Genomic DNA, 72089 nt, shown 5'->3' on the forward strand with positions numbered 1-72089 from the left:
GGTCCTTCAGTTACAGTAGTGCAAGCTTTCCACCGATCACCCATCGCTTGTATCACTGTTATAAGAGCGGGGGGTGATTGGAGGAAAGTTTGGTAAGTAAAACACTAAAGAGACATAGTGGGACATGCAGGGAGCTGCGCGGGGGCCACAAACTATTGTCCCAAGGGCCGCAGTTGGCCCGCAGGCCGCGAGTTTGAGACCCCTGACCTAAAGGGTTAATCAAGTTCTTATATACAATTTTGAATAGCTTGAAGACTACAGTTTCAAAAATGGTGTTGTTTATGGTGTTTCCTATTATATAGGCCCCTCAAAGTCACTCACAACTAAATAAGTCCCTAGAAAAAAAATCTTGAAATTTTCGTGAAAATCTGACAATTTGTTACTAAAGTTCTAAGCCTTCTAACTTCCTAGAAAAGTAAAAGGACATTGAAGAAACAATGCCAATATAAAGTAGACATATGGCAAATGTTAATTAGGAAGAATTTTGTGTGATATGACTGTCTGTGTTTTTACTAGAAACTTTCAAAATTGATAATTTTATGAAATTATCCTACGATCTCCCTCACATTAACCCCCTGTGTGCCTCACATAAGGTTACTGATATGTGAGAGACAAGGATGTAATAATTAAACATTATTAAGGCACTTTATTACCTCTATATGTCTCACATATTAGTAACCCTTATATAGGGCACACAGGGGTTAATGTGAGTGACATGATGGAGTTAACTGCTATTAACCTGAGGCACATGGAGTTACTAAAACTAAATTAATAACCCCAAATACCTGACATTACTAGGAATAGTAATCCAGCAGGTACCTGTGTGTTTTACTTTCACTATGTTACATGGAGCTTCCTCTCCTCTCCTCAATGCAGACACAGGAGCAAGGACCTGTGTCCTCCCGGGCTTTCTTTCTTGTTAGTGAAGGGGGAGTGTCCTATAACATTACTGTAGCAACCACTGAAGGACACTCTCCCTTCACTTAATTTATGCAGGTCCTTGCAGTCCTATGCTGCCTGATTTGAGTATAAGCCAAGGGGGGCTTTTTCAACATAAAAACTGTGCTGAAAAAGTCGGCTTATACTCGAGTATATACGGTAAATATATTTCTTCATTTGAGCATGAAAGAGTGGCTTACCCAGAGCTTCCTCCCATCGGGTCATGGAGCTATGAATGGGAGGTACCCAACCATCAGGAAAGGATAGATGGTGATAAATCGTAGTGATCAGGCCCTTGATAGAGGTACCTACTTGACATAGCTTCTCAAAGGCAGTAAGGGTAGTAACCCTCAAGGATCTAAATAAAGTAAATGTGAAGTGGGCAATTTGGCGGTAGTGGAATTACTCTGTTTGTTCAATGCCATGGAAAGGTGGTCAAAGGGCCTGAGCAACAGAGTTAAGGGGTAGACCATATCAGCCATTCTAAAGAAGCCAACCCTGGACCCAGTATGAACCATGGAAGACGACATACAGTCCTATGAAAAAGTTTGGGCACCCCTATTAATCTTAATCATTTTTAGTTCTAAATATTTTGGTGTTTGCAACAGCCATTTCAGTTTGATATATCTAATAACTGATGGACACAGTAATATTTCAGGATTGAAATGAGGTTTATTGTACTAACAGAAAATGCGCAATATGCATTAAACCAAAATTTGACCGGTGCAAAAATATGGGCACCTCAACAGAAAAGTGACATTAATATTTAGTACATCCTCCTTTTGCAAAGATAACAGCCTCTAGTCGCTTCCTGTAGCTTTTAATCAGTTCCTGGATCCTGGATGAAGGGATTTTGGACCATTTCTTTCTACAAAACAATTCAAGTTCAGTTAAGTTTGATGGTCGCCGAGCATGGACAGCCCGCTCTCAAATGATCTGAAAACAAAGATTGTTCAACATAGTTGTTCAGGAGAAGGATACAAAACGTTGTCTCAGAGATTTAACCTGTCAGTTTCCACTGTGAGGAACATAGTAAGGAAATGGAAGACCACAGGGACAGTTCTTGTTAAGCCCAGAAGTGGCAGGCCAAGAAAAATATCAGAAAGGCAGAGAAGAAGAATGGTGAGAACAGTCAAGGACAATCCACAGACCACCTCCAAAGAGCTGCAGCATAATCTTGCTGCAGATGGTGTCACTGTGCATCGGTCAACTATACAGCGCACTTTGCACAAATAGAAGCTGTATGGGAGAGTGATGAGAAAGAAGCCGTTTCTGCACGTACGCCACAAATAGAGTTGCCTGAGGTATGAAAAAGCACATTTGGACAAGGCAGCTTCATTTTGGAGACAAAAATTGAGTTGTTTGGTTATAAAAAAAAGGCGTTATGCATGGCGTCCAAAAAGAAACAGCATTCCAAGAAAAACACATGCTACCCACTGTAAAATTTGGTGGAGGTTCCATCATGCTTTGGGGCTGTGTGGCCAATGCCGGCATCGGGAATCTTGTTAAAGTTGAGAGTCGCATGGATTTCACTCAGTATCAGCAGATTCTTGAGAATAATGTTCAAGAATCAGTGACGAAGTTGAAGTTATGCCGGGGATGGATATTTCAGCAAGACAATGATCCAAAACACCGCTCCAAATCCTCAGGCATTCATGCAGAGGAACAATTACAATGTTCTGGAATGGCCATCCCAGTCCCCAGACCTGAATATCATTGAACATCTGTGGGATGATTTGAAGCGGGCTGTCCATGCTCGGCGACCATCTAACTTAACTGAACTTGAATTGTTTGTCCAAAATACCTTTATCCAGGATCCAGGAACTGATTAAAAGCTACAGGAAGCGACTAGAGGCTGTTATCTTTGCAAAAGGAGGATCTACTAAATATTAATGTCACTTTTCTGTTGAGGTGCCCATACTTTTGCACCGGTCAAATTTTGGTTTAATGCATATTGCACATTTTCTGTTAGTACAATAAACCTCATTTCAATCCTGAAATATTACTGTGTCCATCAGTTATTAGATATATCAAACTGAAATGGCTGTTGCAAATACCAAAATATTTAGAACTAAAAATGATTAAGATTAATAGGGGTGCCCAAACTTTTTCATAGGACTGTATCATCTGGGAGAAGCGGGTTATATAGGATGGACAAGTTCTGCAAAGCGAGGGGAAACACCCTCGGAGAACACCCTCGGAGAATAGAATCAGAAAGAGGGACTGCTACTGGAAGAGTCTCAAAGAAGTATAGTACTTCAGAAGGATCATTTTCACTGCAGAAATCCAGCCTAAGACAGAGATATACAGAAAAATCAGCCTAGGGTAGTTTATAGAGTAGAGCATAGTGTAAAAATGGGGATGAGGGACTGTTCACATCACTAGAAATCAGAATTACTGCAGAGTAGATACATGAATGCCTTTATTTTAGAGGGGTTAACCTTATAGCTGGATAGTTGACCATGGTCATGGAGGGTTCGCATGAGTTTTGGTATGGAGTATGAGGGTAAGAAAGACGATAAGAAGGATGTCATCAGCAAAGAGGTAAATTTTTTAAGTCCCTGCCTCGAACCTTAAAGGGGTTATCCCATCTCAAGGATCCTACCTATACTGGTAGCTTATGTAAATTGAAGACTTTTCTAAATTTATTGCTCTAGAAATTCTGCTTTTTTCTTCTGCTATGTGACCTTATTCCTCCCATTGTTTACACTGCGTTGCTATAACTACGGACCTGGGAGATAGGACAAGTGACGCCACTTACTCAGTATCTGATGCAGTAACTTTTGATGAAGACATTTGCCTTGGATTCCTCTTTATTTTCTTCCCCCTGGTTCACAGCACAGAATCAGCATTCAGATGCGGCTTCCACTGTTAACTAGGCCCAAATGAATTAATCTAACCAGTGGGCAGTCTCAAGTCGACCTTCAAATCAACACAGTACACAGTATAATGTCCCATAGTAGTCCACGCACATAGTATGATGTTACATAGTGGCCTCCCCACACAGTATGATGTACCATAGCGGCCCCTTCACCCCTGCTACCTCTTGTGTCACCTCCTCTACCTCATAGATTGTAAGCTCTTGTGATCAGGGCCCTCAGTCCCATTGTGTGAAATGACTTTCTCTGTAATGTATCTTTCTGTCTGTATTTGAACCCTACAAATTGTACAGCGCTGCGGAATATGTTGGCGCTATATAAATAAAATTTACTATTATTATTATTAAGGTATAATGTCCCATAGTGGCCCCTAAACACAGTATTATGTCCTATAACGGCCCATGCACAGAGTATATTGTCTCACAGTGTCCCCGGTGCACAGTATAATGTCCAAGTACAATGTCCTACAGTGGCTCCTTCACAAAGTATGTCCCATAGTGGCCCCTACGGAGTTCCTTGCAAATAATTGATAATTTTTGATAATAATTGAAAATTTTTGGGTTTCGCAGAACCCGAAATTTTGGAGGTTCATGACCCATAAACTATTACTATACTATAATGATCAAAGGCCCAGGGAAGGAGGCCCAGGGGAGGTGACAAACATAAAAAACGTTACTTACCTCTCCTGGGCTTGGATATGGTTTCCTGCTGTCTTTGGCCCATCAATAACAGCACAGGCATGGGTTACACTAGTCTTGTTATGTGTTGCAATGTCTACATGACCAATGTGACGTCTCTGACTTAACTGAAGAGAGCCGAAGACAGCAGGAAGTTGCAGTGGAGCCCTGAAGCGGTGAGTAACACTGGTTTTTATGTTTTTCACCTCCACTGGGCCTTCGATTATCATGCTCTGGGGTCTGAAGAGATCTCCGAGTATAATAATTGTAATATCAGTTCGGACCAGGGGCGTAACTACCGTAGAGGCAGCGGAGGCGGCTGCCACAGGGCCCAGGGCATTAGGGGGCCCGGTGACAGCCGCTACCGCTGTGTGCAGGGGCCAGAAAGGGACATAATACTGTATGCAGGGGCCACTATGGGGGATAATACTGTGTGCAGGGGCCACTAAGGGACATAATACTGTGTGCAGGGGCCACTAAGGGACATAATAGAGTGCGGAGGAGGGGGCCGGTCGAGGTCTTCGACGTCGGTGTTGGTTGGTGGGGGGCCCCATGTCAAAAGTTCGCCACGGGGCCCCGCCATTCCTAGTTATGCCACTGGTTTGGACATATTTTGTTCGAAACAAACAGCTATGCGTTTGTTGCCTTACTTAACGATTCCTGCTCCTGCCCTTAGCCGCCTTTGCTTCTCCTGCTCTATGCGATTAGTAAGTAAATAGGAAAAAGGTAAAGGCCTATTTAAAAGAAAACAAAACTGCAGCTAGCAACTGGCAGCCAAGTGGCTCCCTCGGAAGCTTATAGCTGGTACATGGCCCTATATACACAATGAGTCCCACTGATAAAAATGTCTCTCATGGAGTCTAATGTTGAGAAGCAGTGAAGATTGTCTCAAAATATAATGTACTAGCCTCTGCCCGCGACTTTGTCTGGGCGTTGTTGGCGTCGATGACCTGCCTATATTCATTAAATTGCTGCCATCAATGGTTTGCCTGCTCTGGAGTTTCGGCTTCTTAAGCTGTCCTGCTCCTGAACTTGTTCCCTACGCCAAGCCTGTGATTGTTCTCGCATCTCAGTAGCTCGCTGGGACGCCATATAATGAGTGTATTGTTGGCGTTGATGATCCCCTTCAGCTCTGCTTGAGGAGAACTCTGTAACTTCTGGCTCCCTTCATAGCTTACATTGTTTTAGAATTTTGTGACAAATTAGCATGTTTAAAATTGGCAAACTGCCAATTTGGATTAAAGGTGTTTTCCCATCCAGTGTGTCAGCACTGCCTGGAGCAGATCTGATAATATGCAAATGCATGTACACAGTGGACTGAGGGTTAGCTGTGTGTTTACATAAAGAGATAACAGACCTGACTTTATCAGAACCTGAGATAAGCTGTTGCAAGAGCCGTGTAATATAGTATGTGAACATAAATTCATAACAGTCGTGAAGCCATGTCATTTACCAGGATAAGTAGCCTATGTGTTAATCGAGGTTACAATCTATCTGCCAAATTTCATTCAAATCTGTTCAGCCAGATTGAATGAATGAATGAAACAACAGTTTAGGAGGCGCGTTCTAGAACACGTGGGGGATGTCGTAAGGGGCACTGACACACCTGTGGCTAACCACATTTGCGAACAACATAGTGGAGATGTATTCTCCCTTAAGTTTCAGGGTATCGAATGTGTGCAGAAGTGCATCAGAAGGGGGAACTGGGACAATGTGGTCCTACGTAGAGAGGCGCAATGGATATTCCGGTTTAACTGCGTTAAACCTAAAGGCCAGAATGACACTCTATCTTTCACCCGCTTCATTTGAAGCACATAGAGTAATCTCTACTATGGGTGGCATACTCCTATTGTCTCTGGGATCATATCTGAATAGAGGATATGTGATCGAACTAATTGTTCTATTGATTTGAATCGTTCCATAATGCTAGTTATAATTCAGTTAGTATTTATTTTATTTTAAATATGATTTTTATTGAAAAGAGAAAACAAAGAGAAATTTTACAATGTAAAAAGAAAAACAGTTACAAACATAAGAAAAACCAACAGAGGTCCAATCAGTAGAACGAAAATTACAAGGTTGGAACTTCGGATTGCAACCTAAGTGCAGGGGTGTCAAAAACATAACCAAATAAACAAAGACCAAAGGGCCAAATACACAAACGCTACTAAAACACCAATTCTACGAGAGGACAAAAAAAGAGGAAAAGAACCACAAAGCAAAACGAAGAGAGGCAGAAGCTTGGAAAGAGAGTTAAGAAGGGAACATAGCCAGAGAGGCACAGGAAAGGAATAGGGAAAAGAAAGAGTAAGAGAGACAAGATAGAAACAAAAGAGAACAAGAAAACCAAACAATATCAGAAGCATCATACCTGAGCACAATACAAAAGAAACACGGGATACAGCAAAAAAAAAAAGAAAAGAAAGAAAATGAAGCCACCTGGGATAACGGCACAGCAAATAGATAATGATCTAAGGGGTCCCCATGGGGTCAGCCTGAGGCCGAAGAGAAAGAGCTACCTTACTAGACTCCCTATACGAGATCCAAAGGGACCATTAGGCTCGAAATTTGGCGTAAGTATGGGTTTTATTGGCCAACATACGTTCCAAGGTGCATGCTAAATCAACATGGTGGAGTAATTCAGTTACGGTTAAGCAAAGAGCAGACTTCCACTAACGAGCGATCATGGTCCGAGCTGCTAGCACAATCTGCCCCAGAATGACCTGCATCTCCGAGGGAAAACTACCAGAATCTTAAAAGCATAGGGCAAGACTAGGAGAAGGACTAATATCAAAACCGGCTATGGTGGACATGAAGTGAAATACCACCGTCCAGAAGGCTCGAATCGGAGGGCAATCCCACCACAAATGCAAGAAGGAACCTACTTGGCCGCTAAGTGACCTGGCTGTGGGAACATGATTTATGAGCTAAACACATATACTGTGCAATTATATGGATAAGCCTAACAGGACCTAGCCCAAGACAGGGGCTATTTAAACCCAGAAAACTGAGCGCAATTGATATCATGCAGACTAGGTGAAGTGTGTCCCTTGCCCCACCCCCACCCCAATGGTTCGCCTCTGACATAGAGCTATTTCCACCCGGGGGTGCTCAGGCAGCGGAGACTGACTTATACACATCTCACTCCCTAGAGATCTTTAGTTGCGGTTCTGCCTTTTGTGTTTCCCCCTATTGAATTCATTCTATAAGCTTTAGCAGCTGATCGTGGGGGTAGGGAAGTATATGACACAGCTAATAGTCTGACCAGCTGCACTGCTGTAGCGAATGTCTCTCCTGCTACTTGCTCTATTTCTAGCATAAGAGGCACTTTTGGACAATACACAATTCTGGAGCTGGGGATTATATTGACTACTTTATCTGTCTGGTGGAGACATTGATTTATGTCCATGTGGAGGAAGGCTATTATACATGAAGTCTCACACACAGATGCACACAGCACTCAATGTGTTAATGAGTAAGTCTGAGTGACTGGACTCTATCCTGCCCTCTCTCCAGATAGGCGAATGTCACAATTAGGTCTCACACAATATAGGAGCCTTCCTACTTCATTTTAGAGGGATCTGGTTCTTTTATTGATACTAATAAAAGTTACGTTTCAGGTTTATTATTTTTTTGTCGGGGTTACCCTACTTTTTCAACTATTGATTCTGGTACTACCACACCCAGTGTACAATATTCACAGGATGATCACCCTGAATTTAACCTTACAAAGTACCAGTCCACATTTCCATAACGCCAATACTTTGCAGAGCACTATACTGATCTGTAGCCACAATATACACATTAGGCAGTGAGAAGGTTGTTGTGAGCTTAGTGCATATCCATATAGAGGTGAAGAAAGGAGGGCTGTATCCTCTCTGGAGCTGCCCAGTCAATGTTCCTTCATCCAGTGGCAGAGGTCGCTGTATAGCAGGCACATTCACCCTCACCAGAGTGGTAGGAGCAGCCAGCAGCACAGCGATGCCTCCTCCACTGTGTAGTGCTGCATCCCAGCCACGCAGTCTCCTCCTCCAGGATGATGATGGTGACTGGGGTGATGATGATGATGAGGGGGAGGAGGAGACATCTGATGGGGATGATGGTGCTGGAGGATGCAGCTTGGCTGCTCGGCTCCGTGCAGTGCACACACAGCAGTACAGGGTTTGTGGCAGCTCATTGCCCACAACGGTAGCACCTCACTGGCTGCCAAAAAGAGCTAGTCGAGCCAGGCTAGGGAGCGCCTGGCAGCAGCAGCCCTCTTCCTCAATGTCTCCCCTGCGAGGCTGCTTCTCCTCCTCGGTCCAGCTGTGCCCTCCGCTCATCCCCAGGCCATCGCTGCTTGGCCTCTTGCTGCTTGAGCTCCTTGTGCTGCTTCTGGAGGAGGAGGAGCAGCTGCCTGGGAGCCCCGGGACCCACACGTCTCCCTCTTCCCCCAGCACCTTGCCGGCTGAGGAGCACAATGAAGGCGGAGAAGGAGGACCTGTCAATGATCAACCTGTCGGTGCAGCAAGTGCTGAGCCTGTGGGCACACGGGACGGTGCTGAGGACCCTGACCGGTGAGTGGTCCATGTACCGGGCCTCGTCTGTGACAACTACTGTCACCCCATAAGCAGCCCACGTCATCCATTGTCACTTCACCCATACATTTACCCAGGCCTCTCCATTATACAAAGCAATGAGACTCCATAGCTCCAATTGTCCCATATGAATGATGTCCAAGTCACAGGCCAGGATAAGTGAAGACATGGCTTCTTGGACATATAAATGTAGACTTGAGGTAACTCCAGGAGCCTGTGGGATTCTTATGTGGATAGACATACAATACATTTAACAGGGCCCTCCCTGTCCGGGGACACTTGTAATACTGGTGTCTTATGATGACACTAAAGCTATCCCCTGGATAGTGGAGTCTCCATTTCACCAGCCAAAAAATAGACACCCCTTGGAATTTGGAATTGTCCGCAGCACTGGCATTGACTGTTGGTATTTAGGACCAACAAGGTCCCTTTATCTTTACTAACAGGCTCAGTGCATACAAAGTAGGCCTCTTATTAACTAACCTTACTAGATTGAGCAGCTTGAGCGGTCAGTATTCAGATATTGTAAGCAATAAAGGGGTTTCCAGGATTTGATACATTTTTCATATTGATGAGCCATCTTTAGGATAAGTCTTCAGATTGATGGATATCCAGCACGCAGCAGTCCCACCTTTGGTGGCAGAACTATATAATGTAGTGTTCTGCTAACAGCTCAGCCGCTCACTTTAGTTTTGTAATGCTGGAGAGTTCCAGGAACAGCTGATCGGCGGGGTGACAGGCGACCGACCCAACAATGATTTGATATTTAAGACCTAGCCTAAGGAAATCCCATAAAGCTGTGAAGAAGATTAATGTTAGATGAACCCACCAAATTTCCTTGAGATCAGCTAATGTGTTTGCGGGGAACCTGTCTCCAGAAGGCAGGCATTAGGGATACTAAGTATTGCACATCTTGGATTTCACTATTTGTTTGTCTTCAAAATAGGCAGCTGCTGGAGTATCTTCTTACTTATGTCCCGCTTCCTATTGAAATAAGCAAGAATGTTGGGTCTATGATCATGGGGAAGTCATAGTGATTGCAGACCTCAGCTTATAGTAAAGGTGATCATAGACCTCAGGCAAGCATGCAAATGAGAAGAAGAAAGGCCACTGCCAGAATCTCAGGTGATGGGTTATCTTCCCTAAGAACAAAGTATCAGACATGTTGAAATAAAGAAAGACACCCTCAGAGACATCAGCAAAGGGGAACATGACTTTGGGATGGGGGAACCAATAACTCCTGCAGTTTCTTCTTCGTGCAGTAGTTGTGTAGATTTATACAGACTGGTTCAGCTTTAAGAGTATATGTGAGTATACTCAGCTTTAGGAGTATATAGTGCTTAGTGCGTTACTGTAATGAGGGAAGAGTTTAGGAATAGATGTCACTTCGTGTCTCATCCATCTTCATCCTCTTTCTCTCATCACAAGACCTGGATGAAGCATGTCTGCTGTATCAGGGACTATAATACTAGGGTTTATCACCTCACACAACAATGGTGTGAGTTCCCTCATGTATTTACTACAGACATTAGCTCTGCCAATACTGATCATGCTGGGGATAAGTTAAAGTTAATAATTTCTATATAATTTCTCGGGGCTGTATACAGGTCATACTGTGTATACTGGCTATACCGTATGCAGGTTATTTTTCATTGGTGGGGGGTTCTTGGAGTTGGTTGAAATTGTAAGAGGTGGGAAAACATGGTGGTTAGTTTCCCCTAGGATTAATTTATCTTCGTCTGACTGGTCTCTGGGCTCCTGCTGGGTGGCGTTCCGGGGAGTGGGTTATTATATGTGGTAAAACTGCCATTCTTGGTGTTATGGTGCCCCTGAGCCAGTGCTTGCGGCTGGGGGTAATTTGGTGTGGTGGAACAGATTGGCGGCCAAATTTTTGTAGCTCCAAGGACCTCCACCTCAACAAGAAGGGATTTGTATTGGGAAAAGTTAAGTGCTTGTGTTATTATTTCCCCTTCCTTTATATGGCGTCTAATGATCTATTTATGACCTCTGTATTACTGTCCAACACATTTAGTCAATGGATATCAGACAAAAACTGCACAGGATTATTGTATTTCTTAGTCTTCATGTGTAGCCGGTGACTTACGCTAGGTTCACACTAGCGTTCGGCAGTCCGTTCTGTGGTTTCCGTCTTCTGCATGCAGAAGACGGAAACCTGTCAGACCGGGTCCGGCCGTGAGCGGCGCTGAACGTTTTATGCTCTCTGCCGCGAAACTGTTTTTTTTTTTTTAAATTGGACACAGAGTACTGTATGTCCGACTCTGTGTCCGATTTAAAAAAAACGGTTTTGCGGCGGAGAGCATAAAACGCTCACCGCCGCTCATGGCCGGACATCTTTCAAACACATTCAAATGAATGGGTATGAAAGAGTACTGCAGGTTTCCGTCTCCTGGCTCTGTTTTGTGCAGGAAACAGAAACCTGCAGAACGGAGACCGGGCGCAGATGTGAACGAGCCCTTAGGAGCATTTACAGTCTGTATCCAGATAAGTATATGGATTACCATTAGAGATTAGAGATGAGTGAACAGTAAAATATTCGATATTCGTTTCGAATATCCCTTCAATATTCGACTATTCAAACGAATATCGACCCCTATTATAGTCTATGGGGAAAAAATGTTTGTTTCAGGGGATCCCACTCTTCGACTCGTCTGGGGGCATCTAACATGCCCAAGTCACTGTATTACGTCGGGATCCCTGTCAGCTTGCGATATGCGCGAGCTGACTTTTTCCCATAGGAATGCATTGACCAGCGTTGATTGGCCGAATGCCATACAGAGTACAGCATTGGGCCAATCAACGCTGGTTCTGCCGGAGGCTCGTCTGTGAGGAGGCGAAGTCTAAGATCGGACCAGAATGGAGACTACTGTGGACCGACCTTAGACTCCGCCTCTTCCGGCAGAACCAGCGTTGATTGGCCCAATGCTGTACTCTGTATGGCATTCGGCCAATCAACGCTGGTCAATGCATTCCTATGCCGAGATGTAGCAGTGCTGGCCGTGCGCTCAGCTCGACTACTCCGGAGATGCAGCCGAGCTGAGCACACGGCCAGCACTGCTACACTGGAGATGAATCAGAGCTGGCTGTGTGCTCAGCTTGGCTACTCCGGAGATGCAGCCAAGCTGAGCGCATGGCCAGCACTGCTACACCGGAGATCCGCTGCTACACCGGAGAACCGCTGAACCCTGCTTCACACTCAGCTCTGCTACATCAGAGATGCAGAGTAGTCGAATATTGAGTAGTCGAATATTGAGGCTCTACTCGAAACGAATATCGAATCTCGAATATTTCACTACTCGCTCATCTCTAATGAGGACTTGTAGTATATAAGGTTTCTAAAGGCTAGTGCATTCCTAATCAGTTTGGTGGCGGTCAAATCCATTTAAGGTGTCAAATGGCCTCTTCTGTGGCGGTTGAGGAGTCAGGTGGAAGTTGCAGGCAAGTTATTGTGGACTTATAGAGGAGGTTAAACCTCATGGTGGTGAACAGGCTGAGCTTTGGAAATGGCCAGCCTGAAAGATGTCATAATAGTAACGTCATCCAGGGGCGGGCACAGTGGTTAAGGGTCGTTGGTGCCCTTAAAGTGTACTGGCTCTGCTAGAATTGCCGCCCCCTTTATTTATTTCTTGCTGTCTGGCCGGGTGCTGTATGTCAGACAGCTGGAGATCACACAGTATTTGTGAATCCCAATGGTCTAGCACGTCACCTGACTCCTTCTGTGATTATTTTACTTTTGTGAGTTTAATAAAGCTGTGGCCATTTTGACACCCAAAATAAAGTGTTTTGTGCATTTATTCCAAAGTCAAAATTTACTGTAGTTTGGGTGGTTTTAGGAAGGAGTGAGGGACATCCCATATCCAAAAGTCATGCCAGATCTGTCTTACTCCTGCAGAAGGAAGAATGGAAACACCCCCATACAGATCCCAATGCCTGTCCCAATGGTTTGGTAGACATTCATCTGATAGGTACAGCCACTTTGTGGCCAGAATTAGGCTGAAAGCCCTTTAGTGACATAGGATGAATATAGGGCAATAAGCAAGGAGGTTGCTGTTTATATGTTAGGGACGTATAGTTCTTTTTCCACAGCAAGACTCGACTTGAATTCCTATGGAAGTAAATATGCAACAAATTATGCATCTAATTATACATTATTTATTTATTATTTATAATGCTTATTTTTATAACACCATCATATTCCACAGCGCTTTACAGACATTGACAGTTACTGTCCCATACAGGGCTCACAATCTATATTCCCTTTTAGTATGTCTTTGAAGTGTGGGAGGAAACCAGAGTACTCGGAGGAAACCCACGCAAACACGGGGAGAACATACAAACTCCTTGCAGATGTTGTCCTTGGCAGGATTTGAACCCAGGACTCCAGCACTGCAAGGCTGCAGTGCTAACCACAATTAGAGTTTTTACAACTCTGACTCCTACTCCACAGCCCTGGTTCCCTGGTTATCCTGTATGTGTAGGTATACAAACTCATGGGATTATGGGACATAGCGAGAGGTTGCAATAACGGTTGTAAAAGTATTTTTATGCAATTAAAAAGGTCTCATACATATTAATATACAGGAGACTTTTCCCTTATTTCAGTGCCTAAGCTGCGCCCCCTCCCCTTTTAGCAGGCCTTAATAATTATACAATGATTCTCCCATAGACTGTAATACAGTTGTATTGCAGTCTATGTGAAAAGGAATCTATTGATCACAGGTTCATGCTTATGTTCAGGATCAATAGTATTGGCCCGTACAAGCCATATTCAAGTGAATGGAATGCAGCTGCAGTTCAGTTGCCACCTCTACATTGAATCTGTATAGTGTACACTGTAATGGTGGCGACTGGAACTGCAATTCTGCTCCCATTCATTCGAATAGGAGCAGGGCTTCTTCTGGCCGTATGAGAAGTATATGACTTCCGGCACCAGAATCAGCTGATTGGAAGGGGGTCTAGGTGTTGGACCCCCACCGATCTGATACTGATGATCTATCCTGTAGATAGGTCATCAGTATCTATTATTTTCTGGTCCTGACCACCTCTATAACAAATCATCACATTTAGCCAATGAGATTGATAGACAGAAAAACTTTGAAAAAAAGGGATGATTTGACAGATGTGAAAACAGATTGACAAGGGACATCACATCATCATCATTATCATGTCCTGTCTGTCATTAACACAAACATCAGATGTCCACTAAAAGTGTACATGTGAATAAGGCCTAACTGAAGAAAGATATCACCCTGAACACGTTACTTCAAGCTTTGCAGAATGACGTTCAATGTAAGGAGGAAGCACACTTCAAATTTAGTCATTGGTTTAGGGAACTTATCTGAGAAGAGGAAGAATATTTTTCTTCAGCATTTAGGCAGAAATAACAGGTGACTCATGCTGTATCATACATTTTTCAGCATATGTTTTAGTTTTATAATAGACTGGATGTCTAGACTCTTGTTATCAACCGAGACTAAAACTACTTATTCGGATACTTATCAAAATAAATCTCTATAAAGCAAGCTACTTACATTACAGTGAGCCCCCTCCAACCACAGCTATTTTGCATTTTTGTTTTTTATTCCCTGCTAAAATCTAGAACTTTTCCTTTTTTCCCTTTGCATAACTGTAGGAGGGTTTATTTTTGCAGGGCAAAATATACTTTGTAATGGCATCATTAATATTCCATAGAATATGATGGTAGAAAAATTCTGAATGGGGTGGAGCTGAATAAAACCACAATTGCATCATTTTTAAGGGCTTTGTTTTGATACTTTTCATTGTGCACTATGACATTTTGCCTTTATTCTGCACAATTACAGCTATAACAAATGTATACAGTTTTTTTATGTTTTAATATGGGAGGGTCACTTGAAACAGTAATATCTCAGACATTATAAAACATAGAATCTTCATTTTGGTGTCATATAAAAGAGGAGAAAAACACAGTTGGGATTTGGATATCTATATGCAGCTATACATATTCACATCCCACCTGTGTTTTCAACCAGTGATATATCTGGAAATGATACAGAACACACTATAGAGTTTTATTGTGTAGATATGATCAGTGACAGGAAGGCAAATAAGTGAAGAAACAGGCACTTATCTTATATAAAGTATATTACAAAGTTTGTTTGTAATAAACCCTGGATTTATGGCAAAAAAAGGAAATGTTTAGTTCCACTTTAATTCGTCTTTTGTTTTTTACATTTTTTAAAATCTTTTTAAAGAGGACCTTTCACTGATTTGGGCACAGGCAGTTCTATATACTGCTGGAAAGCCGGCAGTGCGCTGAATTCCTCCCCGCTCCCACCCACTGTACAGCGCGATAGGCGCTGCTGTGGAGAAGAACGTTCCTGACGGACATAAGACTGAAGGTACATGTGTATTAGACAAGCTATGACTAAGGGGTAGAACATCCTGAAACGCATAGGCCAGCAGGGTTTTTTCCTTTTTTAAACCACTTTTGTATGTTTTCTTACTGCCACTTCTTTGATTTTGTAACTTCATTTTAAGATGTTTAATTAAAAGTTAAATTTTACGGACATCGGATGCAGTGCGGACTTTTTCACCGTTTTTTCTAGAGGAGTAAATTAACCAATATACCAAGACATTCTTGATAAAAATCAAGTCAACTACCAGAATGATGAATATGAAAAAAGGGTGGACATTTCAGCAAGACAATGATCCCAAACACACAGTCAAGGAAACGCTCAATTGCTTTGGGGTCCATTCACATGGAGGAAAATGGTGCTTCTTTTGGCGCTGAATTTTCAGCGCTTAAAAAAAAGCCTCCCATTGATTTCAATGGGTTCTGCTACCTATTTTTTCCACTAGAGGAATTTTCCGCTAGACGAAATTCCGCTAGTGAAAAAAAAAGTTAAGGCACCCAATGAAGTCAATGTGAGGCTTTTTTTTCAGCGCTCAAAATTTAGCGCCAAATAAAGCGCCATTTTCCTCCTTGTGAATGAACCTCAAGAGATCATTCACACGGGGGGCGGTGGGGACGGTCAAAACCCGCCTGCCACGATCGTCGCAGTCGCGGCGTCACCCTCCTGAGTCGTCTCAAATGAATGGGCTGATTCCGGAGGTTGCTGCTGCCAGGCGGAAGCCGCGGCTCACTGAATCCACCTGAAGAAAGGGCAGCTCACTTCTTTTTTCAGCTAGCGGCAACATGACGCTAGCGGAAAAAAGAACGCTAGTGGTCTCCATAGACCACCATTGTATGGAGGCGGATTTTGAGGCGAAATCCACTGTCAAAATGCGCCTCCTTGCCCACGTGTGAACTAGCCCTTAGGAGAAAATAAAGCTGCTAGAATGGCCCAGCCAAACATCTGACCTGAATCTAATAGAAAATCCATGGAAGGAACTAAAGCTCAGAGTTCATAGAAGGAGCCCACTGAACCTTCAGGATTTCAAGGGTGTTTGTGTGGAAGAATGGGCCAAAATCCCACCTGAGCAATGTATGCCACTAAATTCTCCATACAGGAGGTGTCTGGAAACTAATCACCATCAAAGGCTTTTGTAGAAAGTATTAAATACATTTTATTAAGCATGTTCAATACTTTTCCTCCCATTATTACACATAACTTAATTTATGGACATCTATGGTGTGATTTCTTTGCCTGTTCAGATTGGATGGGCTGTTACCAACTTCAGGAGAGAATTTCATGTCAATACCCTCTTTACAAATATATTTACTTAGAACATTGGTGACGTGTTCAATACTTATTTTACTATCTGTCTATGGCCAAATTGTTAGAACCCTTCCATTAAAGAAAGAAAAACACACAATGGTCACTGAAATAATTGAAAACTAACAAAAGTATTAACGCATTTAAATTTACTGAAAATCAGAGATATAGTCACTGTGCTGTTTGGTATCATGGTATGTACCGCACTCAACATAGACCAAAGAGAGCTAAAGAGAGAATTGTCTCAGGACATTAGAGAGAAAAGTGTAGACAAACATGTTAAAGGCAAAGGCTATAAGATCTTCAAACATCTTGATGCTACGACGGTTACAAATAGTATTCAGAAATTTAACGTCTACAAGACTGTGGCCAACCTTTCTGGATGTGGATGCCTTAGGAAAATTTCTGAAGAATTGAAGAGACATATAAAACAGATGGTAACCAAAAAGTTCAGATCAACTTCCGAAGAGATCAGAGTTGATTAGTGCTGGATTGCACCATCCATCGCTGTTTCTGCATAAGTGGACTTACTGGAAGAAGACCGAGGAGGAAACCATATCATGTCATGTCAGCAAGTCACATCAGTTCTATGTTCACAGATGTAAACATGAAGCATACAAAGAAAATCATACCTATTGTGAGACATGGAGTAAGCTCAGTTATGTTTTGGAGCTGCTTTGCTGCATCTGGCATAGGGTTTCTTGAATCTGAAATGTATACTAAATTCTCAAAGAGTATCAAGGCATTCAGGAGCTAAATGTGCTAGCATTGTCTGAAAGCTTGGTCTCAGACGCAGGTCATGGGTCCTTCAACAGATAATGACATAAAACACACAGATAAAAACACCCAATAAGAGTGAAGCGTTGAACTATTGCGAAGTAGCCTTCTATGAGCCCTTATCCTAAATCCTATTAAACATCTGATAAATGAGCTGAAACATGCCATCTGGAAAAGGAACCCTTCAAACCCGAGACAACTGGAGCAGTTTGCTCACGAGTGGTTGCCGACAATACCCATGGACAGGGGCCGAAGTTTCACTGAAAGTTATAGAAATGACTTGACTGCAGTGACTTCCTCAAAAGGTTGTGCAACAAAATATTATGTTAAGGGAACCATCGTTTTTGTCATAAGCAATGTCTGATTTTCATTAGATGATTTTCAGTGAACTTAAATATATGAATATTTTTGTCAGTTTCAAGTTATTTTAATAGCCATTGTAGGTTTTTCTTTCCTTAGAGGAAGGGTACCAAAAATTTTGTCCATGTATGTGTATAACAGGTTACTTTTGTAAAGGAAGAATTCTACTTATTGAAAGCAATTTTAATAACTTTCAGTTTTACACTAGTTGACAGTACATTTCCTGTGCAAATCATGGGTATTGATCCTTCTGATGAGTACTGATGAGTATTGTATTTATCCTTTTTCATGTATGTGCAATAATCTTAGTGCTACATAAAGCCAGCCATAAAAGAGATGCTTATGTTTGACTGGTTCCATAGCTCCTAACAGAGAGAGTCACCCCATCTATCAGATATTTATGGCACCATGTGGATATGTCATAAATGTCTAAACGAGAAAACATTTTAGTACAGAATTCCAGGACTGGAACAAAAATAACATCAAGGGTATAACCAAAGGAACAAATTCACTCTATTTTCTTTTGTCTTTAAGTGTATGATCTGCATTTCTGTTTAAGGCAACATGTGCACAACCGGGCCATGATCAACCGGCATGGATGGTACACAGATTTCATCCACGTGCCACCAGTGAACCATACTTGCTTTCGTCGGCCAGTGAGCACAGTCCACGAAATGGACAGGAATAAGACCTGTCTTGAGTTTTGCTCACTGCTCCATACACCAGACTGTGAAAATACATGGTTGTGTGCAAGAACGCATAGAAATTAATGGGCTAGTGTGCTAGCCGTGAAAAACACAGTCGTATACATGAGGCCTAAAGTAGTGGGTAAAGCAAGAAGAGCATTCCATTGTGTGATATATTATATGCAGTAACTTCAATACTGGACAGAGGATATAGCATAGTTATCATTAAGTTTGGTTTTTGTTCCTCAAAAATTCAGACAAAGAAGTATATTCGTTCTTATTTTTATCTCAACCATTTCATTTGTCCTTGAGGTGCTAAAGGTCTGAATTATACTCAGGTAGAAGATTTTTGGGCCTCTCCTGCAGATGTTGTACATGTTTTATATTCTTTCTTTTGGTTTTTTACTTTCTAGAATCAAGGAACAGCAAGTCTTTTTATCTCTTATCACTGGAAGTCAGTAGAAAATGACACTGATACAGAATTTCCATTAACCTGCTCGGGAAACGGAAAAAGGCTCATTGTTAACATTTGCAAAGTTTCTTCATGCACATCAGTTTGTTCTATGCAGTTTTATTTCACTGTACCATGTGATCTCTGTATTCTCACCTACATGCCATGACAAATAGGCGTAGAGTAGGCAGAAGTTACTGACTCATGAAGATGAGTCGCTTGCATGAAATAATACTTCTCTCCTATTGTACCTTTTCCATGATATTGTGGCTACAGTATAGTTAATGATGGTAGATGATACTAATTCTGGCCCCAAATTCTTCCTCCCAGTTAAATTGGACATCTTTTAGAAAAAGACATCATGAAACTCTTGCTTATTTACTTCTTACTTTTCTTTCAGAGATGTGGTACTGGGTTTTCCTGTGGGCCCTCTTCTCTTCTCTCTTTGTCCATGGAGCAGCAGGAGTTCTGATGTTTGTCATGCTACAGAGGCACAAACAGGGGAGGCTGATATGTGTGGTCTTGGTCAGCATTGGCTTCCTGGTTTCTGTCACCGGAGCAATGATAACTAGTAAGTCTTATATTGTAGACATTGTACTATACAGATTACATATTAGAGATTGGTGAAGGAAGAAATACTAAACCATATTTTGTATCATAGTCTCTTACCAATGTGGTTCTTTGACCTAGGTATAAGCATAACAAATCTGTGTGTTCAGTTGTTCATTTGAAAAGTCCTTTATGCCCCATGGCCACACAACCAAGTGTGTTATCCTACATGGGACCAAGATTGCAGTGGAATGCACTCAGATGAAACTCGGATTGACATCCGACAGCTCATTCCATGGTGTATTTACCTCTATGGGGGCTTCTGGTGTGTTCTCTTGAGAAGACACCTGCTCAATGTTCATTGGAATGTGTGCATTAAACCTTACACTTAGGTCACCCTAACAGATCAAGCCAGTTATCAGGAACTAGAATTTATAGGATTGCTGATGCCCCATTTAAATGTCTTCTCCATTCAGTTGACAGTTGAGCAGATTCTCATTTTTCAGCTGATTCTATTTTACATGCTGCATAGAAGATGCAAAATTATCATCAGCACATTGCCCTATGTTAATAGGGATGCACTTTTCATCTATATGTAGAAAACACTGATGCACTTTATATACAATTGTTGACATCGACTGTGATCAGGTATAATCTAGGGGGGGGGGGGAAATCCTGCAAAAAGGTTTTAATAAAACTTCAGTTTAAATGAAAATGGATCTCCAAAGCTGAATAATAGAGGCATATATGGAAACTGTAGAATTACCTCTACAAGGTACTGTGATTAGGTTTATAACACATTTTTGCTGAAAGGCTCCCATTAATCTTCTGCTGGGCTGCTCCATCTTCGGCCATAGATAGGCAAAGGGATGAAGCTTTATGAGTCTTTTGTCCTACTACTCACAGGGAACCATAGGGAAGTTTCTGTATCAGCTGCTTGGATTGCAAAGAGTCACATGAGGCAGATTTCCTGGCACACACCAAGGAGATTTCTTAATATATATATTGCCTGTGTAATATATTTTGCCTGTGACATGAGGCAAAAAGGAACCGAGAAAGAAGGTTAACCCCTTCTCGACATCCACCATAGTAGAGACGTCGGGTCTTTAAATATGGCTGCCGTACAGGAGCTGAGTGGCCACTATAACCTCTGTTTCTCTCCTGTATCATACACATTGTGAGAATTAACTCCACAAAAATGAGATCCGTGGGGGTGGCAAAACATTATCATGACAGCTGGGAGCCTGTTGAGGAGAGCCTGCTAGGCAGTCAGTAATAGGACTACAGTGATTTTGCAACGCATTGCAATACATTAGCATTGCAGTGTATTGTATTTGTGATTAGACATCCTGGGGTCTTAGCCCTTGAGGGTTGAAAAATAAAAGTAGAAAATGTTTTAAAAAGTTAAAAAAATTAATTAAATAAAACTTAAAATTACCACCCTTTCACTAAAACACATATAAAAATAAATATACAAAGAAAAACAAACACACTAAGTATCCCCAAGTCTGAAAATGCCTGAATTACAAACATATAAAAATATTGCTCCGATATAGTGAACGCACACAAAAAAATTCAAAATAGCTGAACCATTTTTTCACCATTTTGCTTTTATTTGAAAAGCGATTAAAGCATCAAATAAAAATTACATCTGGCCCCACAAAAAAGACTCCTTATACATCCCCACAAAAAAGACTGTACATTTGGTATTGCCGTAATTCTGCTTACCTGCAGAATATAAGTAACGTGTCATTTAGGCTGCACAGTGAACTGCGAAAAAATAAAACCCATGAGAATGTGGCATAAATGCAGTTTTTCTCTAATTTCATCCCATTCAGTTTTTTTTGTGTTCCAATCTAATGGAATATTAAATGGTAGTTTGTCCCACAAAAATTAGCCATTATGCTGTTCATACTAGTGCTTTGAATTTCATTATGATGGATGACAGATCTCTTTGACTTATAATGGGTCTGTCAAGTTTCCATCAGCTTTCTATGTATTTTAAAAAATTTTTTACAGGAAAGAATAGCACAGCAGACCATGCTATTCTGTTTGTCAAAAAGCATTGGAAACCTGATGGATTGAACCCTAACGGCAACTGGATCATAACCTTTATAACACCCTTCATACAACCACACTAATTACTTCTAAAACAATAAAATGCTTTGAGTAATATAAAAATATATAGCTGTACATGTAAGTCTGTCAATAACATTACAAGGTCCTACAGGATTCTTAGATAGGTTAACATCTATTTGGAACCACATCTACTGAGGAAAATAGATGTCATTTTTATAGAGTAAGAAGAATAATGAGCCTCTGCTTTTAACATATATATATATATATATATATATATATATATATATATATATATATATATATAACCCTTTCCCAGTCATTGATGTACATGCACGTCAGGTCAGGTGCATGGACCAAAACAATGGATTGGTGTATCACTAAAACAGCGGTAACACACAGAGTCCGATGGACTCCATTGACTACAATGGGACCTATTAGGCATCCATCATTAAATGAAACTGGCGGCAATAGAAGTCCTCTGTGTAGGACTTTTTCCTCCACCGAATTTCAGAGGACACTGCAAAGGAATCTCCAATGGAGATGTGAAAGTTGCCTTAGCTAATAAGCTTCACAGGATAATTTATAAGTGTCTGATAACTAGAACAGGAGTCTCAGAATGCCCAGTGTGAATGAAGCAGAGTAGCAGTGTCCCAAACCCACAATATAATGCTCTTATCAGTGCCCCCCCCAGTATCTCCTCACATAATCTCTTCTCCCCATCACTCTTCCCATCTTCTCTTCTCCCCATTGCTCCCCAACAGTATATATATAGATATACTCCTTAGTGCACCCTCCATAATATATATAATGGTCACTCCATCAGCATAGTTGTAACATAAAAATAGATTTAAAAAAATAAAAAAAGATAGCAGCTGGCCTCCACAAACCAGCTGAGGAGCAACTCAAAATTTATGCTAGAATGTGCAGTAGGGAAAATGATAAAAATGTAAAAGGCATGCAAGGGACAGAAATAGTGTTGTTACTCCTATAATAAATATGACAGTTTATCCTGAAATATTAGGTACATTTTAATATGCAAAATTACATTATATCACTTTATGCTTTAAGAAAAAGCTTACTGTGTTTCTGTAAAATTGTTCTTGAAATTGTGTAATGAAATTGTAAACATCACTGACAATAGTTAAGTTATTACAATTTGTGTACTGTACCATTGAATATGTTGACATTAAAGTTTTGTCTTAGGGGGCGTTCATACTACCGTCATTCTCCGACAGGTAGTGTCCGCTCCTAGTGTCCGTTCAAAATCTCGCACGAACATTAGGAGCGGACACTAGCTGTGTCCGTGACACTTTTCATTCATTTAAATGGCGATCGGGTGCGTTCTTTTGCACTCCGTGCCTTCCTTAGCTGTCCGTTTGTAAAGATGTCCGACTTTTCAAATGGACAGCAAAACCCGACATGTAGGTTTTTGCTGTCCGCTTGAAAAGTCGGACATCTTTACAAACGGACAGCTAAGGACAGGCACGGAGTGCAAAAGAACACACCCGATCGCCATTTAAGTGAATGAAAAGTGTCACGGACACAGCTAGTGTCCGCTCCTAATGTTCGTGCGAGATTTTGAATGGACACTAGGAGCGGACACTACCTGTATGAACGCCCCCTTAGCATCCTTTCTTAGACCTTGCATTGCGCTGTTAGGCTACGTTCACATCTGCACCAGGGTGTGCGCTGCTGATGCACTAGGCATCGGACGTACAGCCCTCACAATGTAATACAGATCCGGCATCCACTGTAATAGAGAGGCAGATGCCAGGGAGTGTAGATGCCGGCACAGGTGAAGCCAGCAGCGGCAGGACCGATGCTGCTATTCCGCTCCTCCGCCCCCCCTCCCCTCCGGAATAGCAGCATCGCTCCTGCCGCTGCTGGCTGCACCTGTGCCGGCATCTACACTCCCCGGCATCCGCCTCTCTATTACAGCGGATGCTGGGTCTGTATTGGTGGCCCCTTTTCCCCCCCAAAGTGTAAACTACCCCGTCCAGGCTCGCTCCTGTGCACTTAGCCCCTCCTCCCTCCCCCCTCAGAGCAGCAGATACATCACTTGACTTATGACCAGATAAGTCAAGGGATGTGTCAACAGAGAAATGAATAAAGTAATATAGTGGACAAACAAAGCAGTTTTGCTGAAGCAATGTATTTAGGAAAAGTCTTACATTCACATTAACAAGCAGTATAGATAGGATCCTTGTGATGGGACAACCCCTTTAGAGTAAAAATGTTTTACATACATCCTTGGCAGTAAAAGGTTAATGGAAATGTATGCAATGTTGTCACTGACATCAGTCCACACCACATTTAATCAAAAGAAAATAAAACCCATTAAAGTAACATTAATAGTGTTCTTTTTCATCATGAGTTGAAAAGCTTTTCACGGGAGGAAAGTATACTAAATTATGTTTGGACATTTTCACACCAGTGATCGTAACACAATATATCATCTGGATAGCAGATTTCTATAGTAAACTCTCACCAGCCACGTTGATGTGTCACATGGCAGCTTTTCACATGCAAGTAAGTCATGTGTGAAAGAATGAAAGCGATTATTACCCACAATACATTATCTGCACTCTAGTCCCCTGCTGTATCCATTGACTAGGTCCCTGCTAGTCTCTACTTCTTAGTCCTGTCTAGACACACAGTAAATACCTTATTCAGTCAGTGTTTTAGTTAATGATTAGAGATGAGCGAGTACTGTTCGGATCAGCTGATCCGAACAGCACGCTCCATAGAAATGAATGGATGCACCTGGTACTTCCGCTTTGACGGCAGCCGGCCGCTTAACCCCCGCGTGCCGTCTACGTCCATTCATTTCTATGTGAGCGTGTTGTTCGGATCGGCTGACTCGCTCATCTCTATTAATGATACGTTATAATATGCGTATCAAAATAGGACCAGGAAGCTTTAAAATATCCAATACATTTTGTCCCACTTCACAATTGTGTCCCGCTTGTTGTTGATTCTTTGTCAAAAAATTTTTATTTTATATCTTTATGTTTGAAGCCTGAAATGTTGCAAAAGGTTAAAAAGTTCAAGGGGGGCGAATACTTTCACAAGGCACTGTGTATATATATTGCAAAAAATTAAAACAACATAAAGATAAAGCCTTACGTGTTACTGAACAAAGACGCAAAAAATTATTTGAACAACCTGAGCAAACCATACGCAAAATAATGGTGTATGCACCCTTATAGTGATTTAGCCACATGATTTGTATCTGAAAGAATTTAAAAAAATCTCGATTCTCACGTTTCAGCAGGATATAGAAAGTTGAAAATAATTACTAACCACTTAGTCATTGCCATTTTACTTGCGCAAAGCACGTGTATCAATTTTCAGGTCTTTTTACCTGCGCGATTTTGTGCAAAAAGAAAGAATCTATGGACACCAACAACCAACAACATCATATAATTTGTGAACAGATTACACGTACAAAAGTGGGTGTCATTTACGTCTCATACTAGGTTCAGGTTTCCATCCTTTGGGTCTGCTTGGGGACCCGAAAGACAGAAACCCTATCACAGACAGAAATGGGTTACACGCAGAAACCCGCGGACCCCATAGACTATAATAAAGTCTGCCCAGTTTTCCTTGCAGGACTTTTCCCAATTTTAAGTGGAATCTGGGACAAAGAGGCTCAATCAATAGTATAAACCTAGTTTTACATTGCACTTGAAATTTATATTACGTGGACAAAACATTAGAAGTTACAGTGAGGATCCATGAACATATCTCTATATAGAATAGAAATCATAGAAAATGATTTACAACTAGATGCTGAAGCTAAAAGGTAACTCAATAAATCAATACACAATATACACCAAGATATACCACCGCCCTTTTCCTTTTTTCCCCCTTTCTTTTGTTTTTCTGGTTACATAGGCAGTTATTACAATGGGATTGTACAGTATTTGTTAAAGAATACCATATTGGTGGTGGCATACCAAGCACGCTCCAGTTATTACCACTTTACACAGTGATCATGTATATTCAGTATACTGAAATACATGAAAAAGCTCAGTGAGGATATATACTTGTTTGATGCTCAGATGTATACTGCATATTTTCATAAGAAGCCAATTAAGATTTTGTTGGAACACAGGAGATCATAAAGGTAACTCGTGAACAAAGGCAGAACATGTAAACTTTCTACAGCTGTTGCCTTGTTCCCGTGTCCACAGTGCCAAGACAGAGCTTAGCATTCATTGAGCCAGTTATTTAAAAAAAATGTCCAACATGGCCAATCTCTTAAATATTGGATCTCACAGCAAGTAGCATGTCCTAATAGTTAACATGGTGAGGGGTTATACAGAACAAGTATCCTTTTTAATAACACAACTGTGTCTTATTTTTAACACCTTAATTTTATGGGCAAAATCTACAACGCATTGCCAGAAGGAGTCTGCCAGTAATCGTAGCTAAGCCACAATGAGGGATTGGAAAGATTGGATAAATTGGTTGCAAGGTTCTGTACTTTATTCCTTTCTCAGGGGAAATGAATCATATTTCTATAATCCTCTGTTTTCATTTGAGCATTTAATATTACATTCGCAGTTGGTGGATTGTACTTATAAAGCTCTGGAAAGAAGTGTTTTTTTTAACTTCTGTACAGCTGAATTCTTAAACTTGGTGACTCACGCATTAACTAAAAAAAATCCCCTTTTCTAAAAATAAGCAGATTTCAGCAACACTGATTTTCTGAAATGTCTTCTGACCTTTAGGAAGAGTGAAATATCTCAATTCACACAAAAACTGTGAAGGATGAATGACTGCAGAATAGATTTACAGACAGGGCCTGTTTTAGGCAAAATGGAGCCCTGGGCAAGTTTTCGAGTGGGGCCCTAAATTCTAAGATACTGTACCAACGTCACAATTCGGTATCTGAATACACATATAATCACTTTAAACTATATTTTAATTATATCAAAGAAATTCACTGTAATATAAACCAAACATTATTTAATAGAACTTTAAATTCTGCATCCTAATGGCTGGATTCACATAGATGCATAAAAAAAAAAACACGGTGTCTATGCCACATGGGGCCCCAGCCGGTTGACATCTGCATTTGGGTTTCCATTCGGGAAGTCCGCTTGGGAACCCTATGAACAGAAACCTATATGCATTAAAAAGTAGTTACCGAAGGAAACCACATGAACCCTATGGCTATAATGGGGTCCGTGTGCTTTCCACTTGGTTTCCCTGGTAACTGCTTTTTAATCCGGATTAGGTTTCCGTTAGGGGTGTCCCCAAGCGGACTTCCCGAACGGAAATCCGAACGCAGATGTTAATTGGGTCTTAAATGGGTTTTTGTTACATCAAGAGTAGGCAACCTAATTATAATAGTGATGACACCTACACTAAAGCCATACCACATACTGTAACATAGGCGTGCTGTCATAATGTGCTCCCGGAGACATACGTTTACCGCTATTTGCCTGGATACATGCGTTTTCCATTAGAAGCAATGTAGTACATGTGTAACCTACAATTAGAGATAAATGTATGTGACTGAGGGCAGAGTCAGTAGGATAGTGACACATGATGTACCTGGATGCTGCATCCAGTCCCTGGTCACTGGTACTTTCACTTTTTTGCAAGTGAAAAGCGGTTTAATTTTAGCCACTTTTAATTCCTGACTGTGCGACAATAGTAAAACCACAGCTAGGAATTAATGAGTGTCACACTTACCCCAAACTGACAGCACTGGTGAAAGGGGACTGGATTTAGCTGTAGCCGCATCTGGGCACACAGTGTCACCACCTGAAAAGAAACATCCTCAGGGTAAGTTCACTTTTTGGACTGGAATCTGAGGCAGAAGCTGTGGATGGCTAGGTATGAGTGAAGTGAATGGGGGAAGTAATAGTGACAATCCGTTTCCGGAAATGGGGAATTTAATTGTCACCGCATTATCAGTAAATGTCCCTGGAGGGTCACATGACCGTCCCAGGGATATGGGTAAATATACATTATTTATTATTATTTAGAAAGTAAGAGGGGGAGGGTATTTAGATTAGTGTAAGGATTTCAAAATATCCTGGACAACCCCTTTAAGTAAGTGAAAAACAAGCATTTTCATTAATATTACCCTTATATAGAGATGATGTATCTAACTGGGCCATACAAAGATTATCACTATTGCCCCACCATTGAGGCTTACAGTCTAAAAGTCAAGAATTAATTTATGTCTTTGGAGTGCATTTAAAAAAAAACATGGAAACACTAGGAGAAGATGCAAAGTTCATGAAGACATTCCCTTCGCCAAGTTTGAACCCAGAACCCCATTATGATGTAAAAAGGCCATGTAAAAAAGAAAAAAAAAAAAAAACTTTGAAGGAATTAGACAGGCTCCTTTAATAATGCTGCGGTATTAATGATAGGAAATAGAGACCTGATATTTGACATGTAGTGGTGTCTCTTCTTTCATTGGTTCCTCCAGGTGGGTGAGTATAGATAGAGTTTTCTAGAACCATCTGCCCTCATATTGATTGATAATATGTATTCCTTCCTTTGTTACAGGTGCAGCAGTCGCAGGCATTTATCAAGTTGCAGGAAAGAACATGGCACCCCTACAAGCTTTGGTATTTGGAGTCGGGCAGACAGTGCTGACTGTAATCATTTCCTTCTCACGTGTTCTTGCCACACTATGAAACATTAACAGTGGAAGTATGTGGAGGAATGGTTCAAGGAAAGTAAATGCACATGTTTTATTATGTACATAATGTTGTAGTGGAGACCACTACCCATTGTGTAATAATGAATTTCGATATTTTGAAGAGTGACTCTCAGCAGAACTTCACATTGAAAGGGAAGATCATCTCTTCAGAACAAGTGGCTTCCGATTGCTAAGCTGTTGCACTAATAAATTGTCTAGCACCTCATGTGCCTCAGTCACAGGCAAGGAGCAGTACATTTTCTACACCTTGCAGAACTGATCTGGTCATCTAGTCCTCTAGTGATGTGAGCATGGCAGTGGTGTACAGTGTTGTTCTCCTGAAGATTTCACGATATCATGAGAGAGGAAATTTTTGATTAGGATACCAAATATTTACAGAATCTTTTTGGGGGGTAATCTGATCATCAGATGCACGCTAAAGGAGGGTCTTCTGAGATCTGGACACTAACATTGGAGGCTCCAGATTACTGTACCACTGCTGTGGTTAAAAGGCAATGAATGGTGAAAGGCTTATATGTGCCAAATTGTTTTTCTATGTCTTTTTTTATGATTTTAGTCTTAGATGGTGACATGCTGATTATTGATGACATGATCATTTTGACAGTGATAAATATTTAGCAGTGTTTCACATCTTCTTATGAACCTTGAAACTTGTCTACTGACCAATAAGTAAAAACATGCCATGACTTCATTTATAATGAATGATATAATGATATCAGTTGTTTTTATTTCTTTATATATTACATCTTGGTGACTAGAACTGCTGCTACTACCAGTTTAGCCGCTGTTCACCATCTGTAAAAGGTATATATCAGAAGGACTTATATCTCTACAGAAGGCTGCGACTAACGCACTACATGGCAGATAGTGATATGCATCAGCAATAGGCTGCCATTGTAAAAAAAATGTATACAGTGCCGTATACACTTTATTACTGTATTCCTTTGTATAGACTACTATGCCATTCTATTCATCAGAAAAAAGGTTTTTGAGTCACTGTGACTCATCCTATGCCAAAAGGACACCGTTATGGCGGATTTCAGTTTTTCCTAGTTCATTTAGCCAATTATATATGCTGTGATAAACATCTTCTAAGCTGAACAATCCAGATAGAAATCAGTTAACAGCTAGCCTCATGGGAGCAGTTAATAGAGGATTCTGGTTCTTTCATAGGCTTAATGCAAATGACCGGATATGCAATCCATGCATGTTCCAGTGTTCCATTCTTATATTTTTAGGGTATTAGAAGGTCGAGGTCTGCGCTCACTGGTAAATCTTGTGTGACAGTCAAGAGTCGACACAGTGGTGAAATAATAAATGGTAGATTTATTGAAAAAATAGCACGACACGTTTCGGACCACCACGGGTCCTTTCTCAAGTGCAGATTTTGCTAAAAGAAATATGTATATGCTAGGCCGTGACATGAAAGCCATCTGTGGCTAAAATCTCCATAAACCCCATAAACAGTGTCCATAGCAGTATAAATAAGTAACGTAGTGTCTTACCTGAGTCAGCCGGGCTGGATGCATGTTTGCCCGACTGATACTCAGCTCATTTAAGCTGTTCCCCGCACGTGTCATAGTGCGTGGGCGCTATACTATGTCGGCGCCGGTCTTAGCGTGCATACACGCAGGCACGTAGCATGAAAAAACATATATGTTTTTTCATGTCCATTAATTCACGATCCCCTCAGAAATTAGTCTATGGGATTATTCAGTTTAGCCATACCGATAGCGCTCAACTTGTTACATTCAAGTGATGAACTCAACGTATCAGCCAGCAGGCTGTCCATCATTTGACATATGCGCATATAGATCAATCCGGTTTGGTTTTTGCGCATGCGCGCCCCTTCCTGTGGCGACGCATGCGCGTATATATCTTTTCCCCTACGGGACCAGCACGCACACGACCATGTGATTGCTGTAAAATACATGCGCACATACAGCATTTTATTTGTTACTGAATTGCGCATGCGCACCCCTTCATTGGGTGACGCATGCGCATTTACTGTGCTTCCTTCAGGGATGCTACGTGCCTGCGTGTATGCACGCTAAGACCGGCGCCGACATAGTATAGCGCCCACGCACTATGACACGTGCGGGGAACAGCTAAAATGAGCTGAGTATCAGTCGGGCAAACATGCATCCAGCCCGGCTGACTCAGGTAACACACTACGTTTACTTATTTATACTGCTATGGACACTGTTTATGGGGTTTATGGAGATTTTAGCCACAGATGGCTTTCATGTCACGGCCTAGCATATACATTTGGCTCATAATGGCTTAGCACAATCTTCTCCGCCACTTTTATTTTTATTTTTATGCAATTGTTCAACACAAGTATCTGGCTTTTAATGGTTCAATATAGCCTTGACCTTTGTTTTTACTCATTGGCCTTTGAGTAATCCCTGAGAGAACAGGTGTTTAAGATGATAGATACTGATTGTAACCTGAAAAGAAAAAACACTACACAGGTATCTTTCAGTAGTGTCTGAATTTTTAATTAGTATTTTAACCAATATTCATTGCCTCGTTGCTTTATTTCCTGCTGAACCTGGTTTCTGTATTTATCCATTTGTGCACATACTCACCTTGCAAATAGACCTGCATTGTCACTTTTTGAGGTGTACATCACTCTTTTGTAAAGTATAATAACCTTGGAGACTTGTTTATTATTATTATTATATTTATTTATTGCTGCAATTGAAATCTGCAACATGTTCTTTGTGTATTCATGGGCTTGATGCTTCTTGTACTATTTGTATATTTCATTTTTTATTTTTCATTTTATTCTTTTTATATTTCTTTTAGCAAAATCTGCACTTGAGAAAGGACCCGTGGTGGTCCGAAACGCGTCGTGCTATTTTTTCAATAAATCTACCATTTATTATTTCACCACTGTGTCGACTCTTGACTGTCACACAAGATTTACCAGTGAGCGCAGACCTCGACCTTCTAATACCCTAACTTTTCCCTCCGGTTTTCTGGTGTTTTCGTTGGTTCTGCAGCCACTCCCACCTGGAGTTTTCACTACGTATGTGACAACAAGGACACATACTCTTCAGGTGAGAGGTCTACTGGTATTACTCACTGTTATATATATTTTTATGAAATTGGCATTAATACTACGCTTAGAGCGCTCGGTGTCTCTCTCTTTCTTTTTATTCTGATATTTTTAGGGGAGATCTTATTCAGATCCGTCAGAATGAAAGGGAATATTTCTGAATGGACCCAAATGTCTCAGAACATACTTTTATCACACACTCGGTCATGTGCATAAAGCCTTAGGCTTCATGTATAAGGTAGAGTAATGTGCTTAGAATCTGTACAAAGACGCCCACTAGGGATACGCAGGTACATTATGTGTTCTGTTTGATGAGTCAAGTCGGCTCCTTATTATGAAGGGATTTTTCACTAGAAGTAATGCCTCCATAATATAGCATAGTTACTTGACAGATTCTATATGTTGAAGATATGTTGAAGGTATGTGGAGATACAGTAAAGGCTTCATTTAACTTGTACAGATCCATAGGGTAGTTTTCATCATCCCATAATCTACATCATACGGCGCTGTATATTAAATCATATATAGTACACCTAGTTGCACCTAGTACACCTCATGCATCATCTGTGTTTATTCTGAACCTCATCACTTATTTACATATATATGTTGATATACAACTTTCAGTTTGCTCATTTCATGGCGAAAACATATATTGATTATAAATCTGAATATTATCCTCAAGGTTTTGATTCATAAAATATTACTTGTGTTTCAGACTTTTCTTTCATTGGTATAAATAATTGAGAACTACAAAGATTGGTTTGACATTTTTTCCCTTTATGAGATGATATCTCCAGCTATGGCATGACACTGCAGGAGCAATAATCTAGATCCAGCTAATGAAATAGTGGAACATAAAGAGCATTGTGCACTATTAATATATCACAATGATATTTACAATTCTTAATATATATCCTCTCTGAGGTTCTCTAAATGCATGCATAAAAATGCTTGTTTTATATTACTCCTAGTATTTAACCCAAAATACAATGACCTGAGTATAAAAGTCATATATTCCATAAAGATTTAAAGTCTTCACCTAAGAACGTCATTTTACAATTTACATATCATACAGACTATGACATAAACCGTTCTATAATACTTGAAGAAACTAGTAAAATCTAAGTAATGTAATAACATTCAATTCTAAAAGTTGGCTGTGTGTGCATGTGTATGAGAAAGTCAGGTGAAATGGCTGTTGGCTGACACATGTCATGCATAAGGCCAGTGTCACATACGTCATGTAATTTGTGACCTGTAGAAATGTACAAAGTCACCTAATAAGTACAAAAAAATGAGCCTACAAGGAAGGACCCTGTTCATTCTAGTGATAAGTAAAGTTCCCAGATTTTTCCTTATCTTCTCATCATCTTCTGATAAGACATGTTTGAAGGTTTGCTCATTCTGCTTACAATAATTGTTCTTCTTGTTAGGATGCTTCCAGCCAACCATCCTCCATATATAAATGTAATACCAGCTGTGGTAGTTTTAGCACCTTGGCGCACCATTACATAGAAAAGTTCATGTCGCCATTTCCACTCTGCCCAGTTTATGTTTTGCATTCTTTTTTTTTCTTTTTAATGTAGATTGTGAGCCCCACATAGAGCTCACAATGTACATTTTTCCCTATCATTATGTCTTTTTTGGAAAATGGGATGGAAATCCATGCAAACACAGGGAGAACATACAAACTCCTTGCAGATGGATTTATGCCCTTGGCGGGATTTGAACACCAGGACTCCAGCGCTGCAAGGCTGCAGTGCTAACCATTGAGCCACTGTGTGGCCCCATGTTTTGCATTCTTATGACCATACAGCATACCTAACCTTTTATTAAACTTTGCATAACTCAATAGTAGAGTATACATGAGAAATAAAATTATTTCTGACTATTATATAATTTATATTTAGCATTTTAAGCAATTTTCTTCTCTGTAGGCTCTACTTTTGTTGTCATTTTTCTCAGAGTTAGTGGGTGGAGATTCGCTGCTATAATATCTCCCGCAAACTACACACGGAATGTAAATCCCAAACCTTTTCTCACTGAGAAGCATCAGCAGGACCATATAGGATATTATTGAGAAGTACCAAGCTGTAGTGATGTCAATAAAGCATTTGGGTTGAGAAAGAAACTTCCTATTCATCTGCAGAAAGCACAATCTGTGCTCATGTCTCTCCTCTCTCACTTAATTCTTGCTCACTCCTCTCTCCTACACTCTCCATGGACATCGGTTGCCAATTTTAGTCAGGTCTTGATCTAGTAAAATAGATTAACCAGATGTATTACAAATTTTCTTGTGTTCTCATGGGCTATTGATTTAGGAAAATATTGTGTAGGCCAGAACTCTGGTTCTTATTTGCCTTACCGCTGCTCTGACTCTGGGTCACTCTGGGAGTGACTCCATTCTACTGAATGCACCTGCAGCACCAAGTCTGGGGGGAATCGGTAACAGATTCTGAGCAGCTACAGAGACACCGAGGTACCAGAATTACTGCTGCAACCCTCTGCAAAAGTAATGAACAGGGTTCCAGTGGACTGGGGTGTACATTAGTAATAAAGTTTAACCAGTGCAGGAAATCTCCTGATAAGTTTCATTACTCATTATCATTCCTTTTACAATCCATGTTTATTTGCTTTAAAGATATCAAGGAGTAGAACAGACATAAGCCTTTTCTTATGTCTGGCAGTTGGGCTAGCACCAATCTGACAACCAAGAGGACCGCATACCCCTGCATGATCAGCCGCCAGATAAGATTCCTGCAAATTCTTGCAGAAGAAGCATATCATGGCACCATTTGGATGACCCCCTGCCTATTAAAGCTACCCCAATAGTCTGCTGATTTAGCAGGTGAAACTCTGAATGACCACAAGAAAAGGTTAGGATTAGTAGTAAAGTTATGCACAACAAAATGGCTAAAGTGACCATGTAAAACATGGTTGTGTCACCTCCTACAAAGTGAGGAGCAAGTGTGAGAAAATAAGCTAATTATGTCTTAATAAGACATACAGATTGTTTGAAACATTGTAAGCTATACATGTAGAAGAACACAGGGTCACATTGTGGGCTTACAGATACAATGAATTAACAATGAATGAACAATATTAACTTTGGCATCTTTAATAGAATATCAGTACAATCTATGCAAAAAGAAAATTCAAAAACTGTATGAAGTGTGATTAACTAAAAATTAGAAAATAGTAGGCTTTACAACTCCAAAGAGCCATTTATACTTCCCGAAAACATTGTGTAAGAAGCCTACAAATCTTTATAAAAATGGGAGAGATTGTTTCAAACTGTGTTCCCTCATTGTTTCTGTGTTCCCTCATGGTCCTCATATACATGATACTGTAGATAGTGGTAATAATAATGGTGGTGTGTGTATGGATTGGAGGTGGAAACACAGCTCCAATCTCTTTGTAGTGACCATGTCAGGTTACTGCATCTTTGCTCCAGTTCAGTGAATGGTATCTGCGCTGCTATGGCCATTACAAAGAGAATGAAGCTGTTAGTTCCTGTCTCCACTAAGGGCAAATGATCTGTCTGAGTGCCAGTTATCAGACCTCAATCTTTGTACAGTAATGGAGGGCTCACTGAGGAGTGCAGTGCTCCCGGCCCCACTATCTGTAAACCATCTCAGCATATCAAAAGGCAATGGGCAGTAAGTTATACAGAGACACATAGTGGTCAGCAATTTGAAACAGCACAAAAATATAATTGAAAGCAAATAAAGCGATTTGCACTCTTGATCACATTGACTATTACATTAGCTAAAGCCATGAATGCAAAATAAAATGTTCACTCCATGATGATAAACTACAACTTATCCTTTCCAAGGATTTTTCCGAATGCATCTATCGCTAGGTTCACACTTGCGCCTATTATCCATCTGCTTCCAAATCTTTTAAAAAAAATAGATTGGTTCAAAAATGGTTACACAGCGGATACCTGGATGTATCTTTTTAGACGGATTAATCAATGGGTGTCCGTCAAAAAAATAGTTCCTTTGTGTTCATTTTTGACAAATCAGTTTTTTTTTTCCGTTCTTTATTCTGAGCATGCACAGAGAGAAAAACGGATTCCAAAATGGACAGAAACAGATTGCTGTCCGCTGGTAATCAATTTGTGTCCGCCTTGCATAGACCTCAATGTTAAGAAAAATAGATTTATTGCACAGTCTGGTATCCTGCAAGTGTGGATTCCAGACAGAAATGCTGCAGCGGATGATTTTACAACTCATTTATTTCAATGGGTTTTAAAACAAGCCATTCAAAATCAGTTTTTTGAGGATTTTGAGATGGTTTCAAAAACTGATTTCATGTGGAGAACCCAACACAGATGTGAACCCAACCTTAAAGGGATTCTACCATTAGCGGAGACCACGTCTAAAGGTAAGAGACGAATAGCCTTTCTAAAGGCTATTCTGATGTCTTATCCACAAAAAAATAAATAAATTTAATGGTAGAATCCCTTTAAATATATTCTGATGTTCTTTAAATGGTTAGTCCCTTCTCATAAACTAATAAAATATCACTAGGATATGCCATACCTTTACAATCAGTGGATTCCAACCTCCAACCTTTTAGTGCTATGGCCCCAGTAGTGTTTTTCCTTGCACAGTGACACTACTAGTGAATGGGGCTGTGCTGTAGTTTTCTGCACAGTCTGTAGCTTTGTTGTGCTTTTATTTATGTGATATGCCATAACTTTATTTGATTGGTAAAACTTTAAAATGAATATTAAGCACAATTTTGTTTTTAATCTAAATAGGTTCAAAATGCTGAGCTGGTTACTTTATATATTCATAGTAGTAACAGCTCCAGTTTTACTGATGGCGAGCTCTAGCTATCCTGCATAGACAGATTTGAAGGGGTTTTCCAGGATTTTGATACTGATGATCTATCCTTAGGATCTGGTACCCAGCGCTGGCAGCTGATGAGAGCAGCTCATTGGTGGAGGTGCTGAATGTCCGACTCCCACTGATTTGATATTGATGACCTATACTAAGAAAAGGTCCTAAATATCAAAAGTGAAAAACCCCTTTAGGCTGAAGCCTCAAATTGCAAAAAATGCTGTGTTTTACATTACCTACCAAGTGACGAGAAAAGCCTGTGTATCTGTGGTTTTTTTTTTGTTTTTGTTTTTTGCTGCATTGTTTTCTTCCTGTGTTTCGTTACCTGGGGTCTCAGCCTTAGAGACAATAGGCTGCATATATGCAGCCACCACTAGCAGGAGTTTGAGAGCCTACTGCAAACTGTTAAGAAATCAATCAGCACAAAATTTCGTTCCTAAAAATGATTTTAGTGGTTTCATAATTAAAATACAGAAGACTTTTTCTAAAGGGCTTATGCACTTGCTGTGCTGTTTTTCACGTACCTATTGTCTATGAAAAGTGGCCCCCTCATGCAAGTGCAGTGACAACCCTTATTCGCATGGCAGTGAATAATGACCATTTATGAAACAGCTGTGAATAGGCCCATGAGTTTTAATGGATTTATTCACATGACACTATGTTTGTTTTAACGGCCAATGTTAGATTTTTTTTTGACGCCCGTGAAAATACGCTTTAAAACAAAATGGCCATGTGAATATATACATTAAATTCAATATGTGTCAAAACGGTTGTGTGTGGCGTAGCAAAAATGACCATCAAATGGTCATTTTTTACAGTTGTGTGAATAAGACTAAAGCTTGCTCATGCTGGTATGCTACCACATATAAGCTGCCTCTTATGACTAGTGCAACATCTTCATTTTCACAGAATTCCTAATAATTAAAGGGACGGGTAATTAAACGTTAAAGAGATTTTCCACCATATAGGTAAAGTCATATAGTAATGTCCAACCATATGTCTTTCATGACCTGATGTTTGGCCCAATCGTAACTTCGGGGAGGAAAAATAACTCCAGATATGTTCAGGTTTGGATTGAGGAAACTTTCTTTCTAGATGTCTACAAGAATCGCTGTTCATACCCAGCATACCCATAATTCACAAATAAGTTAAACACTATGCGCAGTATACAATATTTCTGGCTTTATGTCAGCAGACGTTTTACATAATATGACATTTATAATAGATTATTCTATGACTTTAGCTATTTTATTAGGATTTTTAATTAATACAGAATTATGACTTATCTTGATACATTATCATGATAGCTACAAGTCAGTTACTGTAACTGATAAGCTGTAGTGGAGATAGCGGACACTGATGTATCTGTTCTGCCTCTGTGCATGGCGTGCCTGACCATTCTACTCTAAGGGTGCATTCACACTACGGAATGCCAGCGTGTATCAGAGCCGTACACGCCGGTGTTACAGCAGGGCTGCCGGACACTTCCCATTCATTTCTATGGGAGCCGGCATGCGAGCGCTCCCCATAGAAATGAATGGACTGCTTTTTTCCATTCATTTCTATGGGGAGCGCTCGCATGCCAGCTCCCATAGAAATGAATGGAAAGTGTCCGGCAGCCCTGCTGTAACGCCGGCGTGTACGGCTGTGATACACGCTGGCGTTCCGTAGTGTGAATGCACCCTAATGCTGCATCTAAACAGCCAGAAGCAGGATTTCCCAATGTCTTAGGTTGCCTGCAATCAGTTATTCCTCTCATAAGCATGTTGTTGCACAATATGGCGTTATATCACAGAGAACAAGATATATAGGGCAAAAGGCTATAGAGAGGACCTTTAAAAATATTTTCTGTGAACTTTGTGAATGAACAATGTGCGCGAATGAGAACGTAGAATCTACAGTGTTGTACGCAATTGTATTCAGTGTGGTGTGTAGTGATGAATTGTGAGTTGTTAGGACTAAATGAAGATCTAACCAGTGGCACTGACTACTGTATAGTGTTGTTATTGACTAGTGATGGCTTGTCTGTGTTGGCTATTTGTTGTAGTGATTGTTCTATGAGCAGTAATTGAGTAACACTGTCACTTTTTTCTTTACCTTAGTAATATTGAATGTTCAGTTGATGGCTTCTGTCATTTTGAAAGGGAATTGTTATTTGCATCTTTGCACCCACTTTATACTCATTGGGGGTTATTTATCATCTGCCCCTTTTTTGGCCATATTTTTCGCAGGTGCGCCTTTTTTTAGACTAGTTTTACTGTGGAGTCTAGTTATGATATAGGCACCTCTTATTGTTAAATGTTGTGCACAAATGTGAGTTTTGATGCGCCTTTATAAAGCTTGTTAAGAAAAAAAAAAGCCGCAATTGCCCGAGAGGCTTTTTTTTTTACACTGCCCATGTACTGGAGTGCCTTTTTTGCATTTAGGCCACGCAGACATGAGGCCCTAAAATAAGGTGCAAATGGTTAATAAATGAAGCGCAGGGAAGAAAAAGGCACAATTTACAGCAAGAAAAGGCGTAATAAATGAGCCCCATTGTCTATATTATTTGTGCCATATAAAGGTTAAAGGAGCTATTCCATGTCTTTTTTTCCTTTTTGAGGCAATGGTTATCATAGAGGAGGGTTCACTATGTGGTTCCCTCCTTTATAAGCCAAGAAGCTGGCAGACTTGTGTGTGTCATTAGATTTACATCTGCGCCTAGCTTTCCGGTTTCTGGTCTGCTTGGGGACCCAAAGAACACAAACCTAACCCACTTAAAGAGCGGTTACCTGCAGAAACCTGCGGACCCCATAGACTATATTGGGTTCCCCTGGGTTTCCACCTCAAATAATGCAGAGAGAAAAGTCCTGCTTGCAGGATTTTCTTTCAGCACTTTTTAAGCGGAATGATGGACAGAATGCCGGAAAAGGCAATGAGCACAAGTGTGAATCCTGCCTTACATGGACATTCTTTCCTTCGATTGGCCACCATGTAATACTGCATGAATGAAGAGTCCATTGACAAGCTATAGCAGTGGACTGCAGTGACTGAAAACAGAACAAGCACTTTAAAGGGGTATATGAAAATTACCCCATGTGGTATCATATATAATATGCGCTGCTCTAGGTGTGCCGAACGTCTCTGGAGAAAATCACGCTCACCTGCAGATTTCCTCCACTTCAAGTTTATGCTTAAAACATATAGCTCTGCCCTTTACCTCGCCAAACAAGACTATTTCACCGCCCTCATCTCTTCTCTCTCCAGCAACCCTAAAAGGCTTTTTGAAACCTTTGACTCCTTACTCACACCCAAGGTGCAGACGCCATTCACAGACCTTAGTGCTGATGACCTGGCCATGTATTTCCATGATAAAATTGATAAGATCCGTCAGGAAATTACTGCCCAAGCCCCAGGTGGCATTGACTCCCACACCTACGATAGTACTGATCCCCTCACCAGCCGCACTTTAGACTGTCCATTCTCATCTTTTGAACCTGTCACAGAAGAGGAAGTCTCCCAGCTACTTTCTTCATCCTGCTCCACAACCTGCAGTAGTGACCCCTTCCCCTCACACCTTCTCCAATCTCTGTCCCCTGCTGTCACTACTTACCTTACTAAAATATTTAACCTCTCTCTCTCTTCTGGAATCTTCCCATCCTCCTTCAAGCATGCTGTTATAATCCCGCTACTGAAAAAACCCTCCCTGGACCCATCCTGTGCTGCTAACTATCGACCCGTCTCTAACCTCCCCTTCATCTCTAAACTTTTGGAACGCCTGGTTTATTCTCGGTTAATCCGTTATCTCTCTGCTAACTCTCTGCTTGACCCCTTACAATCTGGTTTCCGCGCTCTGCACTCTACTGAAACAGCTCTCACAAAAGTCTCTAATGATCTACTAAAGGCTAAATCCAATGGTGACTTCTCTCTTCTTATTCTTCTGGACCTCTCTGCAGCTTTTGACACTGTTGACCATCAACTTCTCCTCACTATGCTCTGCTCAGTTGGCCTCAATGACACTGCGCTCTCCTGGTTCTCCTCTTATCTCTCAGACCGCACTTTCAGTGTATCATTTGCGGGCTCTGTTTCCTCCCCTCTTTCCCTTGCTGTTGGGGTTCCTCAGGGCTCGGTCCTCGGCCCCCTGCTCTTTTCTCTCTGCACAGCCCCCATTGGACAAACCATCGCCAGATTTGGCTTCAGGTACCATCTTTATGCTGATGACACCCAATTATACACATCTTCCCGTGACATCACCCCTGCACTCATACAGAACACCAGTGACTGTCTCTCTGCTGTCTCTAATATCATGTCCTCGCTCTATCTGAAACTAAATCTCTCTAAGACTGAACTACTACTGTTTCTACCATCTAACAGATCTGTCCCTGATATATCCATTGCAGTCTCAGGCCTTACTATAACTCCTAGGCAGCATGCCCGCTGCCTTGGGGTCATATTTGACGCAGACCTTTCCTTCACCCCTCATATTGAATCACTCGCACGTTCATGTCACCTCCACCTCAAAAACATCTCCAGAATACGCCCTTTCCTTACCAGAGATACACTAAAGACACTTATTGTCTCTCTGATTCATTCTCGCCTTGACTACTGTAATTCCTTACTAATCGGTCTTCCCCTCACTAAACTCTCTCCTCTACAATCTATTCTGAATGCAGCAGCCAGGCTCATTTATCAGGCTAGACGCTACAGGGATGCCTCCGGTCTGTGCCAGTCACTACATTGGCTGCCTATTCATTATAGAATAAAATATAAAGTTATTACTCTCATCCACAAGGCTCTCCATAATGCCGCCCCTCCCTACATTTCTTCCCTCATCTCTGTCTACCGCCCAACCCGTGCTCTCCGCTCACTCAATGACCTAACACTTACATCCTCTATTATCAGAACCTCCCACGCTCGTATACAAGACTTCTCCCGAGCTGCACCACTTCTCTGGAATGCTCTACCCCGGACAATAAGATTAACTCCCAACTTCTACAGTTTCAAACTAAAGACGCATCTTTTCAGACAAGCCTATCACAATTCCTAATGCACAAAATTGTCTGAACACTATATAAGCAATGCCGCCCCTGCTACCTCTTGTGTCACCCCCTCTACCTCATAGATTGTAAGCTCTTTTGAGCAGGGCCCTCAGTCCCATTGTGTGAAATGACGTTCTTTGTTATGTATGTCTGTATCTGAACCCTATAAATTGTACAGCGCTGCGGAATATGTTGGCGCTATATAAATAAAATGTATTATTATTATTATTAATATTGTATTTGCAGATTATGTCAAGGGGTTTGCTTACTTTGAGTGATGGTTGCTTCATATCTTATTGCAGATCACATTTGCATTTGTACCTTGCAGTACTACTTTTCTATAGACATGGATTACTAGGGTTTTCTACCCAATATTTAACGTGTATGGCTGTCAGTTTGTCCTAAGTCACAATACAACTTGTGTAGTACAAGTACATGCTAAGTTGTGTCACAGTTAAACCTGATGTAAGATGGATGATTGAAAGAGATACAGGTGCCAAACCTCTAGTGCTAAAAGCAATGTAGTGATGGAGTGATACGGTAAAATACGTATGTCTTTCTCCACAAGTCTGTTCTCTTTTCATGTTTTTTATTTTTGTGGGAAATGTATATATGTTTGGAAGCTTTAACTAGTATACCTTTATACATGTAAAGGTATGTCCAGTCTAAAAATGTAGCACAGATGAGTTTGTCATTTAGTAATACTCACGGTATACGACACTAGAAATAGAAGTAGATTTAGGATTTAGCCTAAATGCTTTGATCATAACAGGTTATGTGACAAATTCAAATCTTCTACATCCCTGTCTTAATTCTAATTCCATTGTATATTTAAAGGCTATGTCCACCTTCACTTGCCATATTTTTATTGTTTTAAGATATCCAAAAAAGGGCAATTTTACTAATTTTCTAAAACTCATCTATTTCTACAGCAACTATGCAAACCTATGTGTCTCCATGGGAACAGACCACAAATCAACCATGTGTAGTCTGATTATCTAACTATGCCCACTATCTTATTTCCCTTATTTCTTGATAACATACACTTAGGTTACCAAGAAGTTGGAGACAGATGATAGAGGATATGTCCTTAGTCTATACAGGGTTTGTTTCCAGTCTGCTACTATTGTCATGCTTATATTTGCATAGGAGCTGTAATAACAAAGCTATAAGAAATGTTTCATCAAGAATACTTGTCATTTTTTAGGGCAAAACGGTGGTCTTGCAGCGCTGGAGTCCTGGGTTTGAATCCTGCCAAGGACAACATCTGCAAGGAGTTTGTATGTTCTCCCTGTGTTTGTGTGGATTTCCTCCCATACTATAAAGACATACTGATAGGGAAAAATGTAAATTGTGAGCCCTATATGGGGCTCACAATCTACATTACAAAAAAAACAAAAAACAAAAAAAAAAAAACTTGTCCTTTCAGATAGTTTGAGACTGGAAAAGTTGTGAAGATGGACATAACCTTTAAGAATATAAAAAAAACAATTCATTTTCGATTGTTGTTCTGTGAGTTGCCTTTTTCTTAGTGATGGCAGATATTGCTATTACATATAATATATTCCTAAATATTTTTTCGCAAAAATATGTTCGCTTTGGTTAGTAGTGCATGTAATTTACATAAACTGATCACTAATCACTGTACATAATCCAAAATATCGAAGAATTAACTATAAAGTTGTAAATATTGTACATTATTAATTTTTAATTTTATAAGATTTTTTATTTTTCGCATTAGTGTACAAAATCATGATGGAAACGGAAATTAAAAAAATAAAATGCTTTGTTTCAGGTAAAGGTTTGTTAGTTGTGTATGTGATGTTTTGCTTAATTAAATTCTTACTTATCGTGGATCCAGTAATCCAGTATGCTGGGGTTTGGTCTCAGATTGAAACGAATTGGGGTAAAAAATAACCCCATTTATAGCTAATAAAAAATAAGGGGAAAAGAACCTAAGCAGACAGTATACTTCACCTTCATTTCACACAGCAATCTCACAGGAACCAAGAGGGCCAGAAGTCAGTGCTTATACTGGTGTAAGGGAGCCTTCACACAGAGTAAACGCTCCGCTCATTCTGAACGTAAAACTTGTTCAGAGTGAGCGGTGTTAGAACACATTACTGTAAAATCAGTTATGGATGCAACCAACTATACATTTTCCATACCTGGAAGCTATCTACTGAAATGGGCAGGCCTCGTGTATAAATGTGTAGATAGAGAAAATAGGAATATACAGTGGTCCCTTGACGTTCGCGGGTCCGACATTTGCGGAAGGGCTATACCATGGGTTTTAATATTAATGGAAGGATACTCCGTTGTTTTTTTTTGAACACCACGGGTTTTCCCACGGTCGCTCAGCAGTATCATCAGAAAAGTTTTGTGTATCTTCTTCAATGGTGAGTACCCATATCATGTTATATACTGTACTGTACTGTATGTAGACTATTTTGGATATGAACAGTATTGCAGGATATCCCCAAACATGAGATTAAACACTGCATCTCCACTTCGCGGAAATTTGACTTTCGCAGGCGGCCTTGGAGCATATCCCCCGCGAAAGTTAAGGGACCACTGTAGTCTACAGCCAGACCATGCTTGTCGGGTAGGTTACATGGGTCTATATAATGACAATAAGACATATGGAGTCCATTACTGCCACGTCCTTATAACAAAATCCAAACTTTCACCCAATTTATACTCATTGGGGATTATTTATCATCTGCCCCTTTTTTCGCCAAAATCCAAACTATCTTGGCCCTAAATTTCACCATATTATACAGATGGAGGAAAGTTTAACTTGACACTTAAAGGGATCCAATCATTGGATTGCCTTTTTTCTCCCTAATACGTAGGAATAGCCTTAAGAAAGGCTATTCTTCTACCTTTAGATGTCTTCTCTGCGCCGCCATTCAGTAGAAATCTTCTGTATGCAAATTTGTTCTCTCGCACTACTGGGAGTGGTCCCTAGCGCTCAAACAGCACTGGGGCATCCCCAATGCTGCGAGAGAAATCTCCAGTGACGCCTCTATCTTCGTCTGAATCGCCTCTCCCTGTGTCTTCTTCCGGCGGTGGTTTCAAACTTCTAGGCATGCGCAGTCGGCTCTTCCATCAGGCCTCGGGCAGAGCCGACTGCGCATGCCCGTGGCCATTTTCCTGTTGCTGCTTACACCAGCTTACTGTGTAAGCGGCCACAAGAAAATGGCTGTGGGCATGCGCAGTCGGCTCTGGCCGAGTGCAGTGAAAATTCTAATGAGGCTTTGCTTGCGCCTGTGAAAGAGGAGAGGGCTGCTGTGTCTTGAGACATCGGGTAGGTGGGGGAGCCCTGAGACCCGAACCTGAGAAGCTGGACGTAATCACGTCCTGGCCAACCCCCCGGACCAAGTGACAGGTGATGTCTTTCCTGGGTATGGCAAGGTACTATAGGAAGTTTGTACCAAACTATAGTGCTCTGGAGGCTCCCCTGAGAGACCTCACCAAGAAGAAGCTGCCACAAGTTGTCCAGTGGATGGCTGCCTGCGTGCGCTCCTTCCGGGCCCTGAAAGCGGCCCTGGCCAGCGCCCCTGTACTTCAAGCATACGATGAGTCACGTCTGCTTATACTACAGGCGGACACCAACACCTACGGCCTCGGTGCCGTGCTGAGTCAGGTTGACTCCGCAGGGCACGAGCACCCAGTGCAGTACCTCAGTAGGAAGCTTCTGCCGTGAGAAGTGGCCTACACCACAGTGGAGAAGGAATGCCTAGCAATTGTCTGAGCCCTGCAGCATCTGCAACCCTACTGTCACCTACAGCTAACACCCTTTTGCAAAACCTCCCGTCAGAGCTCAGCTCTGACAGGGGTTTTTAACCCTTTGGATGCCGCGGTCAAACATCCACAATGTTACCAACATCCCCCATGGCGAGATCTGGGGTTGCCGGTATGTATGATCTCCAGCCCAGGGTCTGGCCAGTGACCCCAGGCTGCCTGGAGACCCCTATTACCTGGTTGATCCTACTAGGACCTCAGGAAGTCAGCCTATGTGTCTGCATAGGCTGAATTCCTCTATAGACTGCAAGACACGTGCAGTCTGTGTATTGAATCAGCGGTGAAAGCATTGCTGATTCAAGTGTCCTAAAGGGACACATGAAAAAGCAAAAAAAAAGTGAAAAAAAGGGTTTGAAAAAATTAATAAAGTTATACACAGTGAACGTTGGGAAAAAAAACCCCTGAAAAACCCGCCACAAGTAATGCTTTTTCGCCATCTCACCTTACAAAACATGCTATAAAAAGTGATCATAAAGTCCTATGTTCCTCCATAACAGTACAAATAAAAAGTACAGATTATCCCTCAACCAACCCTGTCAAAGGAAAAAGTTAAAATGTTACGCCTCCCAAAAGATCGCGAAGCAAAAATCATTGATTTATGTCTCCAAATTTTTTTTTGTTCTGCAGAATTACTAATGCATGAAAAAAATAACATAAATAAGGTATCGCCATAATCGTACCGACCCACAGAATAAAAGTCACATGATACTTATACGCTGTATGGCAAAAAATTTAAAGGGTAAAACACAATGCCAGAATTTATTTTTTTATTTTTTAATCCAGCAAGAAAGAGTTAATAAAATGTATTCAATAAGTTGTAGGCACTCATATGGCTAAATCACTAGAAAAATAAAGAAAATATAGCTTATACAATGTGAAGACAAAACCCCCCAGAATTGCCAAATCCTTAGAACACAACTGGCTACATCAGAAAGGGAATATATAAGCTGTGCGAGCGTATGTCAGGGGACACCCCATATTTAGAGTTTATGAGGGAAAATACACCAGAAGTGACCCCCAAAGTGGCTGCCTCCCGCAGTAATAGGAACTACTGGGGAAATAGGAGGGAATTTGGTGTTCCCAATGTACTCCATACAGTTTACATATTCACTCTTCACCATCAGCTGTACAGTCACGTCTGGGATATTAAGGGTTAGTTCACACGAGGAGCAGAAGCGTGGATTTTGGCACCGAGAGTGAAGCGGGGAGCCACGTCACTCTCGGGTCAAAACCCACCTGCCACGACTGTCGCAGCTTCCGACAGTTGTGGCTTCTCCCTCCGGAGTAGGCTCAAATAAATGGGCCGACTCCAGAGGTTGGTGCCACGAGGCGGACGCCGTGGGAATCCGCCTGAAGAAAGGGCAGCTTGCTTCTTTTTTTCCGGAAAATAGCCTGGTGGTCTCCATAGACCACCATTGTGAGGGGGCGGATTATGAGGTGGATTACGCGCCATAATCCACCCCCTCTATGCCCTTGTGAACTAGCCTTAAGGCTCACTACACCCCCTGATAAATTCTTTGAGGGGTTCAGTTTTCAAAATGGGGTCACTCCTTTGGGGAATCCACTAGGGCTTTGTTAAAATAACAATAATAATAATAATTTTACAAAATAAAGTAAACCCCCCTGACACCCCCCCGTCACAGGTTCTAGCACTAACCCCTGTGACAAATGAATAAGTAAAAATGACCATAAACAGAGGGAAAACTTTTTTTTTTTTTTAATTTAGAAGCACTTTGTGGTATTGTAAAATAAAAACATGAATAATGTGAAAAACAATATATTTCCTCTCTTTTGTTTAAAGTTTCTCAGATATCAAAATAAGGAAAATAGAAACATAAAAATAAAGCCCTATTCATCACCAAATAAAGATACTACAATTATTTGAATAACCCATAGGAAAAAAAATGTTATAGCCCTCAAAACCGCATGTACAAAACAAAACTCAAAATGTGTCCGGTTCTGAACCAGGGAAATCGTCCTGCTACTGAAGTGGTTAAAGATCAATCACTTATTTGTTTGGCTCCGATAACTAACACTGATGTGAAAGGTGCCATACCAAACATATCCTTCTATAGAAGACTGGTGATAAGCGATGAGTGAGAAAAAGTGCAAAAAAAAAAAAAAAAAAAAGCTAATATTTTTCTCTACACTGCTGCAGGTATACAACGAACCACTAGATGTCACCGTGCGTATAGGACAACTGAACATAAAACTAAACTATGTAAAGCTTCAATCTACTGCATAGTTAGTGTACTGTATGTTCATATAGAGGAATTTGGGGCTTATTTTGAGGTAGATTCCCCATCAAAATCAGCCCCACCTGAAATCTGCCCCCATTCTTATCAATGGGAGGCAGAGGCAGATTTTTATTGCTGATTTTTTCAGGATGATATATTATGAGGTGAGAGATGTCACCCTGGGAGAGTCTTCAGAGGGATATTCATGAACGGCAGATGAAGGCAAAGTGGGAATGGCCTTTTCAAGGGTTGTGGCCTTTATAAAAGTGGATAGTTACATATATTCCCATACAATAATAGTATACCATTTAATAAAGAATATTACTAAAATGGATTCATTTGTAATTTACTTTATCGTTAAAGCCTTAGTCATTTCTATATACATCTCTCTTAAATTGTGACAACTGGAGTTATTTAAGCTCACAGAATCGCCATCTCTTCATCTAGATCAGGGTCCTCAAACTACGGCAGGCAGACAACATACTGCCCGCCGAGGACATTTGTCCAGGCCACTGCATGTGGCCTGCACGCCGTCGTCTGGATCGCTCTCTAACGGGGAATCCAGGATTCCCCGTTAGTGAGCGGATCTCTGCTTTCAGTTGTATGTGCAAATGCACATACAACTGAAAGCTGTCAGTGTAGGCCGTGTGACTGCGGCCTACAATGGCTGCAGAGAGTGACCTCTGCCCCGACGATGATGTTAGTCATCACACCTGCAGTCTGAAGGAGGAGGACGTGCGGCGGCTCTTCATGGGTAAGTATGATAGTGTGAGTGTGTTTGTGAGGAGCATATAATAAATACAGTAGGGTTAGGGGAGGCGTACTGAGGAACATATACAGTGGGGGGTATACTGAGGAACATATAATACAGTGGGGGGTGTACTGAGGAGTGTATAATACTGTGGGGTGGGGGGTGTACTGAGGAGCATATAATACTGTGGGCAGGGCCGCCATCAAGAATTTTGGGGCCCCATACAGCCTAAGTGTCTGGGCCCCCCCCTCCCCCGCCATTTTAAAACTACCTTATTTTGCGTCATACCAATTCTGTATTACATTTCCCTTTATTTAGCAGCATTACAAGGCTTAATCAGATTCTATTTGGAGGTAAAATCTGCTATGTGTGACAGCGCCTATAGAGAGCCAACACCATTTATAAGAGCCCTCCTAATAAATCCTCAGGGCTTATTCACATTGTGTTTTTGGCCTCCCTTGCCGGGATCCGTTGGTAACCAGTCAGAATCAGCTGTCAACTTATCCCTGCACGAAGAACTGGCCATTAAAAAAAAAAGGGGGGCCTGCAGTTCTCCGTGCAGGGATAAGTGGGGAGCTGATTGTGACTGGTTACCAATGTATCATAGGAAGGGAGGCCAAAAACGCAATGTGAACACTCCTTTAAAGTGAAAGCCCCACCCCCAAACAGGCTGCTATGCTAGTAGCATAGCCTACATCATTATTATTCTCCAGCTAAAAACTTATATATTATATATTACATACCTCCCAACCGTCCCGATTTCCGCGGGACATTCACGATTTGGGTGACATGTCCCGCGGTCCCGGTTGGAGGGAGGTATGTCCCGATTTCAACTCAGATCTGCGTCCAGAGGACGCAGATCTGAGTTGAACACATATGCGGCTGAAGCAAGGAGCTGACACAGGTCAGCTCCTCGCTTCGCCGCTGCCCGCCTCTCTCCCTGACATATGCGGCTGAAGCTGCTTGCGTGCTCGCTTCACCGCTGCGTCTCTTACAAGCCAGGAGCCGCTTGTGTCAGTGAGAGAGGCGGGCAGAGAGCGGCGAGGGAGCGGAGGAGAAGGTAAGTTTAATGTGGAGGTGGAACGTGAATCTGGGGGCAGATGAAGGAGAGGACGGCATGACACTGGGGGCAGAGATGGAGAGGATGGCATGACACTGGGGGCAGAGATGGAGAGGACATGAATCTGGGGGCAGAGATGTGGGACATGAATCTGGGGGCAGAGATGGAGAGGACATGAATCTGGGGGCAGAGATGGAGGGGACATGAAACTGGGGGCAGAGATGGGGGACATGAATCTGGGGCAGAGATGGAGAGGACATGAATCTGAGGGCAGAGATGGGGGAAATGAATCTGGGGCAGAGATGGGGGACATGAATCTGGGGGCAGAGATGGGGACATGAATCTGGGGGCAGAGATGGAGAGGACATGAATCTGGGGGCAGAGATGGAGGGACATGAATCTGGGGGCAGAGATGTGGGGACATGAATCTGGGGGCAGAGATGTGAGGACATCTCCATCTCTGCCCCCAGATTCATGTCCCCTCCATCTCTGCCCCCAGATTCATGTCCCCTCCATCTCTGCCCCCAGATTCATGTCCCCTCCATCTCTGCCCCCAGATTCATGTCCCCTCCATCTCTGCCCCCAGATTCATGTCCCCTCCATCTCTGCCCCCAGTGTCATGCCGTCCTCTCCTTCATCTGCCCCCAGTTTCACGTTCCACATTACACTTACCTTCTCCTTCGTTCCCCCGCTGCTCTCTGCGCGCCTCTCTCTCTTACTGGCGCACAGTTGTAGACGCGATGTGGGTCCCCCCCCATTTTAAAATTTGGCCGGGCCCCTGACGCCAGTAGCAGTAGTACTGGCCTATCGGCGGCCCTGACTGGGGGGGGGGGTACTGAGAAGCATATCATCATTGGGGGTGTACTGAGGAGCATATAATACTGTGGGATGGGGGGTGTACTGAGGATCATATAATACTGTGGGGTGGGGGATGTACTGAGGAGCATATAATACTGTAGGGTGGGGGGTGTACTGAGGAACATATAATACAGTGGGGGGTGTACTGAGGAGCATATCATAGTGTAGGGTGGGGGGTGTACTGAGGAACATATAATACAGTGGGGGGTGTACTGAGGAGCATATAATACTGTGGGGTGGGGGGTGTACTGAGGAGCATATAATACTGTGGCGTGGGGGGTGTACTGAGGAGCATATAATACTGTGGGGGGGGTACTGAGAAGCATATCATCATTGGGGGTGTACTGAGGAGCATATAATACTGTGGGGTGGGGGGTGTACTGAGGAGCATATAATACTGTGGGGGGTTACTGAGAAGCATATTATACAGTGGGGGTGAACTGAGGGGCAAATAATACTGTAGGGTGGGGGGTGTACTGAGGAACATATAATACAGTGGGGGGTGTACTGAGGAGCATATAATACTGTGGGGTGGAGGGTGTACTGAGGAGCATATAATACTGTGGGGTGGGGGGTGTACTGAGGAGCATATAATACTGTGGGGGGGTACTGAGAAGCCTATCATCATTGGGGGTGTACTGAGGAGCATATAATACTGTGGGGTGGGGGGTGTACTGAGGAGCATATAATACTGTGGGGGGTTACTGAGAAGCATATTATACAGTGGGGTGAACTGAGGAGCATATATTACAGTGGGGTGGGGGATCGTACTGAGGAACATATAATACAGTGGGGGGTGTACTGAGGAGCATATAATACTGTGGGATGGGGGGTGTACTGAGGATCATATAATACTGTGGGGTGGGGGATGTACTGAGGAGCATATAATACTGTAGGGTGGGGGGTGTACTGAGGAACATATAATACAGTGGGGGGTTACTGAGAAGCATATTATACAGTGGGGGTGTACTGAGGAGCATATAATACTGTAGGGTGGGGGGTGTACTGAGGAACATATAATACAGTGGGGGTGTACTGAGGAGCATATAATACTGTGGGGTGGGGGGTGTACTGAGGAGCATATAATACTGTGGGGTGGGGGGTGTACTGAGGAGCATATAATACTGTGTGGGGGGGGTACTGAGAAGCATATCATCATTGGGGGTGTACTGAGGAGCATATAATACTGTGGGGTGGGGGTGTACTGAGGAGCATATAATACATAATACTGTGGGGTGGGGGATGTACTGAGGAGCATATAATACTGTGGGGGGTTACTGAGAAGCATATTATACAGTGGGGGTGTAATGAGGAGCATATAATACTGTAGGGTGGGGGGTGTACTAAGGAACATATAATACAGTGGGGGTGTACTGAGGAGCATATAATACTGTGGGGTGGGGGGTGTACTGAGGAGCATATAATACTGTGGGGGGTTACTGAGAAGCATATTATACAGTGGGGGGTGTACTGAGGAGCATATAATACTGTGGGGTGGGGGGTGTACTGAGGAGCATATAATACTGTGGGGGGTTACTGAGAAGCATATTATACAGTGGGGGTGAACTGAGGAGCATATATTACAGTGGGGTGGGGGATCGTACTGAGGAACATATAATACAGTGGGGGGTGTACTGAGGAGCATATAATACTGTGGGGTGGGGGGTGTACTGAGGAGCATATAATACTGTGGGGTGGGGGTGTACTGAGGAACATATAACATGTGCAATCCTTGCATTGTTATGTTGCCTGCTTTTGCAGTACCGCTGGTGCAGTGGAATAACAGGTTTAGAATAATTTTTATGTACATGTTATAAAGATGTGTTTTATTTAGATAAATGGTGCTAGTGCCCAGGTGATCAAGTGAAGGGACATGAAAATACGGTGAATCTTGGTGACTTAACATGTCTGCAGTAATAAGAACAGTACACACTATTCTGTTTTTGTGCCCAAAATTCTGTGATGAATTTGAGTAATTATGTAAGTATTGTGCAATCTGACTGTATTTCTGGGAGCTACCTTTTGGTTGTGCAACAGTTGTCTTAAAATGCTGCAAAATATTGCTTTTAAATAAGACCACTGCACACATGACACCTAGGAGATATGCACCATTGTCCAAACTGTCTGTTAAGCTCCATTGAAGTGAGTGGCTGAATTGCAATATCACAAACAACCAGTAGGTGGGGCACGGTTTTCGGATGAAAGCATGTTTTTCTAATCCTATACAAATTTTTTAAAGAATTCTTTAGAAAGCCAGTAGCTGTGAAACAAGTAGTCATTGGCAAAAGGCCCATTAAAAATGTAATGTCTAAGGTCAACTCTAGACTGTCTTTGACAAAGCTTGTACATTTCATTGTTCCTTTAATCTAAAATGTATTGCCCAACATTTACCATTGTGGATACTACTAGACCCTGGCATAAATGTGCCTCATCTTGAGGCAAGTATCCTCCACCATAAATGTCTGATAGGGACTGGGATCGATCTCTAAAATGAGTCGTCCCCCCCCAGCCTCCATAGCCGTACCTACCTGGCCATGGCCTTTCTGAGAAAACTTTCAGCTATGGGTGGGCCTTACAGAAACAGCATAGTTCTGAGCTACACGGTTTCTGTGACTCCAATAAAAGTCAATGGGAGTTATGGAAACAACATACTTAACACCTATACTAAAGAAACCGTCCCTTGACCCGTCCTCTCCAGCCAACTATCGTCCCATCTCACTGCTCCCGTATGCCTCAAAACTGCTTGAGCAACACGTCCACTCAGAACTCTCCTCCTATCTCTCGTCCAATCTGTTCTTTGACAGACTACAGTCAGGCTTCAGACCCCGGCACTCCACTGAAACTGCCCTAACAAAAGTCACCAATGACCTGCTAACTGCCAAAGCCAAGCACCATTACTCTATCCTCCTCCTCCTTGACCTCTCCTCTGCCTTTGACACAGTTGACCACTCCCTCCTGTTAGAAATTCTCTCATCCCTTGGTATCTCAGACCTGGCCCATTCCTGGATCTCCTCATACCTCACCGACCGCACATGCAGTGTCTCCCACTCGCACACCACCTCCTCACCACGCCCTCTCTTTATAGGTGTCCCCCAAGGCTCCGTCCTAGGACCCCTCTTGTTCTCCATCTACACCCTCGGCCTGGGCCAACTCATAAAATCTCATGGTTTCCAGTACCATTGCTATGCCGATGACACTCAAATATACATCTCTGGACCAGATATTACCTCCCTGCTGACCAGAGTTCCAGATTGTTTAGCAGCTTTACCCTCCTTCCTCTCCTCTCAAACTCAACATGGAGAAAACAGAGTTCATCATCTTCACCCCGTATGGCCCCTCCTCCTGACCCATCTATCAAAGTTAACGGAACCACAATTTCCCCTGTCTCACAGGCCCGATGCCTTTGGGTAACCCTGGACTCCGACCTATCCTTCAAGTCACACATTCGAACCCTCAACACTTCCTGCCATCTCCAACTCAAAAACATCCACCGAATCCGCTCCTTCCTCACCCCTGAAACTACTAAGATGCTCATCCAAGCCCTCATAATCTCCCGCTTAGACTACTGCAACACCCTTCTCCATGGACTCCCAGCAAACACTCTCGCCCCCCCCTCCAGTCCACCTTAAACTGCGCTGCTCGCTTAATTCACCTCACCCCCCGATCTTCATCGGCTGCTCCCCTCTGCCAGTCCCTCCACTGGCTACCTATAGCCCAGCGAATTGAATTCAAGCTACTAACGCTAACATACAAACCATCCACAACCTGTCCCGTCCATATATCTCTGACCTAATCTCCCGCTACCTGCCCACACGTAACCTCAGATCCTCCAATGACCTCCTACTCCGCTCTGCCCTCATCCGCTCCTCACACAACCGTCTCCAAGATTTCTCCTGTGCATCTCCCATACTCTGGAACTCCTTACCACGACACATAAGACTGACCCCCACAATCACAGGCTTCAAGAAGGCCCTGAAGACTCACCTATTCAGGAAGGCCCACAACCTCCAATAACACTATCATTGCACTGCCATCTGAACTGTCTCCCCCTCTCCTTCTGTCTCTACCTCCCTTCCCTCATAGACTGTAAGTCATCACAGGCAGGGCCCTCTACCCCACTGTGCCAGGCGATCATTGTTAGTAGTATATCTACCTGTATATTCTGTGTACTGTATGTAACCCCCAAATGTAAAGCACCATGGAATGAATGGTGCTATATATATAAATAAACAATAATAATAATAACTAGAGATGAGCGAGTACTGTTGGGATCAGCCGATCCGAACAGCACGCTCCACAGAAATGAATGGATGCACCTGGTACTTCCGCTTTGACGGCGGCCGGCCGCTTAACCCCCCGCGTGCCGGCTACGTCCATTGATTTCTATGCGAGCGTGCTGTTCAGATCGGCTGATCTGAACAGTACTCGCTCATCTCTAATAATAACATAGCTCAATGTTGTACCCTGTTTCCATAACTCCCATTTACTTCTTTTGGAGTTACGGAAACAATATTGTTCGCAGCTTTCCATAAAGCCCCACCATAGTTGTAAGTTTTGTCAGCGAGTAAGTAGACAGGTAAGTAGTGAGGAATGGAGGATGGGAGGGCTTAGTTTAGAAATAGGTGTAGGTTCTGCAGGAAGGATCTGCATCTATTAGATTCACCAAAAAATGCTAAAATGTGCCACAATTGCACCAAAATTGTGTTTTAAAATTCTCGTTCAAAGTAAATAAAGTAAGTAAACCTAGGCTAGACAGTCTAAAGATAGGCCACATTTACCATCTGTTAAATTTGACCCATTTTCAGGCTGCCGGTCTGAGTTTACACTGTTTATTTTATTATTTACTAGAAAGATATGAGATTGCGATTGGATAGATAGATAGATAGATAGATAGATAGATGATAGATAGGAGATAGATACTGTAGATAGATAGATAGATAGATAGATAGGAGATCCATAGATAGATAGATAGATAGATAGATAGATAGATAGATAGAGAGATAGGAGATACATAGATAGATAGATAGATAGATAGATAGATAGATAGATAGATAGGAGATAGATAGATAGATAGATAGATAGAGAGATAGGAGATACATAGATAGATAGATAGATAGATAGATAGATAGATAGATAGATAGGAGATCGATAGATAAATAGATAGATAGCTAGATAGATAGGAGATACATAGATAGACAGATAGATAGATAGATAGATAGATAGATAGATAGATAGGAGATCGATAGATAGATAGATAGATAGATAGATAGGAGATAGATAGATAGATAGATAGATAGAAGATACATAGATAGATAGATAGATAGATAGATAGATAGATAGATAGAAGATAGATAGATAGATAGATAGATAGATGATAGATAGATAGATAGATAGATAGATAGATGATAGATAGAACGATAGATAGATAGGAGATAGATAGATAGATAGATAGATAGAACGATAGATAGATAGATAGATAGATAGATAGATAGATAGATAGGAGATAGATAGAAGATAGATAGATAGATAGAACGATAGATAGATAGATAGATAGATAGATAGATAGATAGATAGGAGATAGATAGATAGGAGATAGATAGATAGATAGATAGAACGATAGATAGATAGATAGATAGATAGATAGATAGATAGATAGGAGATAGATAGATAGATAGATAGATAGAAGATAGATAGAACGATAGATAGATAGATAGATAGATAGATAGGAGATAGATAGATAGATAGATAGATAGATAGATAGATAGATACTACCACAGTGTGAACAGCTGAATCTTAACCATACTCTAGTGTCAGATTGTGTAACTTTACACCACACAGCTTTCTTTTCACCAGGTGACATGTCAGGACCAGGTCAAATCAATTGACCTAATAATGACAATTAGAAAACAGCAGGTGAAAACTAGAAATCCCTTCCTGGCTAAGCTTTTTTTCAGCTCTTTATTTAACCCCCACTATGCCCCACAGGTTCAGGTTTTATTAAACCTTGGATATCGTTTGAACAAGTCAGGACAAAAGCTACAATTTGGAGTAAAAGGTGTTTGAAAGCAGCAATAATAATAAATCTGTCCCCTATAAGTAGAGGATTAGTGCAATAATAGTTTAATCCTATTGGATAACTGCAGACCCTTCTGAAGCCTGAGAAATATATTCTACTGACTATATATGCAAATGCTGTCATGCTAAAATATATCTTTATAATGTATATAAAACAAAATGCTTAACTGCATATAGATATATATTAGACCGTCTACTCACTGGTGTGGAACCAGAGCACTACCATAGGAATTAATGATGGTGGGGGAATTTCTAACAAATTGATATTAGATATTACATTTTCTATCTACTTTATTCAAAACTTTTTCTTTTTCAGTCACAGTCAAAAAAATAAGGAATTTAACTACATATAACGAAAAACAAAAATTGTGAAAACACAGGGCCTATTTCTTAAATCAAATTATTTCAGCATCAGTAACCTCTTCAACGCTGCAATTGAAAAGTTGTATCGCCCAAATCTGGTTCTGGATAATCAATTCACAACATCCATATGTTAACTTTTTAACATAATATTTGACCATACCTGTTGGATGTTGAAGTCGCTGCTCCTACTGAAGGGTCTGTGTCAGTGGTAACTGTTTTTCTGAAGGATCTAGTCTTCAACCAGCGATCCATTGCTGAACAACCAAATTAGGAATGTTTTTCGAATAACACATGGCAAATACTGCAAAAACTAAACTGACACAGCAAGGGTCGAGTGACCGCACAATACGAACGTGAAAGATGACTAAAGCACTTCCATCCATAGGAACAGTTTGTTTGGCGAATACACGAGACCAGCATATTAAGCCAAAAAGGGCAATCTGAGACCAGTTTGGAAGTGCAGTCCGACCGTGAAGCGTTAATCCGCCGGCCTCGTATATTCGCTGAACAGACCGTAGTGCCGCGCCAGTAGAATATTAGGAGTGCATGTGAACCAGTATTTTCATTTTGAAACTGTTCACATTTATCTATTTTTTATTGTTAACCATTTATTATCGCCATATCGCGGAGCACCTGTAGATGGTTTGTAGAGCACAGTTTGGGAAACGCTGATTTAGAGCAATGACCAGTCACTGTCTTAACCCATTAACTGCCTTTTTTTTTTTCATTAATACGGGAACAGGGGAAAATGACTTCATGTGCACAAGGCAGCGCAAGTACATGATCAGTTTAGGTTTCCTATCATGTGCGACATCCTGCTGGAGAACGCGAATGTCCTGTTTGTATTCCTCAATGACAGATGGTGTTTGTAGGCAGGTTAAAGTAACCGCGCCCCAATTCATGGCAGTTAATGGGTTAAGCAGTCACCTATTGTAAATGCTAGTATTGTAAATGCATTGTAAGGGAATTGCTAGGACAGCAATTCCCAGAAACTGTTTAAACCCTGGCACGGGGCACAAGAGACAGTGAACCCTAAGCTGAAGCCCCTAACTTTCCCTTCCTATTGCCAGACCCTATCCTAGGTAATAGGCGACAACCACGAAGACAGTCCCTCCCTGAATATGTGAAAAAACGCAGACAAGACGAACAACAACAAAGGGAGGTCAGCTAGCCAGGGTTCGGTAACAGTTAAGCGATGCAGTGCCAAATCGAAGTCCAAAAGAATAGTCAATAGGGAAAGCCAAAGGTCAAGGATTAGAATGCAAGCAAAAATAGGGACAGTAAAGAGCAAATATGCAAGGCAATAGCAAGCATTAGTGTGAATGGGAACCAAGGCTAAATAGGGAGGAAGAACCCGCCCATGGAGTTGACAGGAAGGCAGCTGTCAATCACAGGGCAAGGCCAGATTAACCATTAAAGGAGCAGAGACAAACAAGGGCAGAAGACGGGTGTGGTGCAAATACAATCACAGCAGTAGAGCCGTGTTCACACAGTGCGACCAAAAACCCTAAGCCATGAACCAAACTGCACACGCCTCTTGCGCCGCAGCACGCGAGCAGAGGGCGGTGCAGAGACCCGAACAGGCAGAGATGTTACTTGCATAGATATGGGTGAATTGATTGGTACCGTTCAACCCCAAATATTCCAAGTTGTTTGTTTTTTTTACAAAACTGAACAAAATCACGTCATGAAAATCGATATGTCCATGGTGGCCCAATCCCAGGTCTTAGCTGTGATCCCCTGGCCGATGACGTCACAAAAGAGTACCAGACATCATCAGGAGAGCGCCAGACATCGCACTAATAGGTAATAGAAATATATATATATTTTTTTTCAATTAGACCTCCCCTGGGCCTCCCCTATTATACGCTAGGTTTTGAAGAGACCCCAGAGTATAATAATGTCATATTTTACTTTGTGATAACTTTGGCTGTGTTTGCCATTGAGAGCTAGAAATGAGATAGATAGGTTTCTGGGAGCCTATGTTTTAAGCCAATTTAAAGTGTGGTTTGTGCTGAGCTTGCTCAACCTGAAAGTAGGTAGAAATTAATAGAAATTAGTAGAAATTCATCTTGAGAAGTTTGCAAATTCTATAAATGCATATCATCCCTTCAGTAAAGTGAACAAAGACAAATGGGGCCTAACTGGGACTATGGCGTGGAAATGGATTGTACAGGTCAGTTTGTCTTCATTCTATAACATGTTCTGAAGTTGTTTTGAAGGAGAATGACTTATAGGGTAGCACCACATGAGCCGTCCATAGTGTAATGATATGTAAAATTCCTAGCAAAATTCATTATACAATCTTAATGATACATTTTATCTATTATTACATATTGCATTTACATAACATTACATAAGCACTGCTCCTCACATATATTTTTAACCAAATAATTTACCATTATAATTAATATCACGTTTCAACATCCTTATGAAATCTCTTACATATTTCCATAAACAGATTCAGTTCAGCTAGTGAATGCCAAGGTGTAGAGGTTGTAATAAACATTGACACAGTTTCCCATGATAAATACATGTTAGTATTGAATGTACTATGACTAGGGCCAGATTAATACTATTTATTTCATAGGTTCATGTTCCAACTGTCGGGCATTCTTCTTAAGTCTTGCTAGGCCAGATACATATGTGGACCACTAGATGGCAACCTAACACTTTCAAATCAACTTCCATTATTTTATTGGCGTTTAGTGCTTTTTAAGAAATAAATGTCATAATATTTCTTGGTAGAAGGATCAGATGAGAGTGTTAGTCATAACTATCCATACAGGATTTAGAAACTGTTAAGTCCCAAAAAAGTAGACTAGTGATATGAGATTTCTGAAGCTACAGTCAGCATGTGTACTACGGTACCTTAAAGGGGCTCTATCAGCAAAATGATGCCGTATGAGCCCTACACCTTTAAAAAGGCTATTCAGGCACCGCTAATGGTATTTTAAAAGCCCTCCCCCCGTTTTAAACTAAGACCGTGTAAACATATATGCAAATTATACTTACTGTGCACGGTGGGCGGTTTGGGCACTGGTGGTCGTCATCTTTGGTCCCACCTTCCCTTGGTGTCTTCTTCCAGCGTCGTCCTCCTTCCACACCTTCTTCTTCTTCTTTTCACTAGCGGCTTGTGATTAAATCCCGCGTGTGTTTTGTTGTAGTTCTAAGGAGAACTGAGCATATTGAGCATGCTCAGTTCCCCTTAGAACTACGCAAGCATGTGCAGTACGATCACGAACTGCCATTGACAAAAATGGCGCCGAAGCACTCGCGCGGGATTTAAACACAACCCGCTGGTCAAAAGAAGAAGAAGGCGTGGAAGGAGGATGTTGCTGGAAGAAGACACCAGGGGAAGGCGGGACTGAAGATGACGACCACCAGTGCCCGAACCGCCCACCGTGCAAGGTAATTATAATTTGCATACATGTTTTTACGGTCTTAGTTTGAAATGGGAGGGGGGGCTTTTAAAATCCCATTAGCTGTGCCTGAATAGCCTTTTTGAAGGCTATTCACGCATATGCAGGGCTCATACGGCATCATTTTGCTGATAGAGCCCCTTTAAAAAAATGCATAAGCCAGATGCATGTACTGACAATACATTTATTTCCATTAAATTGGTAAACATGCTGTCATGTAGTGTAATCTTGTGCTTATCATAAAATGTATCAATCTATACTGAACTGTATAATGTAGAGCCAGTCACTAAGGCCTGGTTCACACCTGCGTTTCAGTTTCCGTTCGGGGAGTCTGCTTGGGGCCCCCCCGAACGGAAACCTATACGCATTAAAAGATGGTTACCTTAAGGAAACCCTCGGACCTGTAGGCTATAATGATCCCATTGCCAAAATCTGGCCTTTCTGTGTTCATTAAATGATCAATATTTCGCAATTGAAGCAAATTTATTTTCGTAACAAAAAAAACATTTGGGAGGGTCTCAGCTTTCATATGAGTCATTTCTAAAACCAATGGATGAATTTAAAGTCAGTTTATAAGCTTTTGATTCCACAACATGGATAAGCGACAGAACTTTTTTCAGGGACTGTAGAACATACCTGTATATACAGACCCCCCAAACAAATACAGATACCCCACAGGCCCCATTAAAACAACCAAACACATAGAGGATAATGAAAGCTGGAAAGAATTCATCATGCTAATAGAGCTCCACATATGCGTGAGTAGCCTTTAAAAAAGCTATTCAGGCACCGTAAATCTTATATTAACCTCCGGTCCCGTTTTTAAATAAAAGGATAAAAACATATATGCAAAACTTACCTGAACGTGCACCCTGGGCGGGGATAACCGATGCAACGTCATCTTCGGGCACGCCTGCCTCTTCTGTCTTCTTGGAGTAACGCCCTCTTGCTCCGTGTCTTCTTCCAGCTTCTTCTCGTGAAATCCCGCGCCTGCGTAGTAGCGCTTCCCTCCGAATCGCTACTGTGCAGGCTCAGTCCCCGTAGACGTACGCGACAGTACTGCGCATGCGCAGTACAATTGCGAACTGCTATTAAGTGAAATGGCAAGTGAGCCTGCGCAGTAGCGATTCAGAGGGAAGCGCTACTATGCAGGCGTGGGATTTCAGGAGAAGAAGCCGGAAGAAGACACGGAGAAGAGGGCGTTACTCCAAGAAGACAGAAGAGGCAGGCGTGCCCGAAGATGACGTCGCACCGTGCACCACCGCCCAGGGTGCACGTTCAAGTAAATTTTGCATATATGTTTTTATCATTTTATTTAAAAACGGGACCGGGAGTTAATATAAGATTTACGGTGCCTGAATAGCCTTTTTAAAGGCTACTCACGCATATGTGGGGCTCTATTAGTATGATTTTGCTGATAAAGCCCCTTTAATGACCTACACACCATGTCTGTATGGCGGTGTATGTTATGTATTTATTCCAGTCACAGTCATTATTTTTTAGAAAAATATCCATTGCTCTCTGAAATATATAGAGTGCTTAGTAAAAGTTATTCACATGCAGTATACAAGGCATAATAACCTCATTTTGCAGATTGTTTACAATTATGGAGGTACCACATATATAGAATTTAGTACTTCACTAATTTTTGCATAATAAAAACACAAATAGTTTTTGTATCGTTGCTGTCTATTAGCTTTCCTTTGCAATAACATAAAGGGTAAGGCCACATGGGACAATACGCAGCGCTAAAGCAATGCAGGAACAAACGCGGCGAGAACGCATCACAGTTCTTACTGCAGCGCTTTGAACAGAAACTTCATGGAATTTTCCTCTGTGGACTTTCTGACCATTATATCTATGGGAAAGCCACCGGCGTTTCCGTAGATATAATTGACATGCTGCGATTTCCAAAACCACGCTGGTTTTGGAAATCACGTCGTGTCCGCGCTGCATTTTTAAACGCAAAGTGGGCCTGTATTGTATAATGCTGTGATTATTCCCATGGCGTTTCCGCCACAGGCAAATCGCGGCGTTTCCCGCCCTTGGAGCCCTGGCCTAAATCTGGCATAGCTTTTTAGTTTTTTTTTTATTGACATTCACTTTTTGGGATATTTAACATACATGATAGCTTTTGAATGGAAATTTTTATTATTTGAATTCTTTAATTAACTTTCATAAACTTCGACTTGGCCATGAAATTGTTTGATCACTTCTAAAACACACTGTAATATTTCTGTTGTCAATACAAATGAGCGAACATTGGAACTACTACAGGTCGCTAGAACAAAGATGTAGCTGTTCTAAGGGAGAAATATGTTATTTTGGTCCATGACGGCTTCACTGGTTTTTCTAGATAGCAGCCCCATTATTATTAATGTGTGTCCTCAGAAAACCCCTTCAGGTGAATTCCTGCTTTTTCTTACTGTGTTGTTTTTAAGTTCAGTATCATGTGCTTATAAATATCATCCTCTATTCATACCTAAAGCTCAAAATCACCTTTGTGAGCATATATTAAAATTTTAGTCTCTTGCCGACATAATATTATGGCAAATTTCGGGAATTCAAGTATAGCGTCCTCTTAGAAGTTGAGCAGGCACCATAGCTGCAGAGGCCTGGCAGCAATGCCTGTGATCAGCTTTGTCCCTAACTGTAGGCACTAACCCTGCAGATGTCTCAGTCAAATGTGATTATTGGCAGCATGTTGACACCGCCATATCGAAGACGATTATGACACTCTGGATGAGATCTGTTTCACCTGGGAGTCTATTAAAGGTTTCCAGGACTGTCTTCAGTGTATTTCTTTTAGTTCTTTTACAATATACTGCAAATCAATCATCAGCATCAGACATAGGCCCAGTTTGCCAGATTTGCCTATAGATAGCTGTACTGCAGGCAGTGGATGAATGTATATGCATTTTTCAAAGCACATGCATTTTTTATATAAAAATTTAATGATTTTTTTCATCAAACACACTCAAAGGAGTAACATTGGGCAGCATTTTTTAGCGGACATTCAGAGCACTTGTGGATATGCACTTGTATGTAGGCAAATTTTAGCAAATCAGAACTGCTCTCCATGCACTTGCAGGCCAAAACATGGTGCTATTATTGGTTTGGAGGACATTTTACACCTGGCCGTCTCTATGCAGTCTATGCAGAAGATGTGGAATTTAGAAAAACGAAAATTTAATCACGCTGCGGAATATGATGGTGCTATATAGATATGAAAAAGAAATAATAAATAAATAAATAAATAAATAAATAAATAGATGCCAGATACCTGAAGACATTCCAGCACAGATTCCAATGGTATTCAAAGTTATTCAGTTTATCATGAAGAATGTGAGTTCATAGTGCCTTGAGCCAAAATTCCAAATCTCAACTTAATCCTCACCATTACACTCAGAGATACAGAAAACTCCAATATACAGAAATGGATTGTCTTATTGTCACATCTTACATGTGTCATATTGCAGCTTCTAAACAGGCGACAAAGGTCAATGAAAAGTAATAATTGGTATAACAATTCTTCCTGAGCTGCAGCCCAGTAAGCAGTGGGGTGTGTATACATCATACTCATTGGCAGTAAGATCTCATTATCTGCATTTATACTAAATGACAAATTATTATATATCATCTAGAGATTAAAATCAGCTTGGACAGGGAAGTAGAAGTTTGAGATAAAGGTCATACCAACACCAAGTTGTTAAGATAGCAGTCCAGCAGTGTGCCAGTCAGGAAGCGACTTGTTAGACAAATAAACAAATGCCCAAGGGACCTCTGGAGATATGTGTGCTGAGTGATGTATGACTAGGAAAGGAAGAAAACAACATTTTCCCTGTGATTTCTAAAGAGGAATGTTAGGGGTCAGCTTCAACATTCACCAATTAGTTGTGCAAAACTAATTACTTTACAAAATCATGGCACTGTCTTCTGCTTCCTGAAAGAATACACAAAAACCACGAAGACAGGTCATGTCCATTAACCGGCACTGCTAAGCAACAAAATAGGATAAGGTAACACATAAAATATGATGTATTCTGCAGAACTAGAATATACCTAAAACAATGAAATGTTTGTCCAATATAAAGCTTTATGAACTAAATATGGCGGACCATAAATCCTCAAATATGTTTTTTATGGTGACTGTATCTAAAGCTAAGTATAGGAAAAGCAATTTCCAATTTCAGGCTGCTTAGCATGCCATAAATGTACCAAAAATGTGCCACTCTGCCTTTTTTTCGCCATTTTTGGAGAAAGTGGATGGAGCAGGGTGGGGATGAACGCTGAAATCATTACTGGTCCCTGGCTGGCGTATCAATACTGGCACATCGGACCACCTGAAAGGCGCCATTATTAGGAGGTTGTAGCCACTTAATAATTCTGGTTCATCTCATTCAGGTAGTGGAATTGATTAAAACTGAAGTAGGAAATGCATTTCACACCAAAAAATGTGCCACTTTATTGTTTTATTCAGCTGTACTTGAAACTTGCACTTGAAAACGATGGGGGGAGGATGGATGGGATCAAGGGTGGCCAGAAAAGAGACACTTTAAAGGGGCAGATTTAGTATACCTTTTGCAAACAAACTGGTATAAGTTATAGCTGAACTATATCCCACTTCCTGTCTGATGTAGATTTCAAATATAAACCAACTCCTCAAAGTAAACAAAACTCTGGGCAAAAAAACAATCCAAATCACACAAAAACTGAGCCACCCAGAAGGCATAAATAATCACAATGTCAATATAATAAAATACTGAAAAATCTTTATTGTAACATATCATAAAATGATAAATAAATAGCAGCAGAATTGGATGGTACTAAACACAATACTAGGACAACCCTAGTGTGAATGCTAAACCAGGTAGGCACAGTGTATAAATACTGAATCTCAAGGTGGAATGTGCAGATACCTATATTATAATATATTCAGACCCAAAATGCTGAAAAAAGGGACTATAATAAAGAGATGATGAATGCCTCAAAATAGGGCAGACACTATAAGATGATAAATACAATGTCACATAATATAAATACTGCAGGCTGACTGGTGAAAATATATGTGTATAATACACCACAACATGTCATCAAGCAGTATAAACACAACCCAAATCCAGCAGGGGAAATACAAACACAGTATGCAGGACCTCCAATAAGGAGTATGGCACCTGAACAAAATAACCACTCATAGAGTTAAATGCCTGTAATACCTGTAGTCATGATGATACCTCTGGTCAAGCACCACACATAGGACACACAGCGGACTCCCTCTACGCGTTTCACCTACGAAAGTAGGCTTCCTCAGGAGGTAAGTGTGGTAACTGAGGAAGCCTACTTTCGCAGGTGAAACGCGTAGAGGGAGTTTAGCATTCACACTAGGGTTGTCCTAGTATTGTGTGTAGTACCATCCATTTCTGCTGCTATTTATTTATCATTTTATGATATGTTGCAATAAAGATTTTTCAGTATTTTATTATATTGACATTGTGATTATTTATGCCTTCTGGGTGGCTCAGTTTTTGTGTGATGTAGATTTCAATACAGGAAATGCTAGACTTGATAAATTTCCTCCAATGAGTCTAATAGCAAGAGGAACAGTTAATTCTGAACCTGTTCACTGACCACAAAGGAGGTAAGACCAAGAAAACCAGAGACTATGGAACACCGAGTGGGCCCTGACCTGTGAAATTGGGGGCTAGAGTGGGACCCTATAAGCTTAACATTATTTGACTCATCAGTTTACTCTGCACACTTAAGGTAAGGATGGCCACTCCTCTACCATGCATATACACCACCACACAGCCAATGGTTCCTTAGTGACCAGGCTCCTAATTCCATCAAGGAACAAATATTTTTCCAATCATGCTGTCTCAGTGAGAAGGGAAACAGACACGGGGTTAGAAAGTATCGGGCTCTCAATTATCACTAAATTACAGCTAAACTAGATGAGTATTGTATCCAGGGATGGATGTGGGATGTAATACTGTAACAAGACACTTCTCCATTGTGAGATTCTGGCGTTACCTATATTTATTTTAGCAATAATGGAGGCAGAAGTGGGTCGAGAAAACATATAACATAATATATGGTACATTATTTAAAGGGCAATAAATATAGGATAATAATGTTAGTCATATGTTTAAACTTTACTTCTACTCCTTGGCCAAATTTGTACCTTTTTTGGGAATACAAGGAAGGTGAGTGGTTACCAAACAGTTCTGGTGGTCTTATGAGAAAGCAATTGTATTGGGTGACTATAACTAAAGTTGGCCATATATATTAGATCAGTTATTCCCAACAGGGTTGCCTTAGAAAATTTCTTTAGGTAGAAATTATATTGGGGGGAGGGTGCCCCAGTATATTTCTTTCCTGGGGTGCCTTGAATCTGGGAAATTTTGTATTATACGAATATTGGCTGCATGTATCCATGAGCAAAAATGGTTAGGCGTGTTCTAATTCATCATTTCTGATCTTTTTGTTCTCAAGGGAGATATGAAACAGGTATCTGAGCAGCGTATACCTTTGCACAGTTGGCCAAGACAAGCATTCATGTATATGAGAGGGCGAGGAGGAACAGTTGTCAGCTAAACAAAAGTTTATCAACCAACAGCCAACAACTATATATGGTGTATAACCATTCTGTCTGTTTTGTGCTTGAGGCAGGGGACTACCAGGCCCCATAAACATTGATATCTAATGACTCCAGTATTTGTCTACATAATAATTGCTGATGATTATTCTGTAGTGGCAGCCGGATAGCAAATGTTCAGTTTTGCTGCAGCACTACCCCAGGGGATATGTATAGTTCCCATTGAAAACAATGTAGGGATGTTCTAGGCCTGGCATAGAGAAAGGTGATATTTGTAGACAGATTGCACTCTGAACAATAGATGAGCGCCTTCAATGGGGGCTCCACTATTAGCTATAATACTGACCTTAGAAGAAACAGGGCGTTTATAACTAGAAAACAGCTTTAAAGACCCCCAAAATGTTATACATCTTAATAAAACTTGAATTAAAAATAATAAACCATCAGAATATTTTCTATATATATTTCTCTACAGTAATTCTGTTTTGGCACGTTAAAAATCCCACCAGTCTGACAAAAAAATTAATGGATTCCGCGTACTCTCACTCCTTTTTCTGAAATTCATTGTTAACTCTTTTCCAAGCCAGGATTTATTTCCCAGCTCACTGTAAAATACTAAAATCCATGTGCTAATAAGTCTGGGGCACTGGAGAACATACTTTGTTTCTTGTTTTTTTTCCAACAAATTTTTTGTGAGCGTTCCTTAAGCCCCGCTATAGCAGGATTATATTCCTTATCCCTTGACCATCCCAAAGCCGGAGGGTTATAGTCTTGTGAGACATTACAAGTTTGCTTTGCTATTTCCTACAGATGTGCCTTCAAAAGATTAGATAACTTCTTCACTTCTTACGTCTTTACAGATGTTTTAACAATGATAATACATCCATTAATAGAATGTAACATAAATGTATTTACATAGTACTTATAAATTATGGTTACATATTATTAGACAGTAACTTGCTCTGAACAGTACTTGTACATTACAAACAATACCTCAAGGCAATTGTGTCTATTATATATGATATATCATTTTAATAATTTAACTCAGAGATATTACTTGTAGAATGTACCGTTGTATAGTAGTCAACACTGATTATTTGTTTTAAGGGGCCAACGAGGTTAAGCTATCACTGTGGTCTCTTCAATGGTTATCAAGGGGGTAACATAAAGGGGTGCCGCAGGCCCAGTAGCCTTAGGGAGCCCAAAAGATGTCTCTTTCCGCTAAGAGGTGACCAGTACTATAACTATGACCAGCCGTACTAACTTTCTTACCAAAAGACCCCTTCCCTCCACCTTGCTCGTGAATAACCTTAAGCATAATTATGAACAGACCAAATTTAAGGATAAGTGGGGTCCTCCACAGCTTTATGACATACATACATATATATATATATATATATATATATATATATATATATATATAACAAATATGCAGAAACCCTGTTACCCCTTCAGCAACTGATGTGGTGTGTGTCCCCCGAGTGCCAGCTACCTCATCCTGGTGGGCACTCGTTAGACGTTCCTCCGGGTGACACGTTGGTGGTCCTCTTCATCGCTGAAAAGGGACAAGGTCCTGATATATGTCACAGGAGCTCGGTGTAAGCCTACAGCGAGGTCCGACATCCCCTCCCCCCTCCCCTTAGCAGGAACAAGGCCTCCATCCTGGATTCCAGCCACAAAGATATCAAGGCCAATGTCATTTATTTGCACACCATCCTTTCGCAGCAACATCTGATTATCTCCCTCAAGTTGGCGGTGTTTGACCGCCACCTCGCCATGAATCTGCATATGGCACGACTCCAGTACTATAAACCATACAGTATAGTTGTTACAAATTTTGCATTGGAGCCCAGGAATTACATGTTACACCTCTGTTTATATTTCTCCATACATTTGCACATCATCATCTTTGTAGTGACTGTACAAGGTATTGCAGGTTTGGTTCATTTAATACATAAAATGAGAATGCTTGGCGTGTGAGTCAATGTCTGTAGGTGAGACTCCAAGGTGAAGGAAAGTACCTCCAAGGTTGTAGTCTGTGGAATACGGCCTGTGCCATGTGTTACACAGCAAAGGCAGTGCGAGATTTGGGAGTTAAATGCATGTCTCAAGTCTTGTGGCAGGAAAGAAGGGTTTGGGTTCCTAGAGTACTGGGCTGACTTATACACTGGGTATAAGCTGGTTTCTGCAGATAACTTGCACCTGAACGGAAGGGGGTCTTCTGTGCTGGGGCAATGGCAGAGCATTTAAATTAGGAACACAGGGGAAGACCAGGTAGATATAGGGGTAGATAGGTCAGAGAGGGGCCAGGAGACCGTGGATGGTAAAGAAATGGATTGCGGTGGGGGTATTAGAATAGTTAATAGGGAGATCCATTTATTATAACTGAACAGTATAGACAAATCTGGCCATAAAACAAGAAATCTACATTTCTGATAATGAATGTGTGAACTTGGATGGAAATTTAAAATGTGTGTTCACAAATGCCAGAAGCCTAGTGATCCCTGGTCCAGGAGGAACACATTGATATAGCTGGATATAGCTGGTGGAGTCGTCGCTAACTTTTTCACATCATTGGGCTGTTAACATGTTGGATTTTATACTCTTTCACAAATACAGGGTTGAAAGGTTGGGAAGTGGAGTGTGTGTGTATGTCAGAGTTAGAAAAGGTTCAATGGAGGGCCACACAACAATGATAAGGAGCATGAGGAGAGACTAAGGGAGTTAAATCTGTTTAGTCTGGAGAAGAGGCGTTTAATAGGAAATATGATAAATATATAAATGGCCTATATAAGAAATATGGGGAAAAGCTGCTCCATGTAAAATCCCCTCAAAAGACAAGGGGAGACTTAATCCCAAGAGTTGACAAGGCTCCCAAAGGGGCAACCAAACTGATACATGGAATAGGTGGACTACAGTACTCCAAAACTATGGTTATTTAGACTGAAAAAGGAGAACCAAGAGGCGATCTAATAACTAAATACAGCAAGGACAACATCTGCAAGGAGTTTGTATGTTCTCTCTGTGTTTACATAGGTTTCTTCCCACACTCCTGATAGGGATTTTAGATTGTGAGCCCTATTAGATAGTGACAGACATTGTCTGTAATGTGCTGCAGAATATGTTAGCAATACATAGTCAAAACGAATGAATATATCTATTGTCAGTACAGAGATTTATGGCTGGATCTTTTCATACCAAGGACTTTAACAGTAAAAATGGAGCACCCTCTATATTTAGAGGAAAGAAGGTTTCTGCAAAGACACAGAAGGGTTTCTTTAACAGCCACAGGTTTATGGAACTCTGCCAGAGGAAGTTGTAAAGGGAATTTCTCTAAACAGTTCAAGGGCAGCAATATTGCAGGTTAGAGTAACTATTAGGTTTTTATTGTTGAGGCATTGGTCCAGGGATGCTATTTCCCAGATTGTAGGTGAGAAGAAATTCTTCCCCTAAAATAAGGAAAATTGATTTCTACGTCATGGAGTTTTTGCCTTCCCCTGGATCAACACTGCAGCATAATGGGCCAAACTGGATAGATGTCTTTCTTTAGTCTTGCAAACTATTTTATAATATATAGTATATAATTTAAATTTCAAATAAAAATAATTGCAGCACCAGCAAATCTGCGGATTATCCCACAAATTGCACAGCAGAAACCCCTCTCCAGGCAAAAGGGTTTGCAATAGAAAAAACAGTCCGGTCTGTCAGCAACTTGTATGGATGGAAAATGTCCTTTTATTGGAAAAAGCAGTATACCACGTATCGGTCCACATACTGTATTTGCACTTGAGAAAGGTCCCAGTGTGGACCGATACGTGGTGTACTGCTTTTTCCAATAAAAGGACATTTTCCATCCATACAAGTTGCTGACAGACCAGATTGTTTTTTTTAGTATATAATTTATGTGAATTGCAAAGTTACAAGTTGTAATATACAGTTTGACTGTAAGCCCATTATAATGCAACATAAATAGGCTGGGTTGGTGGAATCTTCTGGAAAAGTTTGACTGTATTTTTTGAAAGCTTATATAGCTTCTTCATGCATTAAATTCCCATATTCATACGTACATTTTTACACAATAGGCTCTTTGGTCACCCAGTGTAGAGAAACAGTAACATTGAGTGTATTGATTCCCAGATAACATCACAATGTCTGGATTCCTGGTCAGTACACTCATACATTATTGAGGTAATCCACGACCGTATCCAGATTCCTCTCCTGATTACTGATGTCACAAACATTCCTTAATTACATATCATCCTTATAAAGTCAACTAGCTGAAGTTTTTCTTAGGAATTGAAGGCATTAAAAGGTTAAAATAACTATTTCCTATCCTAGAAGACTGCATTGAGATTGGTTGATTTCCAGAATTACAGAACAAAGATGGAAATGATGTGTGCAGCATCCACAGTCCTCCAGTTGTTATTGCCATGTGAATAGCACTTCTCATATGCCATACAGTAACTGTTTTCCTATTCTGGAATGTGGAGCATTGTTATTAGAATGTGATGGAAAGGGGGTTTTAGGAGTAGGTTTATCATAAAGCACAGACTAGTAGATTATTTCCCAAGGGGCTGAATTCTTGCTGTACACGGCGTCTGTTGACCAGTCAACTTCATTCCGTATGTGCTCAGTATCCTGTCTTAGAGAATGACCTTCTGTTGTTCTCCATGTATCCGGGTCTATATTGAAAGAGCCGCTTGCACAGGAAAGCCATTTTATAATGCCTGGCAAAAGCGTACAGTCATAGCTTATAGGAAGTTTTTGAGATATACACTCAAAGTCTTTTAAGGAAAACTGTACTGTTTATGTTCCTGCCTTTGAAATGATTAAGCTTCAGAGAAATTCCAGCTACGCACAGTATGAGCAGGTGCAAACAACCCAGCTGTACACAAAAATAATAAAATGCATAAGAGCAAGTCAGCATTCCAATCAAAAATGAGATTCAGGCTCCAAATACATCTGAATCGAGGCCAACGTGCCATTTCCCAGCCTTGCTGTATTTGTTTCAACATTTTTTCTTCTAAATGTCAAAACATTTGAATAGAAAATGCTGTTGGGTTTATAAGGAATATGCTTTTATATGTCAGCGAACGCACTATATTATATAACAGGAGCAGGCTTATACTATTGGAAATAAATAGAAGACAATTGCACTTTAGTCAAGAGGTTTTATCATTTCATGTACATGAATTATATGACTGCCATCCCATTGTGCCATAGCACTGACAGTATGTAGGAGAGATTTCTGCCCAATGGTGTAATGTGTTATTTGGTAATGAGAAAATGCAGGTGCAGGAGCTATTTTACTATGGCAATTGGAAGAATTAAATATGATGACTTAGGTGTTTCAGGCCCGGTATTTTATCACATCACATTGTAGACATCCCTGGCTAGTTAGCAGATTTATTTTATCCAATTATTTAGACAGAAATGCATTTTCTAACAGTAACATGTACAATTACTATGCGTTCTTTCCTTCCCTTTACTTTGTTTGAGCTGTCTTGCCCAAGTCCAGTGTTTACCATCCAGGGTTCCCAAGAACTTTGGATTTCCTTCAGTCCTGATCAGTGGTTCCTCAAAATATGGCAATTAAAAGATCTATTATT

The 72089-nt window shown here is 41.2% G+C and overlaps 1 protein-coding gene across 1 annotated transcript; it reads left to right on the plus strand.

The window, feature by feature from the left end:
* The first annotated feature begins 8510 nt into the window (after positions 1-8510).
* Positions 8511-29139, plus strand: TMEM170B (transmembrane protein 170B). Its single transcript, XM_075270862.1, has 3 exons — positions 8511-9051; positions 19462-19632; positions 28224-29139. Exons 1-3 carry the CDS (start codon positions 8955-8957, stop codon positions 28352-28354), a joined length of 399 nt encoding a protein of 132 aa, XP_075126963.1. The 5' UTR covers positions 8511-8954; the 3' UTR covers positions 28355-29139.
* Positions 29140-72089: the final 42950 nt, after the last annotated feature.

The sequence above is a fragment of the Leptodactylus fuscus genome, chromosome 4, assembly GCF_031893055.1.
Source record: "Leptodactylus fuscus isolate aLepFus1 chromosome 4, aLepFus1.hap2, whole genome shotgun sequence".
Lineage (NCBI taxonomy): Eukaryota > Metazoa > Chordata > Amphibia > Anura > Leptodactylidae > Leptodactylus > Leptodactylus fuscus.

Excerpts from the sequence above, each read along its gene's own strand:
- TMEM170B (XM_075270862.1), top strand. The coding sequence starts at position 8,955 with ATGAAGGCGGAGAAGGAGGACCTGTCAATGATCAACCTGTCGGTGCAG. Across the intron at positions 9,052-19,461 it reads GGTGCTGAGGACCCTGACCG|AGATGTGGTACTGGGTTTTC; the intron begins GTGAGTGGTCCA and ends CTTTTCTTTCAG. Across the intron at positions 19,633-28,223 it reads CACCGGAGCAATGATAACTA|GTGCAGCAGTCGCAGGCATT; the intron begins GTAAGTCTTATA and ends CCTTTGTTACAG.